The sequence below is a fragment of the Nannobrachium achirus genome (genome assembly GCF_963921795.1).
Source record: "Nannobrachium achirus genome assembly, chromosome: 15".
NCBI lineage: Eukaryota > Metazoa > Chordata > Actinopteri > Myctophiformes > Myctophidae > Nannobrachium > Nannobrachium achirus.
Window position 1 is genome coordinate 21,723,588 of NC_137822.1, and position 70,004 is coordinate 21,793,591.

Below are 70,004 nucleotides of genomic sequence, written 5' to 3' on the forward strand. Positions count from 1 at the left end.
GTTGGCCAGGTCGCCGACTAGACGCTGGGCCGCCAGCTTCTAGTTATTATAAATACGATTATGTGTGTTTATCCAACAGTTTATTGCGACCCAAGGTCGCAGTTTACCATAAGAAATGTCACAGCTTGTCTCCCTCCGTCTGTCTGTCTGTCTGTCTGTCTGTCTGTCTGTCTGTCTGTCTGTCTGTGTGTGTGTGTGTGTGTGTGTGTGTGTGTGTGTGTGTGTGTGTGTACACATTTGTAGAGTCTATGGGTTGTTTCCCTTGTCACTGTGACATCACAGGTGATATCACAGGTGACATCACCTATGTAAAAGTCCATATATGGGTATTCCCCAGAATCCCTTTTATGCGCATGAAGATCCCATCGATATATATCACACCAAGACCCATACCTGTGTGGCTGGTTCAGATAGGGATCTCCATGTATGGGCATAAAATATATTGTATGTATATGGATACATATTATTATTAATAAAGGATAAAATAAAATAAAAAAGTCCATATATGGGCATTCCCAGAAACAAAATCCCTTTTATGCCCATATATGGAGATTTCAGATCTCATCAATCCCATACCCTAACCGGCCCATGAGCCTGCTTTACTCTGATTTACACCCTACCTTCCCCGAAAACATTAATTTATATTATATATTAATAAAGGATAAAATAAATAAAATGTCCATATAATGTATGGGCATTCCCAGATGATGCCCTGTTAGGGTACCCCCTTATGCCCATTTATGGAGCTCCCCAGGCATCAAACCCAGGCCCTAACTCGCCAAGGCCCTGCTTGGCTTTACTAATTAACATACGTTTTATGCCCATATATGGAGATCCCTGTCCCAATGTCATCAATACTTGTCTGGAAATGCCCATATTTGGTAATGCCCATATATGGGCATGTTTTGACATAACATTGTTGACTATCATGCAGGGGTCTCCATATACAGTATGGGTAACGGGTCCGATATACATCACTGGCCAGATGGCGAAGAATTGGTGCGACCTCGTCCTTTAGGGCATGGTCGCATGTCTCATGTGATGACGTCATCATCACCATAAAAGCCAAAGAGGGACCAGCATTCTTTGTGACGTCACCATCAATGCGACCTGATATAAACGTAAATGGTGATGTCATAATATTGAGGCATACAGTATATAAGCCAGATGGGCAGGGGAGATGGAGGCAAAATATGCCCCTTATCGGACATATGCCCCCTTTATGTCCGATAAGCTTGAGGATTGGTGAATTGATTAGCTTCACATGACACTTTGACTTACTATAAAACGGGAGAAGCGGGTGCAGACCTCTAGTACCTTGAACAAGAGAGGAAACCGACATTCATACCCAGCCGATCGCAGTACTCGCGCGCTCTGCTTGCGCAAGTAATTAAGGCTACAACAACCAATCGATTAAAATCATTGTAGGGAGACGAAGAAGGGTGACAGAATGTCATCTAACCTGATCCAGAAACAGAACGGGCTGGACCAGATCTGGGATGGCCTGCGGGCCGGGATTCAGCAGGTGTACACGCGGCAGAGCATGGCCAATGCTCGCTACATGGAACTCTACACTCATGTATTTAACTACTGTAACAGTGTGCACCAGTCGAGCCAAGGCAGGGGCCCTGTACCCGCCGCTGAGCCTTCCAAGAAGACCACCGTTTCAGGCGAAACCCCGTTTGTAGGCCTAGATCTCTACAAGAGACTCGAAGAGTTCCTCAAGAACTATTTAACCAGCCTGCTTACAGATGGAGAGGACCTGATGGATGAGTGTGTCTTGAAGTTCTACACACAACAGTGGGAGGACTACCGTTTCTCCAGTAAAGTGCTCAATGGGATCTGTGCCTACCTCAACCGCAATTGGGTCAGACGGGAGTGTGACAAGGGAAGCGAGGGCATCTACGAGATCTACTCGCTGGCGCTGGTGACATGGAGGGAGTGTTTATTCAGACCCCTCAACAAGCAGGTAACAAATGAAGTGCTGAAGCTGATAGAGAGGGAGAGGAATGGAGAGACCATTAGCACTAGACTCATCAGCGACGTGGTTCAGTCTTATGTTGAGCTGGGTCTGAACGAAGAAAACGCCTTTGCCAAAGGCCCCAAGCTGTCTGTGTACAAGGAGTATTTTGAGTGTCAGTTCCTCTCCGACACAGAGCGCTTCTACACACGAGAGAGCACAGAGTTCCTACTACAGAACCCTGTCACAGACTTCATGAAGAAGACTGAGGCTCGTCTGCTAGAGGAACAGCGTCGTGTTCAGGTATACCTCCATGAGTCCACTCAGGATGGACTGGCCAGGAAGTGTGAACAGGTGCTCATAGAGAAACATCTGGAGATCTTCCAGAGCGAGTTCCAGAACCTTCTGGATGCTGACAAGAATGAAGACCTGGGCAGGATGTACAACCTGGTGTCACGCATTACAGACGACCTAGGAGAGCTGAAGAGACTACTGGAGACTCACATCCACAACCAGGGCCTGGCTGCCATTGAGAAGTGTGGAGAAGCTGCTCTCAACGACCCTAAGGTTTATGTCCAGACCACGTTGGACGTTCATAAGAAGTACAACGCTCTGGTCATATCTGCCTTCAACAATGACGCTGGCTTTGTGGCTGCCCTCGACAAGGCTTGTGGTCCTTTCATTAACAACAATGCAGTCACCAAGATGGCTCAGTCCTCCAGCAAGTCTCCGGAACTACTGGCAAGATACTGTGACTCGCTGCTTAAGAAGAGTTCCAAGAACCCAGAGGAGGCAGAACTGGAGGACACACTCAACCAAGTGATGGTGGTTTTTAAGTACATCGAGGACAAGGATGTGTTCCAGAGGTTTTATGCTTTGATGCTAGCTAAGCGCCTGGTCCACCAGAACAGTGCTAGCGACGACGCTGAGGCTAGCATGATCTCCAAACTAAAGCAAGCTTGTGGGTTTGAGTACACGTCCAAACTGCAGAGGATGTTCCAAGATATAGGAGTCAGCAAAGACCTCAGTGAACAGTTCAAGAAACACCTTTCCAACTCGGAGCCACTGGACTTGGACTTCAGTATCCAGGTTCTGAGCTCTGCATCCTGGCCCTTCCATCAGTCCTGTACCCTCACCCTGCCCTCCGAGTTGGAGCAGAGCTACCAGCAGTTCACAGCGTTCTACACCAGCAGACACATTGGCCGTAAACTCACCTGGCTCTACCTCTTGTCTAAAGGAGAGTTGGTTACCAACTGCTTTAAGAACAGGTACACTCTGCAGGCCTCTGCATTCCAGATGGCGGTCCTGCTCCAGTACAACACAGAGGACATGTACACTGTCCAGCAGCTCACTGACAGCACACAGATCAAAACAGACATTCTTGCAAATGTGTTGCAGATATTGTTGAAATCCAAGCTGCTGGTTCTGGAGGATAGGAACGCTAACCTAGATGAAGTGGACTTTAAACCAGATACCCTCATCAAACTCTTCCTAGGATACAAGAATAGGAAATTGCGGGTGAACATCAATGTCCCCATGAAGACGGAACAGAAACAGGAACAGGAGACAACACACAAAAACATAGAGGAGGACCGCAGGATTCTCATACAGGCTGCTATCGTAAGGATCATGAAGATGAGGAAGAGGCTGAAACATCAGCAGCTTCTGGCTGAAGTCCTGAACCAGCTGTCCTCCCATTTCAAACCAAGAGTCCCTGTTATCAAGAAATGCATCGACATCCTGATTGAGAGGGAATACCTGGAGCGAGTGGATGGAGAGAAAGACAAATACAGCTACATAGCCTAAACATCAGCCCTACCCCTACAATTTGATTATCGATTTTAATCAAATTAAAACATAATAATCACTAAGGAGGAGTGAACTATTTCCCTTCCTTTACAAACTGCAGAGTTATGTATGCTCATTTTGCGCAATAATGACAGCGAGGTAGAACAAACATGCCATTAAGAAAAGGATTAGGCCTACCTGCAATAACTGTACGATGGACTTTTCTTGGTTTGGGATTAGGGCCTCAATGTAATGATGGCGCATTTGAAGAGCAGGCATGTTGCATTATGCAGTAGATTGCCTTGTGATTTGAGACAGAATAAGGGTAATGGTGCCATCTTTACCTTCACCAACACGGCGGTCAACCAGGATGACCGTCAGACTGCCTGAGATACGCAGCTTCTCAGGAATCCTCTGGTGGATGAAGGAGTTGAGGCAGGGGAAGATGAGCATGGGCAACATGGAAGACTGTGTCATCGCATTGCTGAAGATCAATTTCAGCCATTTGGGAAAAGTTTAATTTTTAATTGAAGTGAATGGAGAAAATGAATTCAATACATTTATATAATATTAAACTATATATATATATATATATAACGTATCTCTTAGCAAAATTGAACACATGGGACAATGGAAGACAGAAGATGGAATAAAGTCAGACAAGTAACTAGAAAGGTGCATTAACTAGGAAAGTGCAATTCTGGGAAATTGCAAGTGTGGTTGTACTGACGTGAGCTGGGTCTTACTATTTATATTAGATATTGTGATGTTAAGTGAAGCATGACCAATCGGTCTGGGGTGGGACATTATATTGTCCAATCAGAAAAGGGACAGAAAAGGTCCATTGAACTCAATGGACTTTTGGGGTACAGAAAAGGTTAAACAAAACATCCACTGAACTCAATGGACTTTTGGGATTACAGGAAAGTTAAATGTAAAAGGTTTACTTTAGGTGACAGAAAGGTTCTCATACCTAGAACAATAGTGTAGCACTGGCCCTGAGGGCACAGTGCTTATAAGGGCTGGCCAGGGTTCAAGGCCTTCTGTTTGTCCAGAAGCCTGAGCTAGATTGTTTGGGGAGGACCTGGAGGCACATGTAGTGCAGCATAGTTAAGAAAGCTTGAAGTTAATGTGGAGGCTTTGATAATTCATTACATGGGGATATAGTTTAATTAGTTATCCACAACTTTCCAACATGCCATCGTGCATTGCGCAGAAGGAGTGCGGCAGTTCCGGTGCCGCAGCCAAGAGTGATCTACAAGCTCACAACGCTTGCATCTGCGACACAACGTGAGCTTGTATGTCTGCTGTTCTCCGGAAGTGTCCCACAAATAATTCTACAGTAAATTCTCACGGAAACAGGTGGATACTTTAAATCCTATTTACAGAGTTGGCAGGTTGCTGGTTGAAAGGGGGAGCTGAACATTGCCTGAGCCAACAAAGATATGGGGACAATGTTGGTCAACTATGGCTGATAGATAGGAATTTCCACCTTTTAGTCTGAAAATAATCACGCAGTTGAGGAGAAAGAAGTACAACGTTCTTGGTTTTATTTGTGAGAGCTCTCAAGCATACAGTAAAAACACCATCTCATATACTGTGTCAAGTTCCTCCCACAACCCCAGAGAGGCCGGACCAAGGCCCTAACACCTCTGGCAGACTGAGACAAACTTCACACATGGATATTTACAGAGAACAATACTGTCAAAAGACTCCCAATACATTAAACGCAGACAGTCGTTGATTAGCAATCTGAAACAATAGAGCACACTACATGGGGTCGGTGAACCAAACTGGTCAGAGAATTCAGAATGCAATTCAGAATGTTTAGAGTGAAATGCAATGTTTAATATAAACATAAACTATTCTCCTTATCAATGAGGGATAAGGGGAATTTATATGTTTCTGTTAAAACATTGTATTTTTCTCTAATCGTACTGCAATAATTTCTTGATCACCTCTTGCCGTGAATTATTTAAACATTATTTAGACATGTGCATGTTATAGCCTACTATATCAATCTGTATATTGACTAAGCTACTGTATAAGCCTACCGCACATGTCCAATCCGGATGTGATTTAATTTGTTTTGAACAAAACCTTGGTAAAAATAAAACGTGATGATTTGACTTGTACTAACTATTCTATTTCCTTTTCAGAGATGGTGTGTTAGCTTCCTGGCTACTGGATTCATGAAGGACTACCAGAGACGAAACTGTAATTAGCCTACTCTACACCACAGAAGGATGAAGTGACAAGGCAACCGCCGCCATTCTGCTCTCCCCAGTTCTTCCTATCTGCAAAGCTGAGTGATCCCGGAGGGTTTTTCATCATAACATGCGACACAGATGCTGCTTCCCTGTCACTGAACATTCAATTAACGATGGAGAAATGGACTGGGCTATTTTCTCAACCCCAAATACTTGAACAGACAGTGCAACTAACTTCCCCTGAACAATACACTGAAAAGGATCTGACCTCCAACTCTGGAAGTCGGTTCGAAGAAACGCCCAAGATTGTGTTATAAAATGTAAATAATTGTCCACGTGATCATGGCCAAATGGTATAATGGATCCGCCCCATATATAGTCCTGAGTTTCCTAAAAAAGAGGTTTCCTCAGTTCACATGATTCACAGGTTTAGGAGATAGTAGAGGAGCCTATCAATTTTTGTAATTTTGGAATGATAATTTTTGGAGACATGTATATCTTCATTCTTGGGGTTCTCACAATGCCAAAAAAACATGTCTTCAATTTTTCTTTTTGGGTTTAGCATGTGTAATTAGTATAATTAGCCAATTAATTGCCAAAAACAGTAAATGGCAATAACTTTGCTTCTGTGTAACTTATAAAGGTGATCTAAGAGTCTAAGTCCATGTTTGTGAGGTCCAGAAACTCATCTGTTACCATTGTGAAGTCATACAACCTTTCCTAATTAGCATAATTAGCATAAATCACACAAAAACTAGGTGAAAATAAGCAAATTGCTGCATTTCTTTGTTTTAGTCAACTTTGAAAGCTTTCTCACAGACTCTAAGATGTATGTTTACAAGTCCAGGAATTATTATTATCCTATACATGAATCATGCAACCTTTTGTCTGTGTAATAATTATGTAATAATCACACCGAAACCAGAAATAGCTATATTTCTTTATATATCCCTCATATAAAATAAAGAACAATATGAGAAATGTTCACAGAATTATCAGATTGTTTATACTAATATGTACAGAAAGTTCTGTAAACACATTTAAATAGAAGGGTCTCCATCTTCGTCGTCGTCATCGTCAATCCCCAACAGTTGTGCCTTGCTTACATTACAACACACCCCTTCATCTGCCCCACACATGCACATCTCAGAGCAGTTCAAATTTTGAGATCGACAAGAACAATGTGACATGCACTGGGATTTCTTGCAGCCACATTTGATCAGTTGAGTAATGGTGGCTGGAGCTGGGGATCCTGTGTTGTGACTGGCACCAGATGATCTCCCTCAGCCTCCCATCCATATCAGTTGCTGGTGGCATCTGTGGGTTAGGTACGTGGTCCTGATACCATACCATTGCCTGGTAATGGGCACGGGCAATGGCTTGATGTAATGCTCCTTGTGTAGGTGGCAGCTTCTCTGCTTCTAATTGTTTCTTTGTGAATAACCTTCACCAACATCCACAAGATTTGTACCGGGCTCGTACAGCTGGCAAACAAATGCTTCAATCTTTTTTTCTGTGTCAGAACTGAGCTTTTTTGAAGTACCTAGAGTAGCAAATGCAGATACCACCTCCACAGGACACCGGTTTAGGGCTTGCCAACAGGTTAACTTTCCCTTTCCAGCAAAATGGCCTGTCTGGTCAGCTCCAGTGAAGGCATGGAACCCTGGTAAGGCTGAAGTCCTCGTTTCACCCAGTGCCTGCACTACTGGCCCCGTTGAGATGATACGTTTTTTGTTTCCCACACCGATGATGAAATAGGTGTCCTTGCACAGCTGATTGTACCGTCGGATTGCAAGAACAAAGACATCAGTGTCCGGGGACTCAATGTAGAGCTGTGTTGCCCCTCTTCGGACAGCATCCAGGCTGTGCAGGATTATCCTTGTGTCAGCCTCTTCCTGTGAGCTGTGGAGATGTTTTACATCGATATAGTTTGAGTGGACATCTTGCCTTGACGTGATTATGAAAACGTTGGGTTTCCCCTGGAAGTGTTGGAGGGCTTTCTTAGCAAGATAGACAGTCAGCTCATCTTTGGTGTGAACTGTTTTTCAGACACCTTCCCTATCGGTGTGTTGTCTTCCACATGATAAGTGGTAGGGGGCTTGCCACCCTGGCGTCGCGTACGCGTGGCCTCCTTCAGTGAAGATGCAATATCATAGCGGTCAAATACTACATGGGTCTCACTATGTTCTTTGGTCTTCCTGTCCAGTATGGCTATGAAGTGGTCAGCCCACTGGGAACACATCTTTATCCATGATGGCTTTCCCACTGCCTGTACCAATGCCATTCCATCTATGACAGTTACACTCTTAGATGGCAGGGGACAACTGTCAGTGGCAGCACTCTGTGGTTGCTGATCAACACCAACGTCACCAGTCATCTTCTCATTCTGCAGCTCCTCGAGAATGGTCATGAGCTTGCTCTTGTCTGTGCAGGGCCGAAGCTCACCAGTCACTGTGAAGAGAGCACATGGTTTGGCAGTGAACTCGTGCTGGCCAATGGCTTCTTTGAGGTTGATCTCTGACCGTGATTGAGCAACAATCAGCATTCGAGCAAAAAATGACCTGTCATCCTTCAATTCCACCACCTGGTCAGCGAGCTTGTGTTTCACAACTTTTCCTGCACTCTTCCACATCTTCAGTTGAACCTTTTTCATTCTGACCCAGACACTGACTTCATTTTTGTTAATGCGCGCTTTCACAAAAGCAACATAGTTCTGCTGGCCAATTTCGTCTTGGCTGCATACATCTTTCTCCACATGGGGTGGCATCACAACTTTTGTGATGATATTGGGTAGGTCTTTGCCATCATATGTTAGAGGATTCAAAGATGACTTGATCACATGCTTCAATCGAAGTACATTCTTTTCATGCCTTGTCCAGACAGCAATGGACAAGTCATGGTGCTCCTTTTGTGTAGCTGTTTGTGTGCCAGCCATCTGGCATGCTTCTTTAGCAAGTCTACTCAGCTCTGGTGCTGTCAAGAAGAACCTTTCCCTAGCACTAGCATTCTGAGTAATGCCCACAAGGCCTCCAGTGACCTTCATGATGCGAGTGATGTGCTCAAGGACATGATCCACCCCAATGGCGCAGAATGGTATCTGATTTTTATTGACAGTGAACTGCCCATCCATAAATTCTTGGTATATCTCTGGATCTGTGGTCTGCAGGGCCTTCATTTCTGCTAGGTAGACTGGAACCAACCGGGCATACTTCTGCTTGTCATGAGCAAAGAAGTATTTGCATAGCTCATCCAGGGAAGAAAGATGAAGTTCCCAGAGGCCATCACGGGTAGCACGCATGAAAGTGTATATCAGTAACACCATTTCAATAACTATGATTAGCTTTATCAGTTGTGATCCCTCACAGCTGAAGCACAGTTGCTTGACTCATTATGACAAGAATTAATCTATGGATATACTAACAGAAAAAGAAACAGGTAATTTCCTACTTTCAGACTAATTAATAAATCATGTATGCAGATTGTACTAATGAAAAAAGGTTGCATGATTTGCTTACATCAGGATAGGAATTTCTGGACATGTAAACATACTCAATTAGTCAATAAGAGTCTCAGATTATCTCTCCAAAGTCAGCTAAATGTGAAAAATGAAGCGATTTCCTGATTTCCAACTCGTTTTTGCATAATTTAAGCTGATTATGCTAATTATGAAAGGTTGTATGACTTCACAATGGTAACATGAATTTCTGGACCTCACAAACATGGACTTAGACTCTTAGATCACCTTTATAAGTTACCTAGAAGCAAAGTTATTGCCATTTCCCGTTTTTGGCAATTAATTGGCTAATTATGCTAATTACACATGCTAAACCCAAAAAGAAAAATTGAAGACATGTTTTTTTGGCATTGTGAGAACCCCAAGAATGAAGATATACATGTCTCCAACAATTATCATTCCAAAATTACAACCAGCAGAATCACTTGATTGGCTCCCCCACTAAGAGAGAATGTTTTGTATACTTGTGTTCCCGTTGTTGCAAATTGATTATGTACGCAAGTGAAATACAAGTGTTTAAAATAAATAAATGTGGGATTGATAAGGAGAATAGTTTATGTTTCTACAAGCTCACACAACACGTGGCGATGTGACTTGTGGTGACCTTTTTGGTCGGGAGCCTGTGTCCTTTGTCTGAATCTGTCACACAGTAGATAGAGGTGCATGGTGGAAGTGGGATTGGAGTTTTAACTGGAAATAGTCAGTGGAAACGCTTGACCTTATCAAAAGCAAAAATATGACGCTACCTGCCATGGCACACCTTTGTCTGTCCTCACCTATTCCCTTTCCCAAGCATCTGTCAATACTTTCATGAATGGGATCACTCTAGTATGAGAATGTCTCACAGGTATATACGTAGGCACCAAAGTAAAATTGAGTCACTTCAATTGAAACTTTATCTTTAAAATGAAGCAAATATCCTGAACTAATAAACTGAACTGATAGTGAAGGTGGAAGCTACAGTTTAACGCAACATACGCGCATGGTATTGTCACATTTCTCTTCATTTGTCTGCTATTGTCTGCAAGCAAACAGCATCCACATCACCAATAGTGTTCCTTTGTTATCCTTATTTGGTTTGACGTCTGCATGCTTTCTTTTTTGTTTTACAAGAAAGGCTTATATGCTTTCATTTTACAAAACAAAAAAGAACATGATCTTTCATTGACAATTTGGGCCTATAATTTAGCAGCAAAATAGTATGGCTATAGGGCCTACAGTATATAGTGTTGTGAACTTGCTGCCATTTTCAAACATTTTGTATACTTTTGGTACTTCAAGTAGGCCCACATTTTGATGCCAACACTTTGTTACTTTTAAGTACATTTTGAATTCCAGACTTTTACAGTAACTACTTCTATATTGCAGTATTGATACTTTTACTTAAGTAAAATATGTGAGTACTTTTTCCACCACTGCATCTCACATCACTGCAATCTCTGGGCAAACAATACCAACTGGAGCGACAGTAATACCAACTGTAGATATCATAATTGGTCAACATCAATTTCTCATTCTGGAACTGGACTTTTTAAAAACATGGCTGACGTAGCTATAAGCCAACTCTTTCATCATTAGCCGCTTCCATCAAAGCAATAATGCTTCTACAGTGAACTTTTTTTCTTCACATAAGCCTATAAATATACTGTAGTTGACTATGATGGAACACATACAGTAGTATAGGTGTAGACTAAGCAACAGCAAAAGGACTGCAATACAGGCGAAACCTTATACTGTTTATCTGATAACATGGGTAGAAATGTGTGCATTTGTTACACATTGACTTACAGACCAATTGTTATGCTTCTGTCAGTAGGCCTATTAACTTGTATGGCTCACTGTTCCGAAACTCCAGCAGCTGACGTTGGGAAAGTGTATCCACGCGGATATCACTGGGCAGTTGGTAAGTAGTTATATATTTTATAATCATCAAGTAGGCCTAACTCATTCAAATTAAGCATGGTATGCCACTTATATGCTTAATCAATAAAGCTGTTTTATTATTATTATTAAACATAAGAATAGTATTAAGAATTATGGACTACTAAGAATAGCAAAGATCATTTGAAGAAAAATAACAGCAACACAAAAACTAAAGCTTTCTTCACACTATGTCACCTTAATCAATTGCATGCAATGTAGCTTTTTTTGGCACGCATAATTAATCTCCATCAATCAAGGACTTAAAGGAGCTATAGTCAACTTTTTCTTGAAAAACGAATGCTAAAATAAAAATGTTTCGAAAATATTTTATAAAAAGATAAACTTCATATATTATGTGTTTCTATTCAAAAATGACCACATAAAGCGTAAAATAATGATAAAATAATCATTTTGGCCATTGTCAGACCGACACTTTGTTTACATTCTAGTCTATAGACTAGGATGTAAACAAAGTGTCGGCCCTACAATGAAAAAGTTGACTATAGCTCCTTTAATAACTGGATAATAGATTTTTTGTTTTAGTTTTTTGTTTTTGCATGGTGAACAATACAAATGAAAGTAATGTAAATGATCTGCCGCAGTTTACATTAGATTGACTCTTATACGCAGCAGATTCTATCATCTCGTATATCTCTTTGTCCAGGTCATTTGATGGGGAGGAAGAGCATTGAAATGCCACTGGACGGACAGCAGGCCAACAACCAGCCAGACGGGGATGACCTAACGCCCTTAGGGATGGGGGACGCAGTACAGGACAGATACGAACGCCAGTTAAAGGTCCTGCAAGCAATTCTGAGAGCCATAGAAACAGTGCTCCGAGAGCTTAATGGAGGAGAGATGCCAAACCCTGCAGAGGAGCGGGCTGTCCTCCGGAGCCGGTGGAGAGAAGAGGATGAAGACTAATTAATATCAGCAGAGGTAGGCCTAATATAATAATACATATTGGTTCTTGGAAATTAACCGCTTAAATCAAGACCCTGGAATCATTGTATACTTTTATTTTTGAAAAGTCATGAAAATGTGTGCAAATCTTTGAAAATATGAATTTTTAAAGCGAACATTTCTAACTCAAATACTTGCTTCTGGGGGGGGGGGGGGGGGGGGGTCCCTGATACATAATATTTTGAGATGGGGTCTGCGGGCAAATACATATCATTCCTAGGGGTCCTGGACATGAAAAGTTTTGAGAACCTGGCATAGAAACATGCATTTTTTTTAAAACAGCAGATCTACAAGCTCGCAGCTTGTATTATCTGATTTTTTTTTAAAGTTAAAGCATAAAATAATGGTTAAAGTAATAATGCGTTCCTGGTCTTAATGGGTTAAACCCAATTTGTTGACTGGGGTACCCAAGGGTTTCCTGCATAAACCAGACTGCACAACAATTAGTATGAGCAACGCCAGGATAACCCAAGGGGTCTAATATCCTACTAGGCCCCCTCCTTTTCCCCCCTCTCTACACCAATTTGCCGAAAATAGTTGATTTACAAGCTCACAACACATCGCAAAGGTATTCACTTTGAGTATGTAGATTTGCTGTTTCCTCTGAATATTTGACCCAGATAAGGGGCACTAGGCTATATACCTTAAATCACTGCAACACTGAAGTGAGATGTGGTCATTAAATCTACATCTATGTGTCTCCCTTTTTATTTTCTTGCACACAGGTGTCAGATGAGATCTCTTACAACAAAACGCTATGGACTTGGACTTTGTACCAACATCAGTCTGGGGGAACTTAGCAAACCATTATTTAAAAACATGTACTGATAGCCCATATATAATAGTGGTATGTCTATTTGATCACATGGCTAACAATGTTATAAATCATATCATGTACTTTGCTTTGTATGTTCTTCAGAGTGGGTTTAAAGGCCTATATTGAAAGTATTGTCTCATATTTATTGCTTCTGTTTATTTTCCTTATGAATGCTGTAGATCTTTGTTCAATTAGATTGCAATTATATGTTATGAATGTCAAAAACAGACTGAATAAATTTGACATTTGTAATATGCGTTGTGGATATCTAACCATTCTCACACCATTAACCATTGACACACAATATATCCTATTACCTACCTACCATCCTTGATCATCAAACTTACATGAGCAGTTGAATTGAAATCCATTCCATTCATAGTGGAGCAGCAGCTTGGATTCACTATCTGTATGACTCAACACAGAGCACATCATGATTATGGGAAAGATTTGTGATATAGTCTGGTGTCTGGTGACCTCTAGTGGTGTTTGAGGGTCATTGCATTGAAGTTCCCAACTGTTTGGAGACCCATCAGTCAGCCCAGACTAAAAGGTAAGCTTTTAAATCTCCTGTCGGGTGGAAACCGAATCCAAAAACTTTCTTTTCCGGATTTGACAAATGAATAGATAAGTAATTAAATTAAATAGATCAATAGGCTGTTAATTCATGAAAAATAAAATAAAATAAAATATAAGATAAAACATTGAGATTAGAAGTGTCTACCTTCATGTTAATATGAACTCCCTGAAGACTGATTTCTAAAAGAACAACTTGGAGCAAAAGCACAACAAATGATAGATAAATATGCTATTAAAGGTCTTCTTTCTCTTACTCTCTTTACAAAGACATTCATCATCAAACAACAGGTAGACTGGGGTTCGAATATAGAACCTCTCTGCTGAAAGTCAGATCATTAGACCACTTTATTACCTGTCAGAAACTCGGGTCACAGTTCTTTTAGAGTTCAGATCTATATTTTATACAGTCTATGGTTCAGATGGTGATTTGTACCCAGGTTTCCCCATTTCACTGCAGCTGCGCTAAAGCACCATGTCCACTAGGGGGCAGACATGCAGCTACTTGGTCAGACATCATTTCTGTTAAGCAATGTCATTGGGCATCCAGGTGTCAATCAACTCTAGTTGGGTGGGACTCAATTCAAAAAGCAGGAAGGAAAACAGTGTGAGTGAGAGAAACAGGTGAAAACAGAGATGTTTATGAATTAATTAAATAATCTGTTAAATGTTGTCACCAAATGAAGAGCCAGGGATTAATATCAGTGTGGATGTATCAGCATGTCTGTGTGTTTGGAGCTGGGTTTTCACTCAGTATTTCTACCAGCTGACATTAATAACTACCAGATGGACTGTTGCTGGTCAACTAACACACTAGCCTGGAGGAGAAGAGAGTGTGGGAGACATTAAACAGGTTTCTAAGTGAGTATGGATGCTAACTGACAACTTCAGCCCTAGAATGGCTGTGATGATATCACCTTCATTTCACAATGTCACCGACACAGGAGGGCATAGGAGTGATGTATGGCTTTATACTGTACAGTATATGAAATACATACATTAAAGGAATATCACAAATTAAAGGAATATCACAGCCAATCTAGGACTATAGTGGGACCTTTAACAGACCTGCTACCATTAAGCTGTTGCAGTAGATGTGATCAGGACTTGTTACTGTACACCAGAGGATCCAGGTACAGTCAGTCAGTCAGTCAGTCAGTCAGTCAGTCAGTCAGTCAGTCAGTACTGTGTTCTCCAGCTCACCCAAACTCATCTTGTTGGGGTACTGCTTGCAGGCAGCAGTCTGTCTAAAGTGATGACATCTGATCCTCGCCCCCCAACAACAGCTGACCAGTACAGTAAGTAGTCATACAGTCAGGCTATACAGACAATTAATTTGATTGGCTTATAATTGTGCATCATAAAAATATTAACTTTTTTTTTAAAGATGATTCTTAAAGTGACAGTAACCCTTTAGGTGACAGCCCCCCTTTAATAATAATATGTATCCATATACACATACAATATATTGTATGCCCTTACATGGAGATCCCTATCTGAACCAGCCACACAGATATGGGCCATGTCTTGGCCATCTGGCCAGTGATATATATCAATGACATCTTCATATATGGGCATAAAAGGGATTCTGGGGAATACCCATATATGGACTTTTACATAGACGATGTCACCTGTGCTATCACCTGTGATAAGGGAACCCATAGACTGTAAAAATGTGTACTGACTGACTGACACAGACAGACGGAGACAAGCTGTGATATTTCTCATCGGTCGCAATTAAATGTGACCTACGGTCGCAATTAGTTGATTGTAACCCTTTCTCTCTCCACTCCTCTACCACTCAGGTTGAAGAGTGCATTGCTGCATGTCTGGCTGACTGACATCTCACAGTGGATGTTTTTCTTCTCACCACCTCAAGCTGAACCCAGACATGTCTGAGCTTCTCTTCTTCCCAGGCAAGTCCTGCCCCATGCATGATCTCACTGTTTCCATCTCTGGTGACTTCCGTTCCAACAACATTCAAGGCACACATCGCAGACTCTATATCAAGGGTTCCCTAATTTTTGCCAGACCCAGGGGGTCGGCCTACATAAGGCTTTGTCGGTCGGTCGGTCGGTCCCTCTTTTCCTCAGTGTCCCTCTTTTCCTCAGTGTGCCTGTGTTTGCCTCTGACTGCTCATCTGCCCCTCCCTTCCCTTGCTCGGCTGATTGCCTTGAGTGCCGTCACCTGTACGGGACCAGCTGAGTTGAGTTGGCTGACGAGCTGCTGAGACTATAAATTCCTGTGTGTTCATGTGTTAGTTCAGTGCTGCAAAACATTTGCCCCACAGCCATACTAGTGAAAACAGCCCATCTACAAGCTCACAAACATTTCCAGCTGCTCAGCCTATAAAATCCTGTGTGTTCATGTGTTAGTTCAGTGCCATACTAGTCAAAACAGCCGATCTACAAGCTCACTACGCTTTGTTGCCGAGACTATAAAATCCTGTGTGTTCATGTGTTAGTTCAGTGCCATACTAGTGAAAACAGCCGATCTACAAGCTCACTACGCTTTGTTGCTGAGACTATAAAATCCTGTGTGTTCATGTGTTAGTTCAGTGCCATACTAGTTTTCATTGCGGGTCTGGCACAACCAGGTGACCTGGTCTAGTTAAGGTTGCAAACCTCAAATAATCAACTGGGGCCTCCACCACACCTGACAAGCACTTGGAATTGCAGGCATTACATTTAGTTTGACTCGGTTCCACAGATACATATTGTGAAAATAGCCAATCTACAAGCTCACTTGTATTATGCCCGTTGATAACTAGAGGCAGAGCTTTCGTCCTACTCCTCCCGCCTAATACTCCACGCTGACAGGTGTGTTCATGCAGACGCTCGGCAAAGCCGGATGCACCAAACCTCTGTGGTGTTGGATGGTTGCCTCTTTCATGTGTAATATTTGGCCAATTTGGTTTTTAAAAGGCCTTAAAATTAATTACATTTTAACTTAAGTAATGTGAAGATACCACTGTATACACTTTGTATGTTGGTTTGTTTACTGTTGAGTGAGAAAACAACATTTGGGGACCCGGCTGGGGGTCCCACTCCCGACGGCCAGTTTGGGAACCACTGCTCAGTAACATTGTAAGGTTCAGACCCTTCCTCACCCAGGAGTCAGCCCAGCTGACTAGCTCCTTATCTAGACCCGAAGACCTCAGTCTTATCACCAGTAAGACTCCCTAATCGGGAGATAAGCGACCGTTGGTCGCTTATCTCCACAAATATCACAACCTCCACCTCTCACGTCATACGGGCAGTCATAGTTACACCTGGAATGTTGAATCTCCATATATGGAGATAACCTACGCATCACACAAAGTCTGACCTCACCAGCCCATACTTGGGCATGGACGACTTATATCTCCATATACGGAGATGGCCATATATGGAGATACGATGACATCACAGAGTCCACAGCTGATGATGTGGCGTGATGTCATACAATACACAAACAAGCCCTATATAAAGGGGCAATTCTCACCAGGGAAGAGAGCATTGCCTGGAATGTTGAATCTCCATATATGGAGATAACCTACGCATCACACAAAGTCTGACCTCACCAGCCCATACTTGGGCATGGACGACTTATATCTCCATATACGGAGATGGCCATATATGGACATACGATGACATCACAGAGTCCACAGCTGATGATGTGGCGTGATGTCATACAATAAACAAACAAGCCCTATATACTGATGCGGAGATATGAGCAGGGCAAAGGTGTGACGTGTGACGTGTGACCGACCGACCGACCGACCGACGGACGGCCGGTGGAGGTTTTCATAGTAAACTGCTCCCTGACGGTCGCAAAAACTACTGCTAGTGTAACTCTCTCCTCACTGGCCTCCCAGCATGTTTGTGCACTGAAGCCCCAGCAAATGCAGCATGCCTGGTCTTCAACAAGCCAAAGCTTTCACTCTAGGACAACATCTGGGACAACGCTCCACACGTCTCAAACTATTCTCCCTGTCCTGGCTCACAAACTGTGGAACTACAGTAACTCTCCATTGCAGTTAGAACTGCAGAATCACTCCTGACTTTCCATCGTAGTCTTCAGACTCCACCTCAGCCCGTAACTAGGGGTGGGCAAGGGCAAGGGGTGATAAATATCGTTGAGACGATACAATTCTCCACAATATTCCTTTTCAGAGATATCGTATGTATCGTGATACAATGAGGGACCAGAAAATCCTGTTGAATTGTTAATACAGAGATTCATTGCAGAATGCATTTAAACCTAAAGTTTTGTCTAAATCAGTAGTACTCAAACTTTAAAATGTCAAGGTCTCCCCTTAAGTTTGACAGTATAAAAATGAAACCAAATGGACCTATAACGGTCCATTTGGTTTCATTTGTACACTGTCGGAGTTACATACTTGTAAGGGTCCATTTAGACCTCCCAAAAGGAACCCATAGTGTCCCTGGACCCCACGTTGAGGACCACTGGTCCAAATGGAGTGTTACTCCTTTTTCTTTTAGTTTTTTTGGTTGTACTGTAATAAGTAAATTGAAGAATAACCATAAAAACCAACATGAAAAACCATAACTAGAAAGATGCAATTGTAAATTGCAAGTGGTTGCTGACGGTTGCTGACTATATTCTACAGTAAGCTAACTGTCATTTGAAGCTCGACCAATTGATTCCCTTTTGATTCCCACTCCCATTGATTCCCTACTGATTCCCACTCCCATTGATTCCCAATTGATTCCCTATCCCTACCATTTCCAATGGCAGTGGAAAAGTTACCCTAGAAGTCTATAAAGTTTCCCCAGGACTATAATGTGTTGCCCTGTTGGGCAACCACACTAATGAGATTGTGTATTAATTTGTGATACAGCTTGGAAGAATATTGTGATATTGTATTTATCCATATCGCACACCCCTACCCGTAACTCTTCACTCTCCCTGTAACCCTTCACTCAGTGTTTCCACCTTAACAGCTGACATTAGTGACTACAGAGTGGGTTGTGGCTGCTCCACTAAGACATTAGTGACTACAGAGTGGGCTGTGGCTGCTCCACTAAGACATTAGTGACTACAGAGTGGGCTGTGGCTGCTCCACTAAGACATTAGTGACTACAGACAGAGTACAGAGTGGGCTGTGGCTGCTCCACTAACACAGTGGTTCTCAACCTATGGGTCAGGACCCCCAGGGGGGTCCCCACATGATTTTGGAGGGGGTTAAAAAAAAGATGTTATGTTGGATTCATGTTCATGTGTATTTTCAGACATTTAACATGACCTTTGGCTACTTTTATTGGTTATGACATTGGTTTTCCACCAAATCACTGTGACGTGTTGTGAGCTTGTAAATCAGCTATTTTTGGCAAATGTTCGCCGGGCTCGGACATCTGGCCTACATCTTGGCACAAACGCTCAATGTGTGTTGTACGCCCAGGGTCAAATTGGCCAAGCTTTGCGGGACACGTAATGAAAATGAACTCATAAATGGCACCACTCACTTCACACTGTGTGCGCGTGTGCGAGTGCAGCTCAAACTTTGCATGCACACTCCCAGTAGGTCAAGGAAGAACCTCTGCATAATTTTTTTGTTATCAGACTATTTTACTAAAACAAAGTAAAACCATGGCTGTGAGTGTTCTATAGTAAGGGAATATCTTAAAAGGTCCTGGAATAAATTCCTTACCTAAACATTTCTCCACCAATGTGTTTGTAAAGGTGTCTAGTAACATATCCCACAAAGACTGAAATTCAGTTTCCCTAGGAGAATCCGTTACAGCTGCTGAAAGTAAACTAAACTGTACAGGATAAAACACACCAAAATAAATATGCTTTAAGTAGCATGTGGGTCAAACTATGGGTTTTTCATGATTCTGACTCCATTGCAAGCATTTGTTTTGCACAAAAAATATTCCTTGGTGTAAAGGCGGCTCCCACAAAACCAGTTTTTTTAATTCATAATTAATATCAATGGTCTTTTGTCTGGTGTGTGCTCTGAACACAACACAAATAACTCACATTAATTACTAAATGTAACCAGACATGCAAGGTAAAAGAAAATCAACAAAGTAGCCTTTCTCTGACCCCTTCAGATTGAGACAGGGAACAAGGAATCCTGAGTAATTATACTATAAAATCTGTCCTTGGATGGATTATAGATATAACTGTCTATATCTATAGTATCTGATCATTATTCTACTGTTGAAAATGAATGAATTATAAATACAACTTTGCATCAGTTAATGACCTTTGTGTTTGACCTTCAGGGTGGATCCACTGTTGAGGGAGTCGATCAGGATCCTGATGCTCAGAACTCCACCTTCTCAACTAGACCACACCATGTTAGAGTGTTACCAGAGGGTAGGAATTTAACACACACACACACACACACCCACATACAAATAAAGTATATCATAACACCACAAGAATTTACCCTAACACCAAAGGGCCATTCACACTATAACTATATGGTTCACCTTTGTATTTTTATAGTGCTCAGTGTGAACTGCCCTTAACACCTAGGCTACTGTAGGTTTCCAGTGGTGACTGTATGTGCATTGTGCGTGCGTCATCATAGGCTACATGGCTCCATGGTAGGCTACTGTTTGAGATTAGTTCAAAGCAAACTTTTAGTTTCTCTACTGCAGCGCAGTATTTTCTATTTGCGCCATGCGCACATGTAGGCGCACCACGTTCATACACCCACGCATTTTGCTGCCTTGCAACCAGAGGACCAGAAATACAAAGTCAACAGGTCATCATTGTCATGCGTGCCAGTTGTAGTTGCTCCACTAGGAGGTGCTGTATGCATGTTCTTTATGTTATGGCTCTGAAATGTTTATGACATTTCGTTTTATTTATCTACAGATTCATTGGGGCTTCTTTCTATGAGTAATTATTGCCTGCATGTAATCTTATTATGAGTAGGCCTATAACATGAAGTTTTTCATTTTCTTTATTTTTTCCCTCCTTCTTTTTACAGACAGTTTTTACAGTTAGCTTAGGCTTATACCCCAAACCAGCTGTTATACAGTATGTTCCTTTTTCCAAAAGGCTATTATTATGCCCAAGTTTATTCTTTTAGATAAAAAAAAAGGTAATTAAATCATCAGTCAGTCTCAATACCTTACCTGTATGCCCAAGTTTCTTTTACAGGCGAATTTGGTGTTTCAATTGATTGAATAATAATAATAATAATAAAATAATGAATGTGTAGTATTTCATTTGCAGGTTCCAACCAAGTAACAAAGCAGCCACACATGAAATAACAGGTTGAAAAACAGAGAAAAAGCAACTTCACAGTCTGCTGTATAACTTACAGAAATCATTAATTCATTCAGATCTCTTTGAAAATGCATTTGTATATTGAATGAGCAATTGAAGCTTGGCCAATGTGGGATGGGGTGGGACATACATACAAACTAACTAACAGACAGACGTACAAACAGACAGATGTAGGGGCGGTTAGCACCGCTCAAAAATAGAAACCACAGTAAAATATATAGTGCTAATTTAGATTGTATAGGCGTGTTTAGACTTAATTTAACTCAGTAGCCTATAAATCTGGACCCTTTTTTGGGGGGTAAATCTTTACGCTCCAGAGTTAACCACTATAGCTGATCTTTGACTGATTTTGCTTATAATAACATGTCAGAAATGAAACAAATATCAACACACCAGAATTTAGAGTGGTCTCCACGCTGCTCTCTCAGAGCAGCATCCTTCCGACATGCAACAGGCCGGCGCATTATGCTCACAGACTGTCAACGTCCACACATAAGTCCAAAAGTATCTCCAAGTGTGTATGTTTTTTCATAATGCATTTCATCATACAAGACTGTTGCACAAAACTTGCAGATCTAATGAAAATAGAAGATCTACAAGCACACAAGCAAACAATTAACCCTCCCTTGCGGTGCGAGGCGTTAATTGTGTGCTCGAAGATCGGCTATTTTCACTAGTTTGAATTTTCAAAATGATAAATACAAAACAAACGATTTTTGGGCATACAAGGTTTCCACCCGACAACGACGATTATTTTAACCATCTACTACCAAGTCTTCCCAATATACTGGATGTGCTCTTTAGCCCTCATCCTCAGCGAGGCGATGCTGGAGCTCCGAGTGTCCGTCTCCTCGAGGGCGAACTTGTCCATGAAGCCAGAGGCGGCCTGGTGCGGAGGAGGAGGGGGACACAGGGAGCCTACGTGGGACAGATGATGATGATGATGATGGCTTTGTCCCTGCAGGGCAGTGGGGTTGAGGAAGGACGCTGGCAGAGAGGAGCAGGGCATGGACTGAGGAGGAGGAGGAGGTGGTGTGTAGCTGCCTGCAGTGAGGAGGCCTGCAGGCAGCGCCCCCTGCAGCGAGGAGGAAGAGGAGGTGCCCAGGGGGCTCATGCTGCTCAGCCAGGGCTCCAGGGGGTTGATGATGCCCACGCCGCCACAAGGGGAGCCCAGGCTCAGCAGGGAGGCCTGAGGCGTGACGTCCCCGAATCTGATGGAGCCGATGACGTCCAGCTTCTCCTGCCGCCGCCACTTGGCACGGCGGTTCTGGAACCATACCTGGATGGATACAAAAATAATAATCATTAAAAACTAGTGAAAATAGCCCATCTACAAACACACATGCGAGGCGTTGTGTGATTGTAGATCTGCTATTTTCACTAGTTTTGTTTTTAACTCTGAGAGTGTAGGCTACAAATGGAACCAAATGGACCCGTTAGGGCCTAACAGGTTCATTTGGATGTAGCTCAATTAAAAAAATCACATCATCATAGGCCTATTTGAGCACTGAAACTGAAAAATATAAATGACAGATCCATCTAAAACATACATGGGAAACTGGCGGCCCACTTAATGCGGCCCACAGGTTAATACCGGAATACTGATATATTATTGATTTCACCTGTTACAATTCCAAACATGACATGCTTTAATTCCGTCAGTCTATATTAGTAGCTTAATGTCTAGTATAGTAGTATTAAAATGTTTTGTTTTTTTACGTCCAATGTATTTGTATTTAGATTCATAAAGTTAACATGAGTATATAAATAAATGTGTTCGAAATTAAATCAAAATGTTACATTTCAGAATTCTAATAAAAAGAATCCAGGATTCCAATTCAAAAGAAGCAAAAATAGACGATCTAAGCTCAAAACGCATCGCGCTGCGATGTGTTTTGAGCTTGTAGAACTGCTATTTTTGCTTTTCTTTTGTATGAGATACTAGAATGACAAAGTAGGACGTAGCAATATACAATGTGGCCCTCTGGAGTGAAGGTGGAAATATAGTGGCCCTCGCCATCATCAAAGTTGCCCACCCCTGATCTAAAACAATGTAGTATAAAAAAGCATGCAGCTGCCATAGCACCCCAAAATCATAACTGACTGCAGAATCTTCCCACTGGACTTCAAGCAACTCTGACTTCAGAAGGTTGACATTTCTCTATTATAAATCCTCGTTTTGAGTGGTCTTGTGTAATACTGTAATATTTTTGAAATATGGAATTTTGATATTCAGGAACTGTATGCCATAAAAATACACAAAAATGTAACAAAAAAAGGTTTGGAATAATTCACTGTGCAATGTATCTATTCTAGAATATATGACATTTCTAACTTTTTTTTTAAATTACGGTATATTACAGAAGAGTTTTACACAATTTATATATATATATATATATATATATATATATATATATATATATATATATATATATTTTTTTTTTTTTTTTTTTTTTTGATGGATCATGTATATAAAACCACTTTAGCCCTATTTTATACCTATAGGCTATTTGAAAATAGACATGCTATTTTCAAACATTTTGTACTTTTACTTTTGGTAGTTTAAGTACACTTTGATACCAATACTTTCGTACTCTTACTCAAGTACATTTTGAATTCCAGACTTTTACTTGTAACAGAGTATTTCTATTGCAATATTGTTGTCTTCAACTTAAGTAAAACATACTTTTTCCACCACTGAGAAAGAATAAGCCTACCTGCACTCGGACCTCGGGTAGGTTGACCTTGAGCGCCAGCTCCTCTCTGCTGTACACATCAGGATAGTGAGACTTCTCGAAGGCTCTCTCCAGCTGGTGGAGCTGGAAGGTGGTGAATGTGGTCCTGTTCCTCCGCTGCTTCTTCTTCAGACTCTCATCATCCGACGATTTACCGTCGCCGTCATCATGCGAGTCAGGGCTGAACAGACCTGCTTCAGATGTGCACAACTATTATGTCAAAATTGATTTTATTTTATGTTCTTTAAAGGACAACTTTAGTTTTTTTACAACAAGGGTTCATATTTCAGATTGTAATTAAAGAATATAAAAGATGAGTGTTAAAATTATTTCATTTACTTCTTTCTATTGTTTTACAGATTCTTATTTCAGTGTTTGCATACAAGTGCATACAAGTGGCTAAATATGTCATTTTACACAGAATAAGCCCATTACCAAGATACAACGCAACCTTTCATGGTTGGATGTGAATTATGGGGGCTAGAAGTGTTACTGTAAATTAGCAATAAAGAAACTGCTGGCTTATTGTGTCTAAAAAGACATATTTAGCCACTTGTACGCATACCCCCATGCATGCGTACGCATGCCCCACATTTGAGCACGTCAAACGCGATAAAAGAATAGAACGAAGCAAATGAAAACATTTTAACACTCACTTTTTCTTTTCTCTAATTATAATCTAAAATATGAACCCTTGTTGTAAAAAAACAAAGTTGTCTTTTAAGATCTACAGTCTAAACATAAATCTTTCTTAAGCCTACAAGCTACAGATCAAATCAATTACATTTGTATAGGCCTATTAAAGAGGGTGTCAAGAGCCTACTGCCAAAAAGACAGGAAAACTATATTTTAGTTGGAAATTTGTTGCTAAAATACAAAACAAATAAAACACATGTGAACTTATACTGTTATTCCACAGAGGTAAAATATAGCAGACTAGTTGTAAGCTAAAACCTGTGTAGGCCTATTCCAAATTTAAGTTACATGTGTTTGATAGGACTGAATAATAATCTACCTATAGGCCTATAAGTTCAGAATGTAAAATTAAAAATATAGTCTAATATTGAAACTGGAAGATCATAATTGATTTCAGACTTGTATTTATTTATCACAGTGTAGACTATTAAAAAATATATTTATATAGACTTTGTTTTACCTGAACGAATAAGCTAACAAAATGTCACAATATCAAAACACAATTTAAGAGAATCAGCCAATGAGAATACAGGATGCACCTTTTTTTCTATAAGCTGTCATTAAACAATAATTGAATAATACTTTTAACTTACTTTCAAGGGAGTGATGGTCTTTCCTCACTGGGGTTGTTAGATTCCCATTCCGCTCAGCATCTTTTGTCAAACCTTTCTCTATCATGGTGTAGGAAGCTGCTTTGTGAAAGATGCCGCCCTCCTTAAATCCCAATATTGCTTCGATGCTGTGCAGTCTGTTGGGGTTGACCACTGGACTCTGGACCACCATGGGATGGGATGGACCACGGGATGACAGGCGCGCCTCAGCCTGCATCATTTCACTCGGTGATGAAAATTGTGCAAAGTGAAAATGGTAGGCTGCTGTAGGCTACACAATTCAAATTCACAAAATAATGTTCTCAATTGCAAAGTGAACGTTTCTCAAGAACAATCTTCACGGTAGGCTATAGAAGAAGAAAAAAAAGTTATGAAAAGTTTTCAGAACCCAACGAGCCTCACTGAAATCGGCTAATATGTAGCCTAACAATTGCGCTAGTGTTGCGGGAGTCTCTTCTTTTTTAGTGCAAAAATAAATCCAAAATAAGATGGGTCAATAGTGACTTCTATAGACCATTTTGCTTGGAGATGACACATCCTCTCTGAATGGCTTTCAGTATGTCCCTGGTCTAAGACCCCCACGTGCGACAGCCCCCAGGCCAGCTACGTAGGCTAAAAAAGGGGACGTCGACTCGTCGGTCAATTATGTAGGCCTGCTACTAGTTCTTTCCCTGTCGCCGTCGTACGACGAAATATAAATCATGCTTACTCTCCCCATAAGTCAGACAGCACAGCAGTGCTGCCTGCATCTAAACATAAATCTTAAGCCTACAGATTAAGGTGGATCAAATCAATTACATTTGTTTTGTAGAGCTAGGGTGTCATTACTGCCAAAAAAACAGGGACGTTTTGGTTTTAGGTGGAGATTAATGGCCATTTATAAATATATAGCCTATTAAAAAAGAAGAAAAAAAGAAGGAAACATGTGAACTTACTCTTACAGAGATAAAATATAGCAGCCTTATATGTAAGCAAAAAAACAATCACAAATGTAAGTGTTTGATATACAGTAGGACCAATATATAGGCCTAGTCTAAGTTCAGCATGCAAAATTAAAAATATAATATTGAAAGTGGAAGGTCACAATTGATTGCAGACAGCATGTGTTTTGCAGTTACCCTTCCTGTTCACCCTCTACACCAGGGCCAAATCTTTGTATGGTAGAATTTTTTTTTACATTAACCACTTGAACGCTATAGCTTCCCTATTCTGAGGAGAACTTTATCCCAAAATAGCAGGTCTACAAGCTCGAGCTTGTAGATCACCTCTGACTCACTTCTGACACACAGTTCAACTCAGAAATGTGTCACATTCGGAAGTTCTCAGCCATTGTCAGCTGCATCGTGAATGATGACAATACAGATGAACACAATGCCCTGGTGGAGAGCAGAGGTGGAGTGACAACAACCAGCTTCTGTTCAACATGGCAAGGCCAAGGAGCGGCAGTCAGTGGTGTAAAGTATCTAAGTACATTTACTCGAGAACTGTACTTATTACTTGGTATAGTTTTTACTTTACTAGTAGACCTATTTAAAATTTTCAGTACTTTAACTTCTACTCCGCTACATCTCATGATATTTACATCTAAAATATTCTTCTCCTTCATTCACGTTTTGGTGAATTTAGCCTTGTAGCGTTGTGTCTTCAGGCAGCATCGTTCGTCCCTGTTTCGACCCTGAACCCCTACACCCTCCCGATGGCAGGGTCTTCAGTGGTGGCCAATTCACTGCCCATCTCCTCCTCCTGGCCAAGATTAAACTCCTCTCTCATGCTCTATTTTTGAGTGGTGGTCACACCGTCGCCTTAGCGTGACCCAGGGTTGCCAACATTGGACTGTCAGAATCCAGGAGATTTCTATTTTTTGTAAAGGGGTTGTAGGGCCTACTAACTAGGTGCACCTGTCAGACTGAATAATAGTCCAGTGGTTTAAAGATCACACTGTCAACCAATAGATTGGTTTAAAGATCACACTGTCGACCAAAAGATTCCATGTTCAAGTCCTGATCCTCCTGTAGTTCAATGCATTTTTTTCAACTATACTAACTGAAGGCTGACATACATATAAACGCCTCAACAGTACTAAGAGACATGTTCAAGTGGCTCAGTGATGGTGTAGTGTTTTAATGATCAAATCTAGTCACTGCCATCTTTTTTTCAAGAGATAAATTATTGATAGATAATCTAAACTGATGAGAATCTCACTAGCAGGTAGCTCAATAGGTTGAGATGCTGTGCATAAGATCTGAGGATGGTAGTTCCAACCCCACTGTGTTCTTTGTAGGGAAGCTTTCCTTTGCAGAATAAACTATTTTGAGGTCAACAGCGCTTGAGCTAGTATCAGACTCTCAGAGATGTTCAAATCCCTGTTCTCCTACAGTTCAATGTTTTCAAGTCTAAAAAACAACAACTAAAGAACGCTTCAAAAGTAGCCTACTAAGTGTAACAGACATGAGTGAAGAGTATTTCAGACATAGAATGGCGGCCTAAACATTGGACTCTCTGTCTTGAGACTTGAGTTCAAGTCTTGGTTGGTTCAATGCTGGTGAGTTTAACTTTACCAACTTAGAGCTAACATACTAAATAACACTTCAATTACTAAGAGATGTGTGAGTGAATGGTGTAGTAGTCTAATTGTCACACTCACAGCACATACTGTAGATTTCATTTTCAAATCTGCAGTTTAATTTAATTTTAATAATTGAAGACTAACATACAAATCAATAGGACTAAAATGTATCTGAAGAAAGTGTCTGAGTGGTGGTGTAATGGTCTAAGCATCTGATTTGATGTGCAGCCAGTCCTTGTTCAAATCTCATGCCTCCTGTTATTCAATGCTAGAGTTTCAACTTAACTTAACTGAAGGCAATCATAAAAAATAGGCCTAACTCTTGGATAGTAAGAGACAACTGCATTAAACAAACTGAGTTATAGTGTAGATGTCTAATGTTCTCAGAGATTCAATGATCAAATCCCAGGCATCATGGTAATTAATTGCTATTCTTGGCATAACATGAAAAAATCCTCCTATTGTGCCTCCTCGGAGGAAATGGCACAGGCTTTCCACCGAGGAGGAATGGAGGAATCGAGGAAAGAAGCAGCCTATCAGCGTCGATGTTGTCCGCAGACACGTAAATGTTTTAGGTATTTGATTTTGGGACTCACTTTTTTCCAGGTGTTTCGCCTTGATTCTGACGTGACATAATGTTTGATCGGTGCATGCTAAGCTGTTGTGTTCTATCCGTCTGTCTTTCAATGTTATATGAGATACATAAAGTGGTTAAATAAGATGTCATTTTAGTTGACCTTGTACAGTGATTTGTACTGTCATGAAACTGTACTTTTTCCTATGCAACCTTCTAATAAATTCTTCAATCAACCAACATCTATCTTTTAAGTTTTCTCTCTCTTTCAGATTTCAGCTGGCCACGGATTTCTTTTTCATAAACACTTCCAGAAACAACACAGGCTCTCCTCTCCCAGGAAGTGGCTTGAAGCTGCAGCCCACACATAGCCAGCACCGAGGTAACAACAATCTATCTGCCCCACCACTACCTTAGCCATGCTGACACAGATTTTACGGGCAATTATGGGTGTTGGTCTTTTCAGTAAAGCTTCAGCGTAAATAGAAGAGTGGAATTCAAATGCACAACCTCTGGATCACATGAACAGTGTGTTAACATAGTGAGCTATCACCCTCTGTGTTTAATGGTTTTTAATGCCAAATATGAGCCAGAGTTCCTGGGTTCAAATCCAACCAAGGTCATCCTGCTCTTCCCTCCTACGTCCGTGAGAACATGTTGCTGACGTCTTTACACTCTGAGCCACCATGGCCACTACATACATGAGGTGGAACCATGAGGTAAAGTGGTACTAAAATTGGAACGATACAGAGAAGATAAGTATGGTGCCATGCTAAAATTGGAACGATACAGAAAAGATTAGCATGGCGCCATGGTATCAAAGACAAATGTGGTCTACTCTAGAACCGCAAACCGTGAGCTTACAAACCACTGACATAGCTCTGCTGCCACAGAAGCATGGAAAAGCTTCATAATTAACCATCACAGTTAGTCAGTACCATGAAAAATCACATTGACAGGTCCTGATCACATGAGTGGATTTGCATACTCGGTGTACAGTATTGCTTAAGGTTGGACATAATCTGTCAGAGTAATGTAACATTTGGTTAGTGTTGTTAAAATCCTTGTGTTTTATTTTGTAGCTTTATTTCAGTGTGTCCTTTTGTTTCTTGGGTTTACTTTGTACTTGTGTTCCTTTTATTCTGTAGGCATTATTGTTCCTATTTTTCCTGGTCTACTCTGTTACTGTTACCTGTCTTATCTCAGTCACCTCCCTGTGTTTGTTAGTTTTCTCCACCTGTGTCCTGTTAGTCTCTTAGCCAATCTCTGTGTTGATCACCTGTGTCTGGTTAACCTTGTGAGTATTTAAACCCTCAGTCTCATTGAGTTTTCTCTGCCAGTAGTTAAATGCTTTCACAGTGTTCAGTAGCTACGATTTAGTGGTCTCAATATATATATGTTTATTCTTGTGATCCTGTGTTTGGAAGGAAAAAACATCGTCTATTAGACCTGCTCTGCCTCTTGACTATCACTTGAGTCACACCCTGACTGAAAGGGGTTTAGTATGTTTTATGGGAGTAATGTATGAAAAATGTCACTTACGTCATACTTTCTTGTGAGGCTAAATTGTTTGCAGTACAGCTATCAGTTGTTTGTTTAAATAAATGGTGTTTTTTAAATACATAAATGGAAGTGGTAGTTTTCAATTTACGTAATTTATTAGAACAGCTCAAAGCAAAGCAGTTCAGAAGTTTTCTCGAATAAACCTAATTTAGCTAATCAATTAAGCTATGGTTATAATACCACAATGAGAAACTAGTTGCAAACATAGTCATATTGTTTTATTCAACGGTCAAAAGTGAAAACCGCAAATGCACTTGATTTAACAAAAAACCTTTTTTTAAATAACTTGGTTGAAACTGCTATAGTCTTTATCATCTGAAACTAAGAAATTGTGCTTTCAATGAGTGTGTAAATCTGGGTGTTCTAATAAGATGGTTTTAAAGAACAACCTAAATTGCAGTTGTCATAATGAACCCTGGTCATAAGAGGGTGTATCTAGTAGATTCAGTCACTCTGTCAGGGGTAGAGGTGTTTGCTGTGGATTTTCATCTATTGACCTGTCGGCTATCCTTTTCACTTTAAATATAACCTCCAACACAACTTAGTGTGAAAATCCTGGTGGTGCAATGGTAAAGCAGAGGACTCACAACCTGAAGGTTGTGGGTTTGAATCTCACTACTGGAAAGTCTTCAACTTTGGTCTTTTGAAGGCAAAGAGCATGGAAGCAGTCCACCACCCTCGTCACACCCTCTTTTCGCTCTAGTAGGAGAGGGAGGAGCCCAACAACTTCTTCACGCCCTCTTTTAGCTCTGGTAGGAGAGGGAGGAGCTTAGATAAAGTCTGCCTCCAGGGGGAGGGGTTTAGGAAATTTACATATTAATCATATAATTAGTTTTTATTGTATGATACTTTTGAGGTGTTGGTTATTGTTTAATTGTGTTTTTACACCATTGCTATTTTTTTTGTTCACCTTTTCTTATACTTATATTTTTTTAGGCTTTTGAGACTTTTGGTGTTTTATTTTAGTAGACTTTTAGTTTTGTTTGAGCTTTTGGAGTTGTTTTATTTGAGTTGGCTTTTAGTTTTGTTTGAGCATTGAACCCACAACCTTTAATACATGAATCTTTGGTTTATCTTTTGAGCCATGCTGGCATAGAGAGACAATTGGGAATGTGATATTTAACCCACCTTTTAGAATTCAAATGCTCAGTGAAAATGTTGACCTTATGGGTTTTTAACCCCAGACCTTCCACTTACAAACCCTTGACTTATCTCTTGAGCCATGCTGACATGGTAAAATATCCAGGAAGGTAATATTTAACCCACCTTTTAGAATTCAAATGGACAGTGAAAATGTTGATCATGAGTTTTGAACCCCAAACCTTTCATATATAAACCCTTGACTTGTCTCTTGAGCCATGCTAACATGGAAAATAAAACAGGAATGTAATATTTAACCCACCTTTTAGAATTCAAATGCTCAGTGAAAATGTTGATCTTATGGGTTTTGAACCCCAGACCTTCAACTTACAAATCCTTGACTCATCTCTTGAGCCATGCTGACATGGAAAATTATCCGGGAAGGTAATATTTAACCCACATTTTAGAATTCAAATGGACAGTGAAAATGTTGATCATGAGTTTTGAACCCCAAACCTTTAATATATAAACCCTTGACTTGTCTCTTGAGCCATGCTGACATGGAGATTCAATCAGGAATTTAATATTGAATCCACCTTTTAGAAGAACAACCTAAATTGCAGTTGTCATAATGAACCCTGGTCATAAGAGGGTGTATCTAGTAGATTCAATCACTCTGTCAGGGGTAGAGGTGTTTGCTGTGGATTTTCATCTATTGACCTGTCGGCTATCCTTTTCACTTTAAATATAACATCCGACCCATTTTTAGTGTGAGAATCCTCAATCCAGGTGGTGCAATGGTAAAGCAGAGGACTCACAACCTGAAGGTTATGGGTTTGAATCTCACTACTGGAAAGTCTTCAACTTTGGTCTTTTTAAGGCGAAGAGCATGGAAGCAGCCCAAGACCCTCGTCACACCCTCTTTTCGCTCTAGAGGGAGGAGCCCGACCTCTTCTTCACGCCCTCTTTTAGCTCCGGTAGTGTTACTCTGTACAAAGACTTGCTACAGCTACAGTATGCAGACTAGTGCTTGCTCTGCCATATAGTTAATATTACTGTATTGTGATTTTTGCATATTAATCAGAAACAATCTAACAACAAATAGTGAATATGATAGTGGAGCAAGCACTGCACAGATAGCAAGTCTTTGTACAGTAACTACACAGTAAGGTTGCAACCTAACTACCATGAATATTGTGGATGTACCCTTCTATTTAATCATTTTGGGGGATGTTGATCTGCCCATTTGTCAATTTGGTAAAAAGAAATTGGTTGAATAGAACTCATATTTTGGGACCATCGCTCCATTGTTCACAATGGTTTGTAATGCAGGCTGCTACCCCAGGAAGTCATGTGATCCAAGATGGCCGCGGTGTGAATATGGTCTATTGAGAGCCCGATACATCGGGCATTGCAGAATTACCCAGGCTAGTGCTATAGGCAGCAGTCGGGAAGGATGGCCAATGGTGCCTGCTCCACTGGCCTCCAACCCAGAATACCGCAGCTGAACACACAAGGACTCACCGACAAACAAGACCGAATAAAGGTTTGTGGAAAAGCCTTCATTTATTAATAACAAGACATTCCTTTAGACCTTAGTCTAGCCGCTGTATGCATGTATGAGTGTCATTCTACCTTCAGAACATAAAATTATATATTATTTACTCAATACATTTGTATTTCGTTACTTCATTCAGTTATATGAATTCGGCCAGTGTTTATGTACAATGACATTTATGTGATAAAAAATCATCAAATTATGACCCAGGTCAACTGTTTTTCATGATTATTAGGACACAGGTGGTCAAACATGGTTGGTTGTCTGTAAGACATGTAAAACATTTTGACAATTATTTTTGCCAATAATTGAAGTCAGTTAACTCAAAATACATGGTAACTTTAGCAGCCTTGTATATACCACAAACAAGGAAAAGAAGACATCTACACATCATCTTGTATTCGTACAACACATACAAAACTCTAATAATGTCAATGAATCAAAAAGGAGCAAATGGAATGTCATAACGAATACAGGGTTGTTGGGGTTTTATGAAGACTTGCTTCACAGAGACTGCATGGCTCAACTTCTTTAAATAATCCATGTCATAAAAACGTATTGCATCTCGTGACCATATGAGAAAGTTGTATGAAGTGAACACACCAGAAAAGTCAGATTTGAAATTATCTGGATAACCCTAAAAGAGATGCAAATGTGAAGGGAGAAACTTATTTTAGAATAAATAGTAATAAATAAAAATATTGTCCCTTTGCAGAAGTAGAGGAAACATATTAGCCATAAAAAAATTGTCTTAGTACTGCATGTGGTAATACAGGAAGAAATTACAATGCTTATTTCAAGTTATTAGAAGTGAATAAGTAGGTATCTGCTATATACCTTTGCCTGAACTCCGGCCTGTTTAAAACAGTATGGCTTGCAGATTCATGGACAGGGTTGAATCTGTTATGTTTTACCCATTCTTCTTCTTATTTGACGATTAAAACCAATATTCACATGACGGTGCACTTCTCCTCGGCCTTGGTCTTTAACTCGGTGACAGTAGCGGAGGCCTTCTCCTTCAGCTGGTCCGCGTCCATGTTCTGCATGGCCTGCAGTTGGCCCAGGAAGGAGTCCTTGCCCTCCTCCTCTGTGGCGTCCTCGTCCACCATCTTGAGGAGCTCCTCTGGTACGTCCACGTCGTCTCCAGCCATCTCAAGCATGTTATCGTCCTGTTCACTCTGTGCATGACAAATAAACACACAAACAGTTAGAAACCAGTGGTTCTCAAATACTAACCCGACCACCACCAAATATATACAAGTAAAAATCTATAAAACAGATATAAAAAGCTGGATGCCTCATCTGCCGCTGCAGTTCATTGGCGCGACTTGTAAAAAACTATTGGCGGAAGGCACTCTTCCACTCAAAGTGACTACTGACCATTCACAGCGTGTCTTTTCTGGGACTTACATTCAATTAAAGGAGCTTTATTGGTATGAGGAGACAAACGTTTGCATTGCCAAAGCAAGTGCCTCTGGAAAAGAGGTAGTCCTGCCTCTGATTGGCCTACCGAACGTGTCGTCCCCCTCTCTGACACACGCGGAAGAGTCCTTCAGAATTCCGGCTTGCCTTAAAAAATGCCAATATGTTTTTACCAACGCCCCAGAGCCGGAGGAGGCGTCTACCTTATGTCTATGAGTAAAACGCCCTAATGGCGATTAGCGACTGCCAGGTCAGAGCTTGCTGTTTTTGAGGCAATGCACACCGGTAACGTGATCCGCCTCTCGCAAGCACAGCGGTAACGTGCATGATCCGCTGTTATTAGGCCATCTGAAATGATCTTTCTTTGTCAGAGAACCCCATAAAGGAAGATTCAAAAATGATCATAGATCAGCTATTTTAAACGTTTTTAAACCGTTCCTCTGGGAACCCCTTTCTGAAAAACCTGTGGAACAACAATGTTCAGGATGTGGAACATTTAAAAAGGTGCAATGGTCCTCTATTTACTAAACACATACTGTACATGTTTGTGTAAATGTTTTGCTGTCTCTGCCAAACCAAAGGCGTGTGTGTGTGTGTGTGTGTGTGTGTGTGTGTGTGTGTGTGTGTGTGTGTGTGTGTGTGTGTGTGTGTGTGTGTGTGTGTGTGTGTGTGTGTGTGTGTGTGTGTGTGTGTGTGTGTGTGTGTGTGTGTGTGTGTGTGTGTGTGTGTGTGTGTGTGTGTGTGCACACACGTCCATCTGTGTGTCCGTCTATCTCTGTACAGCTAACCTCCAGTAGAGATGCGACGTTCGCGAACGGATCGAATCTTTTGAACGGCTCTTTGAAGTAAGCCAGATCCATGGCTCTGGCTCACTTCAAAGAGCCATAAATTGAATCTCTAACCTCCAGCACTGTTGGCCCAATCAAAGCAAAACTATATGCACACACACTCCCTGGAGGCCAGAACAGAACCTCTGCCCCAAATGTTTCAAATCGGCCTGTTTTAACACTGGAAGGGGCTGATTTTTGCAAAACACATTTTTGATATTACGTTGTTTATGTCCAAACATCACAGGTACACAGTATCTCTATAGGCAAGATGGATCTGTCCGATGATTCTAATTCCACCCTGATTGGCTAAGATTGGCGGAGAAGATTGGCTAAGAAGTTTGCAGGACTGGTTCGTTTTGCACAAAATGCCTCAAATAAAGAACTGACACGCTTTTCAGATTGTCCTGTTATAAATTGGAACTGAAGTGATATGCGTACTCTCTCCTGATTGGCTGAACTTGTCAATCCATCTGAAATGTATTTTCTGTTTAAAAGAGATGGAGAGATAGGGAGACCTGTGTTACTGAACAAACACTAGCTTATAGCAGTGATCAGAATATAGAGCTTTTACCTTTTAACAACAAAGTCAAACATTTAGTTTTAAATATATTTACACTGTTACACTATTAGTTATACTATTTTTGCTTCAATATTGTAAACTTCAACCAGACAAAATCACAATTCTCGTGCAAAACAAAGTGTACTGTGACTACTTGCAACTTCAATCTGTGGGATTATCGGGAATCTGCCATAGCCTGTCTGCTCTGAATCCTAACCAAGGTCTAAAGATATCTGCTATACTGTGTCACGAGACTTATCCACTTAAGCCCTACACGTCCTGATACAACAAAATGTAACATCCGATCTACAAGCTCATAACGTGCAGTGGCCCAATTGGTTGTGAGCTTGTACATCTGCTATTTTCATTATTCGGTATACAACAAAGATTATAGGGCGTAAGGGTGCTGTTGTTTGATATGATTTTTGTTGAAATAAGTAAACATAACGTCATGGCCAAATTAGTGACGCCAGGTTTACGTGGTTAATTCCATTAGACTGCCATGGCGGAGTCTTCCTTTCTCTATTCAGGTGCTAGTTCTAATTGATGAATAGTCAAATGTCCTTGACTGTTGCTTCAACTAAAACAAAGCAATCAAAAGCATATGGGATTTCTTTAGCCATAGCTCTTTTATTGTCATGGTGAATACAGTACATACAGTACCAATAAGGACAACTCATATAGTAGCCTACTGTAGCTTTTGTTATGAGCCTTTTCAGACCTTCAGGTAATTTAAAACACCATTTGAGAAAAAGTAATTAGACGTATTCATATATTTTCAATGCCATTGTCCTCAAGGTATGGTTGTGAATTAATAGACCAACAGAAGAAGGAAATGCATGTATTGTCTAAAACTGAAAATGGAATAAATGAGAGTACATGTGGCATTGAAAAGTACCATGCAGCATCAAACATGGTTCATTGTATTCAACTAAATGAAATTAGATTAGAAGAAAACATTAAATAAAAACAAAGTTGTGCTCTTTTACAAAAAACAAACTGATTTCTAAGTATTTATTTATGCTGTAAATAAATGCATGGAATGTTTAATTAAATTTAACCTGTGTTTCAACCTGGTCAAAATAGAGATCTACAAGCTCAGGTGTGCTAGTTTCGCCATGCGACAACAACAAAAGGAAAGTAGGGCTCATGCTGTTTGATTTAAATGTAAACATTCAAACATACCTTTGTTGGTTGTTCCGTAGCCATTTTGACACTTCCCTTATACTACTAAATATGACAAATCTTGAAATTGTTCAGTGTTTATCCAGTAAAGACGTGGTCACCTCACACCGCCTTGCATTCAGTAAATACCCTGGGACAGCTGCTCGCTGCTAGTGAGCTGTTTAAGACCCAAGCTGCAATATGGGACATGTAAAGTCTTCAGGTCCTCTTTTGAACCTGTTGCTCTCTAATCCATGGTTTCCGCCTCCTGTTCAAGCTTGAACAGCTACTGCTGAGGAGACAAACACGGCTTCGACGGAGACACTAGTTGGTTCTACCAGCCAGAACACTATGAGGGTTACATGTACCTACTTTAACCCTGGCATCCCTATTGTTTTCAATATTCCAAAATGATTCACACACAGAAATTCAGAAATAGAGAAATATAGCATATCTACAAGCTCATAACCAGTAAGATTCCCTAAATCGGGAGATAAGCGACCATCAGGTCGCATACACAAACTTTAGAAGGTAATGGTAGCCAATCAGGAGGGAATATGGGAAATGGGACAGATCCATGTTGCTGACATGACTGTAGAGATACTGTGTACCGCTTTGCGTGATTTTAGAGCAAAATCTGTAGGCGCTGTGTCCAAAAATGTGTTTTGCAAAAATCGGCCTGATGATGGCGCTAGATGGGACAGATCCATGTTGATGTCATGAGTCTAGACATACTGTGTACCGATTTGCGTTATTTTAGGGCAAGATTTGTAGGAGCAGTGTCCAAAAATGTGTTTTGCAAGAATCGGCCTCATGGTGGCACTAGAAGAGGGTCATGTGAGAAATGGGGGGTGGAGGTTTGGCAGCCAAGGAGTGTGTGTGCAAATGTTGGCATGGATCGGGGCAACAGTGGAGGAGATATAAGAAGGGCAAAAGTGTGACGTGTGACTGACTGACTGACAGACTGACTGACTAACTGACTGACAGCCGGTGGAGGTTTTGATAGTAACTGTGACCCGATGGTCTCAATAAATGCTTTGCATCGTGTCACATTGTGAGCTTGTAGATCAGCTGTTTTCATATTCATCGTACAACAAAGTACACAATGGGCTTAAGTAATAAAAAGGTAAATCTCTCCATATTGGAAATGTCCATCAACGTGCAAACTGATGAAATGACTGAAAAAGAATTCAAACTAATTGTGAGCAAATGTCACAACTCTTTCTCTACACTTCTGCTACCCATATCTTGGACTGCTCAGTGGAGATCAAAAGTGATGCACGCACGCAGGCACACACACTGATCTTGTCTTGACCCTTGATGAAGGAAGACCAAATCAACAGCAACAAAGCATTAAATAACCAGTGCTGAAGTGACTGTGAGGGATTTTCTATGTATTTTTATGGTGGGTGTTTATATTCTACCACGTAATCCCTTATTTTACACTTCATCATATTATGGTGTCACACAAAAATACTGAAATTGCTGATATACAAGCTCACAACATCACATCTCAACAAAATATTTCCTTTTTTCCATTTGAAGATATTTGAACATTTAGTATTTTGGGGGAAAAATGTAATTGCCTGTAATGAAATGCCCAAAAGGTTATGCCAGGTTAAAAGCGGTTAAACTGCACCCAACCAGTACTGATCTGGATTTGTGTATTATTTGATGCTAGATGACATAATCTCAAATGTCTCTAGTTTGATTCTGATTGGAGACGTGTGCTGCATGCCCTTCCCATATCTCTATCCTCTTTGTAATATCTTGCTACTATCCTATTCTGAAAAAAAGTACAAGTTTTTAAATGTGCCTCACCTTTGGCAGCCTGTACTTATCCCTGAGGCAAACCCTGAGCGTTGCCCTCTCCGCCTTCTTGTGTAAGAAGTCTGCATCTCTCTCCATTCTGAAGAATAGCAAAAACAAAACAGAAATAACAACATTAATGACTTTTACTGCTGGTTGGGGAAAGCTCTCACAGGGCATTTCTGCTTCATTCATTTTCACCACTGCTTTACCTGACTACAGGTAATCAGACAACCAAACAACAAAGCGATATTGAAGAGTGGGAAGAGATAGTCACACTCGCTTATTTTAATTTCTTGAGACTGATTTACGCATCGGCTTATGACATTGTATCAAAACATCTGTAGCCTGATGAAGACATTCAGAACTCTGTTCTGCACCCCAGCAAAACAACATTAGTGTTCAAGACCTCAAATGATAGTATCATAGGTTTATTTTATCTTCTTGTATCATGTCATCCACTTTAAATTAATCAAATTGTTTACGTAAAAGCCATTATAAATGTTCAGTCTCATCAAACTGTCCATCACCAGGCTGTGATCACAACACATGCAGCTCCAAATGTTCTCCATACTAGGTTATGATTTTAAATGTTTATTAGTAGGGGTGTAACGATATCGAATCATTTTATAATGCAGATAATCGGTATTGAATCGTTTTGCAATGCAAACAATCGATTGTATGGAAACTAAGTATTTGTGCCTTGTATTTAGCAATTTTAAGAGGGAAAATTTAAAATTGGGTCCATATAGCTACCCTTGGTCTATCGATAAATGTGTGTGATCTCTTTGTTCATGGCATGGTGTGGGTTTGTCCATATGGGTTGAAATATAATGTCCAGAGAATCATACTGTTTACTTATTTATATCCATAACAAAAGCTTTTCCCCTTAAAATACCTGCACTATTGATACGTTTCACACAGATTTAATTTCTTTACTAAATAGTTACTATATCGATTTTAAATCATTGAATTGAATCGTATCGTATTGCCATGAATGAACCAATATCGTCCATCTATTGTATTGCCAACCATGTATCGTTACACCCCTATTTATTAGCCTACTGTAGGTCTTCATGAAGTACTTGTGACATTGAGCTTGTTCAAAGTCAGAGCTTATTTTGATTTTCAAGTTGTGTAATTGGCGCTGTTAAACAATGCAATTGGAATGTCTCTTTTTGCATATCCATCGTTTTTAGATACCATATACAGGTACGTATATACAGCATGCATTTAAAGCCAAAACAGACGTGCATTTAAAACCATACAGACACGACATGTATATGCCCAGAGAGATTCTAGCATAGGATCGCTCAGTTACCCCATGATAATCTGGGTTCAGTGCCTTGCTCAAGGGCAGAAGCAACTGATTCTCTTATTTTGGATTTCAACAGTGTTCTCCTAGGTAGGGTAAAGGGTGATTTTTTACCAAGTTGAACGCTTGTTGTGTCCAAAAACAGCTAACAATGTGTCCCAGCACAAGACCATCTGCTACTTTTGGTACACTGCACGCAAATCAGGCATTAGTGCCAGCTTGCAAGTATTTTGATTTAACAGGAAGCCAGGATACAAGCACAGGTATCTTTCAAGTATATCAACTTATCAAGTATAGCCTACTGTAACTTGTAACACTTGTATGGTCACTACTCAACACTTTATTCTTGACTTGATCAACTGTGATACCAGAGATAAAATAAGTATGTGGTTACTGTTGACACTGATGGCTTTCCAGTTTTCTTTTATCTTGTGAGAATACAATAAAACATGTTTCAATTATAGTATTTGAAAAATGTGTTTATGTACGATGACTTCTGAAATCTGCTCCTAAAGCTCCTAATGCCATAAAGCATTTTCATAATATTTATCAGTGGAGCTGAGTCAAACTAAACATATTGCCTACAATTCCAAGTGCTTGTCAGGGTGGGGGTCCCTCCTGTCCCTCCCCAGTTCAAATAGGATTCTTTTGTGGGTTTGCGGCCTGAAAAGGTTGAGAACCACTGCCATAGAGGTCTCCGTGGGTACCGGGGACAAACCTGTAACCTTTTTGGTTTTCTGATAAATTCATGCTCATATGCATAAATAAATATGTCAGAAAAACAGCACTATGGTAGGTTCCACATTGGTATAAGTGTTGAATGGCTGTAGCCATTTGTATTGTTTTATTGCTCAGATTGCAAGAGGACGCATTTATGATGTTGAGCTTGCTTTTATCTTGATATTTCATTATATAGTCAGCTACAGATTATTTTCTCACTTTTTGGGGAACTTATCTGCCTTTATTCTGTAGTACTTATATACTACTACTTATTATATTATATAATAGCTTATTAAAACATTGTGCAAATCATGAATATCAAACAAGACATGCAACAGAAGGTAGGTTTAATTTACCTACAGTGAAAAGCTCTGTTATACAGAAGACTGTTGTATAGATCTATTTTAAGTTGGAATTCACTGCCAGGTTATATTATTGAAGCGAACACTAAAGAGGGATTTAAAAGGATGGTAAAACAGTATATAACAATTTTTCATGAGCATGGATGAGTGGTCTGCTGTTGCATTGTCTGCTCTGTTTAAGCTTTGTTCTGGACAACTGAAATTTCCTCATCTGATCTATAATAAGATATTTGTTATTATTAATACAAAAAAAAAAAAAAAACCCTATCATGAAATATACAAGGAATATTGTGAATTAATTTTCTTAATTTTCAAAATTGTACTTCTTAACTTTTGTAAGTGAACTATTGTCTCTGTCATATATGTTGTATTGTATGCTGTATGTAGTTGTTGTACAGGATGTGTGTACTGTACTGTATGTGATGACGGACCCCAGGAAGAATAGCCATGCTCAGGCAAGTGCTAATGGGGATCCATAATAAAGTAAAGTAAAGTAAAGTAAAGTAAAGTAAAGTACAGTAGGTAGACAGGAAACAGGGAGAGAGATGGAGAGTGACATGCAGCAAAGGTTGTTGGGATCGGGATTCGAACCCGTAAAACACTGTCAGGCATCAGAGCCTATGTGGTATGCACCCGGGCCACTAGGCCAGCGGGCACTCCAGCTTCTTATGTTATGGCTATTGTTTTTTCATCGCTGCTCATCTATCCCTGTAAAAATCATATATCATTTATATATCATTAGCAACATAGTCACCTCTATGGATATGAGAATGGCTGCAGGCCACAAAATGTACCGTAATGATGGTCATCATGGAACATTTGCTTTTTATTGGGATTGCTTTTCTAATTAAAGTTTTGACCTATTTCTACCGTGTGTTCTTCTCTCTCCTGCTCTTACTACCTCTAAACCTCTCTCTTCTCCCCAAAACTACAAAATGATGGAGCATGCATGGGGGACAAATAAAGAAAAAAATTAAAAAGTAAATGTATTGTAAACCTGTGATGACAATAAAGGTGTAGTAACACATTAGTCTGTGATGACAATAAAGGTGTAGTAACAAATTAGTCTTTACAACTCATGGTTAAATAAATACTATCAAGAAAATAATCTAGAAAGAAAATGTATCTCTTCATTAATCCTTATGCAAAAATCCACCAATGTTAAATGTAATCTTTAATTATTTTACTTTTACACCTATGGTGCCAACTTGCTGGGCTAAACACTTTCGAATTCAGGTGTATGTTTTTAACAGTGTGGGGAATATTTGAGTATTAATTTATTTGAGGTTCTTTATATCCTTTCCTGCCATCAAGCTTTCAGCAACAACATTTTTGACACTGGATATGATCAAGGGTCATGGATTATGTATTTATAATTCATATTGCTGCTTTGGGTTTACGTTATGCACGAGCATAACGTTTGGCTTAAATCAATGTCCTTTCACATATAAAGTATAATCTGAAAATAGTGCATTATGTGGTGGGATATCTACTCTGACCTTGAGCAGTAAATGTGAAAAAAACCAGACAAATGCTTAACCTGAATTAAAAAAGAAAGTAAAAATAAAGCACACTTCTAGTTAAGGAAATATAAAGCTATGAAAGACACACACAAAAAAACTAAACAGAACAACAAAAAGATATTGGCTATACCGGTATTGCAACATATTATGAAATAGCCTTGATTGTCAAGGTCAGACTGTTGCTGAGATATTGATTCGGCAGCCATGAGCCAACAGCACCACAACAAAGTGAAGTGCTGTGTGAGTTGCCACTTACTTCTCCTCAACCAACTGTTTTTGGTACTCCTCATACTCCTCTCGAGTCATCCCTGCCGCTTTGGCCGGGTCAGTGGGGGCGGCCTCCTCCTCTTCCTTGGGAACTAAACCTGACAACGGGTTACCAATCATACTCTTGATCAAAAAAGCCATGATGCTTCGTTTATCGTCTGCTTTGCTGGAGTTAGTAGTTAGTGTTCCAATTTAGGATGATGCTACTTCCTGAATGGTTGGTTCCCTTGTAGTTTAGAGTTCCTCCAGCTGTCAGATCCAATGGACGCCTAGTCTAGCTAACCTGCTTGCCGTCTATGCAACCAAGGACACACTGATGGCAAGCAACAGACAGCAAAAAAAGAAAAAAACAGTTTTGCCTCGACCATAATCTGGATTAAACCCTCCCTGCTCCGCTATGCTTAGAGGCAGATGGCCTGTTTTCATCTATTTTTAAAACATGGGGACTTTCATGGATTCCTTCATTCATTTTGACACATTTTGCATCTTCTGACAATAGCCGGTGCATCAGTATCAAAGTTCTGAATAAAACATGTTTTGAAGATGAGAGGCTGTTGCCTCAGCCTGTGGGATCACATATGTTGCTTCCGCCCACTGTGTTTTAATCACATTAGTTAAGCAGGGCCGGTCGCGTACGCAGCTCCATCCAGAGAGTTCCATTTATACTGCTGAGCCGAGGCGGAGCAGAGACACGACTGGGATTACATGCAGGCCTGTTTATCCCTGCTAGAGTCAGCCTCCATTCTACTGTGCCATTGTTCAGCTGACTCAAAGCACAATAAAGGATGGAGAAAGGTGGAGACAACAATCATGTGGTCTCATTTTATCCTTCCATCAATATCAGATTTTTGTAGATTGACACAAAATTAGTAAGCATTCAAATATATTTTGGAAAAGTATTTATAGTGGGTTTTTTTTCTTCCCCTGCTCTCTTTTAGTTTAGTTACTTTCTTCAGCATTGTATAGGATGTAGTAGTATAATTATTCCCTTTAGAATAAGTTCTTATTAAAAGAAAATATGATATTTTGAGCAGATGTGACATGAAGATTATCAAGTCGGGGCCTCATAGGACAGATGTTTTGCTGAATTGGGTTCACAACAACAATCAAATGAATTTGTTCACTCTCAATTGTTCCAAACGTATTTGGAAAAGCAATTCTGCATCCTGTCAAAAGTGTACAGTATATCTGCCATACTACAGTATGAGGTCTACTAGAAACTGACGAGGCGATGGCAGTACCAGATGGGTACACTCACGCTTCAACATTTCTTCATATCCAAAGTTCTTTCTAACCACAGTAAACCTTACTGTAATTTCACACTAGCTAACTAGGGACACGTTTTAATCAAATGGACCTGTAAGCTTCCACTTGGTTTCTATGCTCTGAGTTACAGGCCAACAATAAGGGCCAATGTGTTACTTTTTATCTGGGAACCCCCTCAGTGGTTCCCAAACCTTTTAGCTCAAGACCCAAAAGAGAAATTTTACATTCGCCCGGGACCCAAACTAGTGAGCAAACAGCAGAGCGGCTATTTTCACTTCATTCTTAAACATTTGTTTTCTAATTTATGGAATTTACTGAAATTACAAAAAAATTCCAGTAAACTCCAAAATGAAAAAGAAAGAAAACAAATGCAGGAAACAAAAAACAAAGGGACCCATAAAAATGTGTTTGCGACCCACAAATGGGTCCCAACCTAATGTTAGGGAAACAGTGCCCTAGAACCCACTCAAGGACCCCATGTTGAGAACCAACTACTATAAGAACTCACTGAGCTTGTGAAATAGTTTTTATTTTGGCATTTTATCAATTGGACTGGATGCTACACATACTGTATAATCACCTTGCTTTTGCATGTTGATGCTTTGTTTAGTTATAGGAAACTCAATAACAGTTCCCATACAGTGCTTCATTACTAATGTCTGTTAAACAACATTGCTTAAACAAAAACAATACTTTTCCTTTTGTTTTGTGACAATGTTCAAAAAACAGTAATATAACCCACAATGCTATATGTGCTTAATGCCAGCCTATACTAACACAGAATGCATGACATTGATAGTTCACTGGTACACAAGGAATATCATGGTTTCTGCTTCTGTGCGATTGATTAATGAGCTTGGCATGGCCATAATGCCAGACTATTGCATCATGCTAATCCGTATACTTACAGTGGGTTAAGCCTGATTCATCGAACGATTATATTGCACACCGTAAATAGCCGATCCACAAGTTCACAACGCATCGCACTGCGATGCATTGTGATCTTGTAGATCGTCTATTTTCGGCACAAGACACCGTCATACAACTGAGAATCAAGGAGGGAAAGGTCGGTAGGCCTATACAATCCAGCAGTGTATCCTAGGGATTGTGGACAGTATGCGGAGGGAGAACAGTTCATGATTGTGTTTTTTCATAACAATGATCTGAATTCATTATTATTGTCAACAGGCAGTCTCACTGGGGATACTAACATCATTTGTAAACAATAGCATGTGTGGATTATGGACATACTGTACATGTGTGAGTAGCTGAAAGTCAGTTATGGAAAAACACTGAAGCTAAATCTACAGAGAAGCTTCTTCTCATCATAATCTTTCATAGAATTGATCATCTCAACAGTACAGAACAAAACATATCCTGATGTCAAGTTCAATAGATGTCATGTGACATGTCAGAAGGGATAGGAGTTGCTTTACCTTAATCCATTTCTGTTTTTGACTCTGATAAACATTTCTGAGCTGGCAGATGATAGATATTAGCTGTTTGGTGACACCTCTTGTAGCTCCATGGTCATTACAGCGTCTGTCTATGGTCTGTTTGTACTGTGATTCCAGAAAGTCTGTTCGAAACAAAACCACAGAGGCAAGTTGTGGTGTAGAGCAGTGAATATTTTGTAAAGCAAAACAAATACTTTTTTGGTACAAAAACACATCTTCCAAGAGCCTGCGTCATTTTGTTATTGTGATACAAGTTCAAGATTATCTAAAAAACAACTAAACAACTGATCTAAAAAAGAAAGTTACACAGTATGACTTTAAGCTTTGCACGGCAAGTAAATGATTACACAACAACCCAATTCATCCTCTCTGTTTATGTAAATTGCTTGAACAAAAAAAAGAACATGTTCAATTCTGTCATATTTCAATCATTCAATCAAGACACTCTCTCACTCACACCAGAGATCAGCTCTGAGTTGTCATCTACATAGTTCGGCATTAATAAAATTGCACATTTCAAACCACAGGTTTCTTTTCTTCATACTATGTAAATAGACAAGAGTGGTGCATTTTATGGAATAGTGCTGTAGCCATAGCTCAAAGAATAACACCTTCCAAAGTTATGACAAAATACTGCAAGGAACATATTACATCATGTTGGGAATATTGAATGAAATTCCGCACACATTGTACACGCATTCATACAACCCTGTATAACAGATCAAATTAAAAATTCTCAAACAACTGTTTTTCAATAATTTACAATTTTGAAAAAAAAAAGAAGAAAAAAAAAAGAAAAAAAAATCACCAATGGACACTTCCTCATTTACACATAAATCTTAAATGCGTCATCAAAAGAACTTCTTTGCTGCTGCTTCTTGTTGACTTCTACAAAACAAAATAGTCATAATTAGAAAGAGGCATTAAAAACCTGAAAACAAACAGTCAGATAGTTAATTACATTATTTTGATTTCAGTATGGTCAAAGGAGATGCATAGTATACCAAAATAGGCATTTTAAATGTAATTTTAAATGACATATATCCTGCCTCGACGTGGAGCCAAAACAGAGTGTGGCAAATAATCACATCCATGGACACAAAACAGTGAAAGTCCTGGACTTGAATCTTTAAATTGATTTCACAAAGTAAGTGGGATCGTAGCGATATCCTGTGATATACAGCAGCGTTTTCCACCGTAGCCTCTGACTGCTACTGTGAAATGGCTTAAAGGACCAGTTCACCTCTGGGACAACCAGTTCTTATTTTATTGTTGTTTGGGACACGATCAACACAATCCTGAGTAATTTTTTGTGTTCAATCTGTGTTTTTAGATATTTTAGTATTTCAGCATGCTACAGCTGGTCATATGATGCATTTAGCAAAATGCATCATATGACCAGTTGTGACGACACCAGTTGTGTGTATTGCAAAAAAATAACTCAGGATTGTGTCCCCAAACAACAATAAAATAAGATCTGGTTGTCCCAGAAGTGAACTGGTCCTTTAAAAGAACTACAAGAAAAACTTTTAGGCTATTTTCACTATTTTCAACATTTTTGAATTTTTTTAAATATATAACATGATTACTAAAATAGGGACACCATGTTGGCACAATAATCTTATCTTAGTTGAATTTGAACCAATTGGCTCCTCATGGTTTCCCCTGACGGCCCACCAGGAGGCCCCATCCCCTACTTTGAAAGGTAACTCGAATGCTTGCCTTAAAACACGTGCCCTCATTTTTTTATTTTTTTTTGTTTTCTTTCGCCGACCACTCGGTGGGGCGGTTCTTGTATTATTGAATTTGTTTTACCGGGGATAAGGTTAAAATAACTTTAGGGTTAGGCATAATTTTACTGAGTTTAAGGTTAGGAATAAGGTTAGCTTTAGGCATAGTTCACTGAGGTTACAGTGCATTTGGGAATACCATTAGGTAAAGATCGCTCAGGGTTCGCCGGCATTACACCCAAGGCGACATTGTTTTGAGGCGAGCGTTCTGGTATTTTTTTGAAAACCACTGATGTAAAGCACAACCAGAAAGGGGAATTGCATTTTATTACATTGAGAGATTTATGCTTTATTTAATGGGGAGGTTGTGACACTGACTTCACTACTTTATCGGATACATTTTCAGGTACAAGAAATAAAGTTAACTTTGAAGGACAGTGACTTATCAGGCAGCTGCCTTCCATGTGAGACAGAGCAAATATTGTATCTCCTCCCTAACCTTTAACATGGATTCCATATCAATGAGAATGTTTGTCTGCTGTTGAAGAACTTGTCAAACGTGTATACAACCATCTACAGTAAGACACAGGTTTTCAAAGTCACTTTAAACTAGGAGTCCCTATTTTGTGCATGTCATAATTCTCAGATTTGTTTTTGTAAATATTATACAATCTGCTATTTTCGTTTTTTACAAAGCCATTTCGCAATATGGGGCCGCAGGCAGAGGCTATGGCTGATAGTTTGAAAACTTTCAGATCTCGATTTCTCACAAAAAAAAGAAGAAAACATTTCCCCATATAACCGAATACTTCAAGAATGATGCTTCAGTAACAATTTCAGCCATTTGAAAATAGCCGATCTACAAGCTCGCAATCGTGATGCACTGTGAGATTGTAGCTCTGCTATTTTCTAAAGATTTGTATAGCAAACCATATGTTAAACATTTGAAAATTGAAACGGGACATTCTGCATAATGAGTACTTTCTACTTTTGGTACTTAAAACCATTTTGATACCAATACTTTTGTACTGTTACTCGAGTAAACTTTGAATTCTGTACTTACTTGTAACAGAGTATTTCTGCATTACAGTATTGATACTGCAATTCTGCACATGTTTTACATGTAAAACATGCGAGTGCTTTTTCCACCACTGGACTCAGAATGGTATAGTAGGTGACAAAGAAGCATGTCTTACTTGTACATGACGTAGCAGAAGAACAGGACAGACTGGATGACCACGAAGACGACAAAGTGGACGGTGGACAAACAGGACGGCATCGGAGGAAACTCTGGACACTTCAGAACTTTCTCACCGGGGTTCTACATGTCAAACATAAGAGAATTCAAACTAAGATGACAGAAAGAAATCTTTTGTTCCACTTCATTCATTCATCATTCACATTCACAAATGTTTTTTCTACTACTCCTATAGATCTTTTCCCAAAATTCACACAAATCGCTGTACATTGTCATTATTCATGTGATAAACGTACAAAATGTTGAACCAATTTTTCATATTCCATTCTGATTGGCTATAACTGGCAATAACGTTGCAGGGGTATGTTGCAGAAACATGATTTTTTTTCCTTTCCACCAAATGATGTACAACTGGTTAAAATATATGTACAACTGCCTAAACCTCTGGCCATTGTAAACCAAAGTTTCTTGGATGGAGGCATGTGTGCTTTAAACTAATATCAAACTAGGATTAAACTCTTACCGGGTTGCTACGAATGGCCAGGTGCTCCACATCCTTCTTGACCAGATGAAGGTGCTCCTTAATGTCATTGAAGTGTTGAATGGTCTCATATGTTCCCAATCCCCCAGCAGTACCTTGTTGTTGAACCGAACTGATCTGCTTCAATGAATCATGGAAGGAGGTTCTGTGGACATAAACACAGTGATATGGCTGTCAGACCCACAAAGCGAAGCCAGGGAATAATGGATGTCATAAAAACACAGTAGAGCTGTGGCTGATAAATGAGCCATTATTTGACTTTTACCTTTTTCAGAAATAGCAGATATACAAGCTCACAGCACATCACAATGTAAGCCTGCAGATTCTCAATTTAAAAAAATAAAAGTTTGAATAAGTAAATTAAATAAAGTTCACAAATAAACTTCTGACCCTATCTCTAAGGGAGAGGACTTATATTTGTTTTCTTTTAAGTCAAACTATAAGCAACATGCTCATATAGAAAGTTATATCTCAAATCAGGTTGTTAAGTTCACTTCATAGTTACTTGTCAATAAACATAAACAGCAAAGTCCAAAAAGAGATCCATGCTGGATGACATTTTTGAAGTATCAAAACATCTAAAAAGTATTATTACTGACTGTCCTCTTAAAGCACAGTGTTGCAGTGTGGCAAAAAGCAATCAGAGAATGTTTTGCCTGCGTATGAAAGATGTATTTAAAGGCTAGAAATCTGATAAGGTTAAGGTGTCTCTTGTCACATGATTAGGGGCTAAATGGCAAACAAAATATAATGTGTCCTTTGAGAGGAAAGAAATCCCCTGAGGAAAGTAAGTGGGCATTTATAAAACCCTGGATATAATCTTAATGTAGTACACAGTGACCCAGTGGCAGTGGCAGATGTTCCTCCTTGGATACAACAAATTAGAAAGGCCAAGAAGAAGCCCTATCATTCATAAAATGATAAGTACTGTAGCTCTATATACCGAAAGCAATCAATGCTATTCGGAATAGGCTTGAACAAAGGCTTGTGTGTGTGTGTTATGACTTTGGAAGACACCTGTGTGGTATTGAGATTAAATATGATTTGAGGTATTAAACTTGTTTTTCTGGAATAGCATTGATCGTTTTCATTGCTGTGGCAAAAACAGATAGTTTGTGTGTGCGGGGTGGGGTTGTTACTTTAGCTGGATTATGACTTTGAAGACACCTGTGTGCTCTTGTGAGATTAAATATGATTTCAGGGATTTAACAGCAACTTGTTTTTCTGGAATATTGATCCGTTTTCATTCTTGTGGCAAAAACACAGCATAACAAAACAGCAACAATAACAATTGCATGTGTTACTTACCTTAGCTCATTCAGGTTTTTAAGGACCTCGTGCTGGGTGGAAATTACTGAGTTTAACTGTTGACTCCCAGCCTCCGGCTAAAATGATATGAACAACAAAGGGTCTGAATAGGAATAATGTAGAAATGAACGTTCTTTTGTTTGAGCAACTTATCAATAATAGACCAACTAAAGTAAAATTAAGCATCAGGTCTTGGTCCCAACATTGTTGTTTGGCAAACATAAGTAAAATGTGCTTTGCTAAATATTTGGCAAGCATATATAGCAATCATAATGTTATTCCTTAAAAATATATAGGCAGTGGCTCCTGAACCAGCAGGTTCATACTCATGATGCAGTGCGAGCTAACTTCAGGTAGAACCTATAACAAATTTGTTTTTTTTACAATAAGGGTTCATATTTTAGATTGTAATTAGAGAAAAGTGACTAAATAGGTATTTTTAGACACAATAAGGCGTCAATGTCTTTAATTCTATTTACAGTCGCCCCCATAATCACATCTGCCCATGAAGGATTGTGGTACATCTTGGGAATGGGCTTATTGTGTCCAAAAATACATATTTAGCCACTTGCATGCATGCCCCCAACCACTGAAATCAAAGTAATTAAAATCGCTAAAACGATAGAAAGCAGCAAATGAAAATATTTTAACACTATGTTTTTTTCTTTTCTCTATTACAATCTAAAATATGAACCCTTGTTGTAAAAAAACTAAGTTGTCCTTTAAATTTAAGTACGGATTTGTGGTGGTCAACATCTGGTTGGGTGGTTAGCAACTGACATTGTGTGACCTCAAATTCACAGATCTGGAGCTTGAATTGAATAACCAGTTCAGAAGCCACAACCGATTTTATATTATTTAACATTACACATGGTTGAAGTATAAAGTTACGTAGTCATTCTGTTTGCCCTACCTGTCCTGACTCAGTCTGTGAAGCCTTCTTGCCAATTTCGTCTGTGATCACTGAGACGTATCGGCGCTGTTCGTCCAAGATCATAGCGAGCTGACGGTGGAGCTGTTTGATCTCCAAATGGATCCGATTCTGGCCCTCAAACACCTGGCGAATCTCCCGGTCATTCACGGTCTCGTAAAGGTCTTCAACTGAAGTAGTAAATAATAACCATTAGCAAGAAACAACTTGCTTGTCTGAAACCAGTGTGACAGTTATCATCGTTACACACAGTAAGATCTGGACATGGTTCAAGGCAGGTGCTGAATATTTTTATATAAAGTATTATTTCCGCAAAACGTCACTGTTGCATCTCCAAGTTTCAAATTTGCATGCTTTTACGTAAAGTAAAGCCCTGCTCCATCATACGCACAAAATTAGCGAAAATAGCCGCTCTGCAAGCACACAACGCCTTGCGATGCGAGGCGTTGTGTGCTTGTAGATTGGCCATTTTCACTAGTTTAAAATGTTTTTTAAAATGATAAATACAAAACAAACGGCTTTGGACATACAAGATTTCCATCCGACAACAACACAATTTGCTTTTAACGTAGGGAAAACGAACCTGGTTCTCCCTGAACGTCTGGGTGCTCTTTCTGGAACTCCTCCTTCTTTTTGTCGAGCTCTTGCTGGAAATTCTCAAATTCCTCCTGGTACTTATCCTTCTCTTCTTTTGGCATCTCTGATTCAGATGGGGGCTTCAATGGAAGACAAAACAACCACTCTGAACTCACTAGAGGCCCTAGGCTATATTGTGCAAAAGCTCATAAAGACAGAAAGACAGACACACTAGAGGAAAAGAGTATATCTCACAACAAGTTCAATCACATTTTCATAATGGTAAAAGGATTAGAGAGTGGTAGTAAAATATAGTTACCAGTTCCTGGCCTGGCTCCGTTAGTCTGAATAATAAGAATGACAGGACATCATGGTCATCTGATGGAAAAAGTAATGCTTATATTAAATGTACCATACAAATGAATGCATTCAGTACAATGCATTTATATTGGAGTTTCAATGTCTGGATTACATAATAATATTTATTGTGACATCTGTCATGTTATAGAATAAGTAATATATTATTATACATCTAGTACAGCCCATCTATACTGTAGATAATTTAACCACTTGAACCCTTGTATCCCTATTATGGGGTGAACATTCAATGCAAATAGCAGATCTACAAGCTTGTTATGAGATTGTAGATTGGTTATGTTCGGGAAAGCAAAAATAATAGGAGGGGGCAATAGTATAGAGAGCTCTGGGGGAAGTAGAGTGTTTAAGTGGTTAAAAAGAGTTGGACACACATTTTCAAAAGTATATAGATATAAAGTATGGAAGGTTTTAAAGACAGATACATACCTGCTAAACCACCCGTGGCTGCTGAAATGCCAAAGAAGCCCTCCAAGGGAATGATCATGTTCTCTACCTTTGTGCAGAACTCATAGTCTTCTCTGTCTGGGGTAAAGCCATTGTTGATCATCACCTGAATAGCCAGAGTGGATCATGCAGCAGTTCAAACCAAAGCTGATCACTATTGTTTATGTAAGGAATAATACATGACGAGCTGTGCGGTTATAAAACTAAAAGAAGAAAAAATGCTAAATGCACTGCAGTGGGTTTGCTTCCGCAGAGATTATCTTTTCATATCAGCATAGCTCGAAGTTGATTATCTTACTTATACCATGGCCACTTAACAACTAATAATATAACTATGAGTAGCGTTTGATCTTATTTTGGGGCAATACGTTGCCTGGTTCCAGACCTGAATCGTTAGCCACACCCCTTTAAATTTATGTTTCGGCGATACGGGTCAGGGAGTGCTCTCATTGAGCACTCATCATTGGAAATCTGTCCGGCGAATCGGCGTCGCTTCAACTCGATGACGTCTGCTGGGCTTGTGAGCAGCGTGGGTGGGGTTTTCCCAGAACTCATGTGCGGTCCCGCGGCGCCGCCGGACCGTACCGCGCATTCCCAAACATAAACATTGCGTCGCCCGCCGTGGTAACATGCGATCGTATCGATCTCCCTTTGAAACATCAGTAGCAGACATGTTTTGCTGTGTTTGATTACTAGTTTGTAGCGCTCCTATTCTGCCTGTTTCTTTGGTTAACAAGTAGCAAGCAACAGGCTAGCCTAGCCACTAGCCAGCCACATAACAACACTACGTCATTGCTACTGTTGTGATTGGTCAGGTGGTGAACCAATCGCAAAAGACTGCCTCTTTGGCAACACCCATCCCAGAAACGGCTGCGGATGAAAGCACGTTCAGACTGAATAATGGAGTGAAACGAAATGTCAATTCAGGCTGAGTGTCAGGAGTGAAACGAAATGTCAATTCAGGCTGAGTGTCGGCTAGGCAATACGCTCTTTGGATAGAAACTTTACATTGGCACGATCTTTGTAAAGCTTTGGATAAACGTTATTTATTGCAGGAACCTTCAGATATGATACTATCACCATACTTGAGTGCCAAATCGTACCTCTAAATGCATATCACAAATCAATTGAACAAATCAAATTCAAGTTCCACTTGTGTGGGGTCTCCAAAATCAGCAGGGATCATCCTGCATGAAGGAGCATAGCAAATTCCATGACAATCCAGACATTAGTTTTCAAGATTGTTTTGAGATTGTTTTCCTTTTAGTGGAAGCTAAACTAAATGTATACTTGGTTGTATGACGGTGTCAAAAGACCCACAAGCTCACAATGCGACCATAGACTGTAAAAAATATGAACGGCGAGAAGCCATTGGTTTCTATGCTGCGAAGATGACCCTTGTACGGGTGCCGCCATCATTGTAGAAATCAATGTTCATTGGTAGAAATGGTACCATCTCGAATGCTATTGGCTGCCAACGGTCAAGTTGGCAGCCAATAGCAGGGAAGCACACAAAGAAGAATCATCACAAGCCTATGATCACAAGCCCCTCCAACAGCATACCCTGCTTTAACATCAAATATAACATAAATTGGACCATATTTTCACAAAACGTATATCATTGTGATTGAAACTTTAAACTAGCGACAGTAACCATAAAGTATTTATGACAATGTTTACTAAGGTAAGAAAATCAAATGTAAAAGTTCAGGGGAAATTAAAGGAATCCTATGAGAACATGTTGCTTCTGGTACCAGAACAGCACAACTAGCAGCCAATCATAGGAACTTTTAGTTCCGTGTTTGCTTCATTTTAAATCCAGACAACTGGCCCCCTGAATGCGTCACATTGTGAACTTTTTAGGTGCACAGCACTGTTGAACAATGATCAAAGCTCTACTATCAAAATCAAGCTTAAATGTAAGACAAAAACAAATCTAAGGCTCAGATTCTCCTACCGTCAAGGTCTTTTTGTAGTATGTGATTTTGGCTCTGACAGGGTACGGTTTGTTTCGGAAGTCTCTTAAGCATGTTCCCAGAGCTTGTGTTGTGCCATCGCTGAAATGTAAAAAAAAAAAAAAAAAAAACAACAACAGGACAATCAGTATTTGCAACTATACACATACTAAATATCCACTTAAGACTGCTACAATCTTCAGGTGGGCTTATGAAATGAATGAATAACATTTAATATAATTTTGCACACTGGAATGACAGAGAAAGGCGATTTAATGCTTCAATGGCTCAAGGGAGATTAGTAGAGGTAGAGGATTATTTACCCTCCAACCAAATTATAATAAACATTTCCTAATCTGCTTTAAATTGTTAAACTTGAGAGTTGGCTATGATGTCAAGAGTCAAACAAGTAAATGTTTACTTACTTTGGGTGATCATAAACAAGTTGGCCATTGTTTCCAACAACAATTATAGCTGGGTTATTTTTCTGGAAATAAGTGGAGAAAACAAAAGTTAATTTGAATTCATATCATTACATACACGCACATGTCATGCAATAGTCAACAAATGTTTGTTTTCCCCCTGAGTTAATTAAAGTAAAGTGAGCCGTTTTCTTTCTTTTTTTGCCATAATTGGATGTATAAATTCAAATAAACTGGACAGTGACAGACGCTGACAGACACGAGGAGCAGAGATAGTTTACCGTTTCCATAGCGTAAGAGAGAAGAGAGAGAGAGAGAGAGAGAGAGAGAGAGAGAGAGAGAGAGAGAGAGAGAGAGAGAGAGAGAAATGCAAGTTTCTCAATGTTTGGCATTATTCTGCTTTGTTGGAGTAGCTCTTTAAACTGGTGTTTTAATCCACTTTCAGACATGCAATGTATCATGGACATTTTCCAGACTTGGGGCTGTATGTATGTATGAACACAATATTACGACTCAATGAATTCAGATTCAACGTGTGGGCGTGTTGATGGCGCATCTATTGTCGACGAGTGGAGCCTCCCCTCCTCCTGGGGTGTTTGACGATAGATACAATAGTTCACTGAAATCCATTCAGAATTTTTATTAGTGTTTGACTCGCAAATATTCACCGATTGAATTTCCATGAAATGGCTCGGTGACACAAAACATGAACGTCTCTTTAGTAATTGTAGACTATGAGGCCGGGCCGCGAGCTACACATGCACTTGTCTGTACATAAAGACCAATGTTATTCTTGCTTGGCGGACGGACAGCTCGTTTTCATGAAAAGTAGGTTGTAGCGTAGCTTGTTGACATACATTAGGCCTACTATGGAAGGCCTAATTTGTTTTGTTTTGTATGGGAGACAGCATGTCAAACAGTCTGTGGAAGGAAGTGCATTTGATTTCTCACATGATCTGCCTCACGCCGTTCGAACATTCTACTGTTGCATGCTACATATGTGAACGGTCAACACCGGACTATGTCCCGACTCCCCCCCCTGATTCCCCGGAGCATTTTCAAGTGTTCGTACTGTATGAGAGAGTATCTATAAACATGGCAAAGTTTCATCCAAACTCTGCCATTGTTTGGTTGTTTACATCTGTGCGCATTGTTCCCATCGGTAGCTGTATGCACTCGATTGGTTAAATGTTTGATAGCTTCTGCAACGTTTTGCTTGCGATTGAACATGTAGAATCACTTGCGACGCAATGAGACGACATGCACCGACCTACACAGGGCAACTCAAACCGCTGCGACGGTCTCTGCAACCGTATTATCGCGCCGCATTGTCCTTTCATGTTTTTGTTAGGGTACCTACCCTAGGCTAGGGGACACCAAGGGGAGAACATGCAAACTCTGAGTCTGCACAGAAAGGCCCTTTCACCAACCCCACCTAGGGTATGGGCAATGATGACACGGAGGAGAGAACACGCCCCCACCCAGGACCTTCTAGCTGTGGGGCGACAGCGCTACCGACTGCACAACCGTGCCACCAGAGCTCTACAACTTAATTCAACTTAAAACAATCGCAAAATCTTGATAAATGGAGTAGACAAACCTTCCCATCATTGTCAAAGGAGTCAAAGAAGATTCCCAGTCCATTCCAATTGTCAGCAGCTCCGTAGACTGGACCATCAAGGCCTTGTACAGTTGTGAACCAAACACCCTGTTAGATAAGAATACAAATGAGCGTTAACTGCTAGATAGATTTATGGGTGTTGTATGTGCTTAATCACCGATGGAATCGGTGACTTTTGACCATTATATCAAGAGGCATTGCTTTATTCCTGCCAACACACATCAGTAATATAGTTGTATCAACAAGATGTCTGTGTACAGACAGAGATTGGCCCAGTACCTTATCTTCCTATTATTATGTCAAAATCACAAACAATGTCAAGGACAAAATAGAGAACAAGTGGGCTACTACTATTTATGAAACTTGACTATTTTTCATCTTATCTTTGTTTTGTAAAAAGGTAGGTGTAATAAGCTATGGCTTCAGCCTATACCCTTTTGGTCAGATATGTGGTTATTTTTTCTTTATAGATTAGTTGTCTTTGTATTACCTATGAGATGTATGTATTATACCACAAAAAAATATTATACCACTGAAATTAACTAAAACTGAACTAAGCCCCTTTATTGAATTTAGATGTCACCAGACATTATCTGTAGTATCAGTATTTAATTTGTCACTAGGGACGGAGTCACGGGACGATATGAAAATGTCATGTCACGATTATTGTGACCAAAGAAATGGCGATTTACGATATTATCGCTATAATCAAAATATCCCAAACATTATCCTGGGACGGAGAATTATCCCAAAAATAGCAGATCTACAAGCTCACATAGAGTCGCAACACGAGACATTGTGAGCTTATAGATTGGCTATTTTTAGCAAAGAGATTTGGTTGAGAGTGGAGAAAAAAAGACTGTATCAAGAATGTTATTTCCAGGTCCGTTTTACCAATTATAGAGGGTTTAAATGGTACCGGATATGCAGCTCGACAAATAAAAGCTCATAAAATATCAGATATACAAGGTCACAGCGCAGCACTTGCTGCCGCGCTATGAGCTTGTATATCTAATATTTTTGAATAGCCAAAGCATAAAATGATGGTTAAAGTGGTAAAGATAACGTGACACAGACACGTCCCAGGCCTAACTTCTCTGCAGGAATCCACTTACCAGACCATCCGCTCCCATTCTGCCTCTGCCAGACACACGGAAGGTCACCTCAGCCTCCCAGTGTTCAAAGCTGACAGGGTTTTTTGTCCACACGGAGCCCTTCTGACTCCTGAGGGAAGGTGTGATGCGCACCTGGTCTGCACTGGGAATGGCATCTGGGAGCAGAGGTGGAAAAAAGTACTCACATTTAGGCCTGTCACAATTATGACATAATCGTCATAATGTCTGCTTTTATGTTTTGCTGTATACCAAATCGCCCTTCGGGGACAAACAAATAAATGAACTTGAACTTAATCGCTATTATTTTGTCATAATCGTCATAATAATAATGTTGAAAAAATATTTTCAAACATTTTCAAAAATAGTGGAAATAGCAGATCTACGAGCTCAGAACGCGTCCTGATGCGATGCGTTGTGAGCTTGTGGATCAGCTATTTCCACTACCAACGTTCTTTTTTAAGTATAAGGTTGTCAAATGTGTCAGTCAAATGTGTCAGTAAAGTCAAAATCAACACAGTCACAGAAGAATGTTTAGTCAGTCTCCATGAAATGTCAATCATTAATTTAAAATCAGTCTACTTTCAGAATTTTGAGTTACATTTGCTATTAAGTAGCCCACTAGAATTCTGGTCAATGGCTTACACTGTAGTACCAGTCTTCATAAAGCTAGTCTGTTAAGCATGCAAGGTCTCTGCCTGGTTACCAGCCTTTTATAGGATAGTTTAAATGGTGCCATGTAATTTTTCCGACCACCTAATTCTCCGACCACCTAAAGTAAACCTAACCTTAACCCTAACCTTAAAACTAACGCTGGTGAATGCTAACCTGGTGAAATGCTAACCTGCCGACGCTGGTGAATACTAACCTGCCGACACTGGTGAATGCTAACCTGGTGAATGTTAACCTGGTCGGACCAACAGGAGGTCGAACCAATGCTCAGTCCCGATTTAAATAGTAGTGACTGAGAAAAAGCAGTATTTAACAGGAAATCAATATAATGACAATCTTGGAATTTTAACCTATGGCCAGTGAAAAGCAATTCTGCTTAGGTCTGCATGAGGCTGACCTAACCACCTGATAACATTTAACACAGAATCAGGGTGCACAGAATTTGCAGTTGTATCACCTGCCAGTTACACCGATTTATGAATTATTAGTGTGGTTGCAGGGGTTGACACTAAGGTCTCAGAGGCACTTGCCCGTCGGGCAAGTACAGGTCATGTTCTACTTGCCCAAAGGTCATGGCCCACTTGCCCGAAAAGTAAATCATCCATTATAAAATGATAAATAGAATTTGAATTACCGTTCAGTTAAAAAAATAATGTTTTACTTTCTGGAGCTATGTATGCCAAATATTAACATAGCTATGAATATGACTATGGGTTATATTTGTATCACTCTGGCCAGATTCAGGTCTTTAGACAGATTTTGTTGTGTTTATCCACCTGTTTCCGCAAGAATTTACTGTAGCATTATTTGCGGGACACTTCCGGTTAACAGCAGACATACAAGCTCACGTCGCGTCGCAGATGCAACCGTTGTGAGCTTGTAGATCACTCTCGGCTGCGGCGCCAGAAGCTGCCTGCACATTCTGCGCAATGCACAATGGGATGTTGGAAAGTTGTGGATAGACGGTCAAGTACTTGCCCGGTCAGGCAACCTGAAAGCAAACTCCACCAGCCTGGAAGTTTCATTTACCTGCCAGGGGCAGGTGGGCAACCTTTAGTGTCAATGCCTGCGTTGCTTTTAACTCACATCATTGAATGACAGACAGATAGAATACAGTACTAGAATACAGTACTATGCACAAGATATCATCAGAAAAACAGTCGTAAAACACAATGCAAAATAAATGGTATTTACAATAGAAAGGATGGGCAAGGAAGGATTGTTTTCATTTACCAGTTTCGAGTAGCATCCGCCTCTAAGTGGCTTTTCAGTGCCGTTACTTTTAAAGGAAGGTAGGGGTTTACCCTCCTTTAAGGCCTTTGGTAGGTCGTTCCACATTTTAGCGGCATAGCAGGAGAACGCATTTGTGCCAAATCTGGGTTGGACGTGATCTGTGGAGCTGCCTCTGGTGTTGTAATTGTGCCTTATTGTGGACATCCTTGACCATTTGGAATATGTTATATAGATAGATATGTTATGTAGCCTAGTTTAATTTATATAATGTATTTGTGAATTACTTTTCTCCATTGACTTTAATACAAATTTTTACTTTTCCCAAATATGGAGATGACATCATAGATGTCTGACATCATAGACCACATGAGACTGACACAGTCATGTCCATATATGGGCATTCCAAGATATGGGCTTAATATTGATGACATAAGGGATCTCCATACATGGGCAAACGGGACATGGACTGACACAGAGATCTCCATATATGGCCATGCATTTATAAGTGAATTCATTTGCAAGACCACACTTGCAATTTCCAATTGCATCTTTCTAATTTCTAAAAGCACTGATATTTCCACAGGAATGGCTAACTGCCAAAACAAGTTATAGCATGCATCCCAGATACTGTAGATACAGTTCATTCAGAATACGATACCTGCAGGCTATCTCTTTGTTACTCATCTAAATACAATCTTACAGTAATTAGTGTATATGCCAGCAGTTCTCTTCTCTGTAATTACCATAGGGTAATTACCTATCTGAGCACCATTCAGAGCAGCTGGCAATGCATCAACAAGGCAACTTCTGGAAAGCTCATGGAGAGACCTACTAGGCTACTTCAGTTTAAAGTTAACGATACCCCATGGTGATGGTCAATGACAGTAATGCACGTCATAAATTAAGCTATATTTCCTATCATATAGCGGTATAGCCTACTCTACGTTACGACAGCTGCTGTCCATTGTGACAACATGATGTCAGTCAACTTACTTCCAGTGTGTATCCAAAAGGGAATGCTGCCGTCAGCCTGGGACAGGTGCGGTCCTTTGAAGCTGTATTTGTATTCAAACCGGCGGTGAGGCACTTCGTCCCCCGCCGTCGAGGCACCCGCGGTGACAATGTCATCTGCATGACAATGAAATATTAACACTGTGGATAAAGTCAATAGCCATATACACGGGTTTGCAGCCTGGCGCTCTCCTATGGACACCGCCATGTTTCGGTGTATCACTGCTGACGTAGCGCTGAATGGTCGCGCATGACGGGATGCCTGTAGGGCCAACAGGGCGCTTTCTCATTGGACGACAGTTTTAGTTTGACACGGTGTGGATGACAGTGGAGACATGGATCAATTCACTTAGAAACTGTTGCATATCCGGTTCTAGTACTGATGCGGAAACGTCCTGTGCGTGTGTGTATTTTGTTGCGCACGTTACCGGATACAGTAGGCGGCATTTTAGACCGGATGTGAGCACCGAGCAGTAAATGGAAACCAGGCTTTTTCATAGGGCTTTCCACATGTACTGCGGAAAGCTTGGGTGATGCAAGGTTAGGTTGCTGTAGTTTGCCTGAACTGAAGATGTGTGCACACGACAGTAGAGCTGCCTGTCAGCTGAGAGGGGTTTGAATACTTATTATAACTCTATGGTCTGAATGCAGACCACAGTTTCTGTGCCAGCCAGACAGGCAGTCAATGTTACATTTTGCTCCCGAATTCAACTAGGGCAAAATATGTCTTGTCTTGTCTTGTCTTGTCTTGTCTTGTCTTGTCTTGTCTTGTCTTGTCTTGTCAAAATGAATAAGCTCATTTAGAAACAACCCTCATAAATCAAATGATGTACGTAGGCTACAGACCAGGAGGTAGATAAAAACACATAGGCCTACACTTGACCATAGACATAAATAATAAGACATGATGCAGCAGCAGCTCAAAGGCACAAATAAACAATCAGCAATCAGTAAAACCAGCGAAGTATACCCCCTGTCAGAGTAGGCTTCAGTCAGACTGTTGATTATAGGACTGACACTCACTGACATTTATCTGCTTGACCCGATAAATACATGGGTTGAATCACATGATCTGCGTAAGAACATAGGCTACTGATACACTTGAAGCCATGGCCAACTGCTTAATCCCTATCAAATAGACTGACTGTCTGCACAATGATACAAGATGCACTGCACTCTGTTCTTCCCCCATGTGCACAATGACATGAATCATGATGTGTTGTGTTCAATTAGCCTACCATGTCCATGTCTCATATCATCCGGTCACGTCATGTGCCCAGTTACTTCAGAGTTCCAGGGTGTCCCCAGCTAAATGACAGTTAGGAACGAAATGGACCCAGTTGTAGGAGAGTGTACAAATGAAACCACATTTTGGTTCCATTTGTACACTCTCTGAGTTAAATTAACATTGATTTTACAATCTAAATTGGGGTCCCAGATATAGAAATGCCATTAAATGGGGGGTCATTAGCCTACAGGGCTGCCAACTTTCAGGAAAACCTAGGAGTGAGATTTTTCATTTTTTGCGGGGGGGAGGGGGGCTTTGGTGCCGCAAAAGAAATATAAAAAATTATATATAGGCCTATATGTCCTAGCCTATATGTGTTATTTAATTCTCCAAATCTAACCCTCAATAATGAATATGTAATTTTGAGGCAGAAATGTAGTTAATAGCCTATACTGTGGATCATTTTGTTGGGGGGTCTGGGGTCCTCCCCCAGAAAAAAATTAAAAGAGTAGATGTTATTTCCTCTATTCTGTTGCATTTTACAGGGAGTTTGATACTTTTATCTGGCTTTACTAGGATGAGAAAAATATTACATTAAGCTGCAAGTAACACGTCTTTTGCTTGAAGATCTGTTCTTTTTGCACACGCATCCATCCAAAAGTCCCTCCTCATTTAAACTGCCTACTCATTTTGGACGAGTTGAATTAATGTGTAGATCCTCCTGTCGCCTGTCGATCTTACTGTAGAGAATGATGTGCGCAGGAACGTGCACGCAGCGTTCCTCACACCAGACGCTCACGCACACACAGCGACGCATCTAATCATTAGGCTACTTCAGAATCAGATACAGTATTTTAAGCCCTTTAATTGCTCAAATCGCGGCCGAAGTGGATGTCTCAGTGACACTTGAGTTGACGCAGTTTTCCACTTTGTGACGGCTGGTGATATGACGGCGTGAGAAATACTTTGTGTGGCGTGAGAGCGTGAGAAGAGGGTCATTTGCGTGAGTCTCACGCTCATTGCGTGAGGGTTGGCAGCTCTGCTTGAGGGAGTTCCAGGGTGTCCCCAGCTAAATGACAGTTAGGAACGAAATGGACCCAGTTGTAGGAGAGTGTACAAATGAAACCACATTTTGGTTCCATTTGTACACTCTCTGAGTTAAATTAACATTGATTTTACAATCTAAATTGGGGTCCCAGATATAGAAATGCCATTAAATGGGGGATCATTAGCCTATAGTAAATGTAAAACTGGGGGTCCTTGAAGTTTAAATGGTTTAGAATCACTGCTAGAGCCGTACAAATCTTCTCTTATCCCTGAAATATCTGATCCGCGGGCTGAGTGTCAGTTTGGGGGTCCTTGACATGAAAAAGTTTGAGAACCACTGCAGTACTGTATATATTCTCTATGTGTGTAATAAACTTCAGAACATGTCATCATGTGATACATACTCTTCTCTGAGATCGTCACTCACCTGAACCATCACTCACCACCCTTAGGAAGAGTCTTAGGACCACATGGTATCTATCTATCTATCTAGGTCGTCCTCAGACGAGCCCTCCATCGTTGTTTCCAGTCATCTCGGTTCTCCATACATCTGGCCAGCTCATTGGTGTTCTGTGTCCCTTCGTCTTCCTTGAGTACGTCCACGTATGTTTTTGTGGGACGTCCTCGCGACCGGTGCCCATGTGTTGGCTCCCACAGTACCAATTTGCTGGCTGGAAGCTCCTGGTGTCTTTGGCAGTGTCCTGCTAGTCTCATTCTTCTGGTGGCAATTTTCTCGCTTACCTTTGGTATTCCCTCATACAGGCTCCTGTTTGTAACATGTGCACTCCTGTTGATGTTGAGTACTGCACGCAACATTCTAGTGTAGCACCCGTCTAGAGACTTCTGCAGGGTTAGGTTCAGGGTCCAGCATTCACTACCATAGAGGAGAACAGACTCCACCGTTGCAAAGAAGAAGCTAAGTTTGATTTGGCGGGGGAGGTTAGAGTTCCATACACTGTTCATGCCGTTCAGGGCCCTCCAAGCGAGTGCCTTCCTTACTTTAAGGTCTTTCTCAGTTGAGTCGACCCATGCGCCCAGGTACTTGAAGTCCTTGACTTCCTTCAACACAGCTCCTTCTGTTGTTGTCAGAGGTGAGTGATCAGGTAGGTTATAGGTGATAACCTCAGTTTTCTTAGCATTTAGCCTGAGACCAACTTTGGCACACTCTATGGTAGGTCAACTAAATTCACAACACAGACAGACAGACAGACAGACAGACAGACAGACAGACAGACAGACAGACAGACAGACAAGACCACTGCAACCTTCTCGAAGTAGCTGTGCAGAAAATGTGCTCAGCCAGCAGTTGGTCTCTGTGTCAAACACTCTCGTATTGTATAGTCGAACTGATCTACTTAATCCCAAAAGATGTCCCATTGATGGTGACAGAGTGATGTAATGATTGGAGGTGCCAAAATCCCTCTGGTATTAATGGCCAGACTATTGTGGTGATGTCCAACTTGTATATGTCATTAGTGCACCCAATGAGCTGGTTAAATCCTCCAAATGACTGGTCTTGCCTCGCATCTGGAACATAGCCAGAAACCTTGGACTTGAATCATCTGTAGGTATCAACATCAAATGCATAAAGTACATTGCAGTATAGCGCCTTAAGTAATTAGTGTGGTTGCTACTGTATATAGGCAACACACTATTGTTCTATGTCTGAGAACTTTTATGCCAGCTTTTTGTTAACCTTTTTTGTTCATTGAGTTTAATGGACGCTTTTTGTAACCTTTTCTGATTGGACAACTTAATATCCAATCAGACAGGAGTGACATCACAATATGTAATATAAATGGCATGACATAAACCCATGAATTACATTTTCGTTCTTCTTCATGAGGGAAGCCAAGATGGAATTCATTTCCCAGCGGGAACCTCAAGGTGACATTCTTCTCTTCCAATTGTCATTGTTGGTGTCATCTAGCGCGAAGACACACGTGTTGAAGATGTGCACATCAAACACGGAACTATGTCATACATGTACAGTACATGACATCACTATACCATCCACAGTACCCTCCAAAGTAATACAACATACTGCCACAGCAGTAGGATTTCTCTTTGGTCTCTTTGGTATAGGATTACATTAGGCTATATAAAACATTGCCTGCTTCATGCATCTACAAAATGAAAATACTTTATAAGATGCTCAATTACTGTATATAAGATGCTCATACGTTTGGGGTAAGGGGTTAAAGTAAAAGGTCTTAGTCTTAGCAAATACTTGAACAATGAGCACCAATGACCCCAATGTAAATGATTGGGGCCATGGATGTGAAAGGACAGGATGTGGATTAGCTGACAACACAGAACAAGGCTCTTCACTTCTGACTTCTATAGCTCTGTGCAGCATCACATTAAGACCACTGGTGAAGATTGGAGAGGGTATCTTCTCTCAAAACCAGGGCATTTGCTCTGTGTGCGTGTGCGTGTGTGTGTGCGTGTGTGTGCGCGTGTGTGTGCGTGTGTGTGTGTGTGTGTGTGTGTGCGCGTGTGAGTGTGAGTGTGTGCACATATGTGCCTATATGTGTCCTGTGGTTCCAGCCAGGTTATTTTTAGACTGATGCAATGTTAGCTTTAGTGAGTTCCTAATAGTTGACCGGAAATCAATAACTGCACAGCATAATGATTGATTATCACAGATCTGGCAATTCTTCAGTTCTCTTCCATCTTTCTTTTTCTTTGTCCCTTTCCTTATTTTTGTTTTCCTTCATCAATCTGAGTTAATTGTGGACCATGTCAACTCAAAGATTTCAATATCACAAGAAATATGGGCAATTTTGAAATGTTGTGTAAGCTAATTCCCAATCCTACCCTATCAACAACTCTTGAGTGCCGCTGAGTCGTCAGCACAGCCATCGCAGCTCAAGAGTTCTACTGATGCAGCTATGAATATCATAAACAGCACAGCTACAGCAGTTAATCCATTCTCTAGAACATTATGAACTATTTCCAAAACTGAATCAAGGTAGAATCTGTCAAAATACCAAATAAAACCAAGTTAGGTCCCACATCCCACCTCAGGTTTGAAAAAACACAGTATAAGTTCTATTGTCAGTCTTACATTGTTCATTGCAGCAACATTCTCCTATTATCAAACCTAATTAGACATCAATAGATTTAAAGAGGGAAAGTAGAGGTGTCTCTCTCTCTCTCTCTCTCTCTCTCTCTCTCTCTCTCTCTCTCTCTCTCTTTCTGTTGAGTGATCTTCATTAGGGAGTTAATTGTCAGACTTTACAAGGAAATTTTGGATTTTCATAACAATGAGAATGCTAATGATTCCCTTGGAAGTGAACAATGGGACCCTGCATGGTGTTAATGGGTCAGTGAGACTGCGAACATTACAAATTAGTTTGTACAAATATTTGGCCAGCCAGTTACGAGATAATCACAGAAAGGATGAAAGTGATTGAGTTAATTTGGGCATCATCCTCTAGCTATCTCAATCTGAAGCAAGTGGAAAGCAGAACCTTTAGGCATTTAAGAAAAACTTGCACCTGCCTGTCTCCATTTGTTCGTAATCAATTAGTCAAAGCTAAATAAACTGTATCATATCTATGAGCTTTCACTGCAAAGACATCAGGCTTAGATATTTTTTTTTTTGTATTGCAATGTATTGTATACCGGTATTTATTGTAATTATTTTAGCAATTTAATTTCCTTCCATTTTCTGTTTTGACAAGAATGTTGGAACAGCTTATGGGAAAAAAAAAAAAAAAAAAAAAAAAAAAAAAATATATATATATATATATATATATATATATATATATATATATATATATATAATATAGAGGTAGGATGATAGTTTAGGATTCAATCAATTTAGTAGTGGACAGCAGCTTTTAGGTTTATCTAACTGATTTGAATTTGTATAGACCTCAAATTATGTGTTATTAATTGGTCCAATCCTGCACACATAGACTCCAGGCTCAGCCTTAACAAGGCAGAAGGGTCAACCCTTTATTCCAGATTGGTTCAACACAACCCAGTGTGGTCCGGGGATGAGAGGGCCCTTATTGTCCTCAAGGACTTTGCCACATTCATTTCAGGAGCAGCCCTTTCTCATTATTTACAGACACACTAAACGATGGGCCCCAAACAATTTAGAACAGATCCTTTTATTTCCACAAGTGCTCAACATTTCAGTGACCAGACTGACCACTGCGGGTGCCCTTCTGCCCCCCCACTCCCTCCTTTCAGATACCTGTAAGGGAAAGATGTGGGGGACACAAAAGATATCTTAAACTTTCCTTTTCGACCATTCTGTAAAACAGGCCCATTTGAAAGCCTTTATTTGTGCAAAGCCTCTCATTAACTCTGCTCATACCTGCCTCCCTCAGCTCGCTATTGCTTAAGTGCCGGGCCTTGTAAAAAAGCTACCAATTAGTCGTTCATCAGCTCCAATTAATGGAGACAAAGCCAGAGTAAAGATAACTCAATGAGAGGGAGAGGTGGAGCGAATACGGGCCTGTGTGTGTGTGTGTGTGTGTGTGTGTGTGTGTGTGTGTGTGTGTGTGTGTGTGTGTGTGTGTGTGTGTGTGTGTGTGTGTGTGTGTGTGTGTGTGTGTGTGTGTGTGTGTGTGTGCGTGTGTGTGCGTGCGTGCGTGCGTGTGTGTGTGTGTGTGTGTGTGTGTGTGTGTGTGTTCGTGCGACTATGCATGCGTGTATGCGTGCGTGCATGTGCGTTCATTGGGGACTAGGCCAGCACAACACAGTTTAATCACTTAAGAACCTCTGGCCATTCAGTAGTCCCTCACTGCAGAGCATGTCCATTCACTTTCCAGGCTCCTCAGCAGACTCCTTTCTCAAGGGACAAGTGTTGTTGTCCTGGGAAGACTGCCCCCCCAGGGGTCCCAGAAGAACAGCCATTCAAAGTTCTCTACCTGTGTGCAGCCAGCATAATAAAGCACTCTTGCAATCTCTCATTATTGTCTTCTCAATCTCAATACTTCCTTAAACTTAGGCTTTGACAAGAGCAAGCTTTCAGTGTTTTTTCTTTTTTCTTCGAAGGGGTTGGGGGTGGGGGGTAGAGAGGAGGATGTATGTTAAGAGGGTGCCTTTCGCCTCATTAGAATTTAATTTGCACTGTCCTTTAATTATGTTGAAGGGTAACAATGCATTTTCTATCATGATCCCCAATGAATGGAGGATTTTTTGGAGTAGTTCGAGCAGTTCATTCACTGCATGCACTCAATGTGTTATGCATTCATTAGTAAATTGGGTATGAGTCTGTTCTACCTCTCTCTGGTCCCATTCAGGGTGTTTGTTGACAATACGATGAATTAACTTATTAATTAATTACTTAATTAAAACCTCCATTCCAACAGCAACCAATTCATTTGCATGAGACATTAGCAATAGGAATATTGACATAAACAGGCATACTACATTTCTATTGTATTGACTATACTTGTACTGTTCTCCGTTTTTGTCTAATAACATTTTCAATCAATCAATCAAGATGCTGTTAAATAGATGTGCTTAGGTCCAAAGTCTTAGGCCTTTGAATCAGGTCCCTAATGATGTTAATAATGCAATTTGTAGCCTCTGAACATTTACTAATTTTGAAATAAATGAACAACAGTGGTAAACAATGATGTCGTTTTGAATGAAGAAGGCTCTTGTATTTGTTAATAATTGTTTGGGTCTGGATTACTAAACGGATATTTCACTTTCAACATGTTTTGGGTCATTTTAACACCCCAAGCTTGTGTGATCACCCCAGTTATTAAGTTGCTTGATTCATAGATATTTGATATTCATTTTATCCTAATACAAACCCATTGTAACTTCAAAATCCACTTCAACCATATTAGATTAATTGAAAACACCCACTTATTTTTGGTGGTGACTCATACTGCCCTACTCATATTTATGTTACATTTTCTTTATTACCTTTTCCATTATTTTATTTTGTTTTTCATAGTATTTATTTTTTATTTTTACCAGAATAAATCATAACACATAAGTGAAAAAAGTAAATTAAAAAACATGGCCTCCTCATGTTTTATAGGAACAGGTGTATCTGATAAAATGAATATCAAATATCTAAATACTGAACCAAAGACACTTAAAAACTGGGGCATTGCATTGATTGATTGAAGACTATTAGAGGTTTGCATAGGAAAAGGTACAGTTTCATGACGGTACAGTTCACGGGTTCCAAAGTCAACTAAAAGGAGATCCTAGAAAAGCACTTGGCTTATTTACACAGGAAACCATTGAAGTATCTCATATAACATTGAATGACAGATGGATAGAACACAGTAGGCTACTATGCATGCAGTAGATATAGTCAGGGAAAAAAAGGAAAATAAATTCACACAATTCATGGGTTGCATTTGTAGTCCTAAACCGGCCATATTGAGGACCAACACAGGTGTTCAATTTGTCTGATTGGCATAGAACCAATGTTCTACGTTAATCAAAACACCTGTGTTGGTCCTCAAAATGGCTGGTGTAGGACTACAAATGCAACCCATGAATACTGAGTAGATTGCCCAACAACTGCACACGTGTTGCACACACACACACACACACACACACACACACACACACACACACACACACACACACACACACACACACACACACACACACACACACACACACACACACACACACACACACACACACACACACACACACACACACACACACACACACACACACACACACACACACACACACACACACACACACACACACACACACACACACACACACACACACACACACACACACACACACACAAAACAGCAGCCCTGAACAGGACAGAGAGAGAAAGTTGACCTCCTGTTTATGTCAATAAGGTCAAATCCATGCTAAGGTAGGTTGTGATTGCCATCTAGTGGATTATGGCAGGTACTGAAATACCAATGCAGAGGTTGGTGTGTTTTAAACATCTAAAAACATCTGCTCAAAGATTCTGCTCAACATCCTTAGTTAGAAAAAGTGTATCAAAACTAAACTGTTGGTAAATGTTCATGGATAAATTAAACTGTCTTTTTAATGAGTATCAAAATGAAACTAAAAAGGAAAAATGTAAGCAAGACAGCTGACACCAGCAGCCTGAAACACAGATGTTTAGTTAAAACCCACACAGAAAACCACATCTTTGAAGATGACAAACTGTTTTAAACCCAGAATGAAAATGAAAGTGTATTATATACTTTTTAAATTTCATTAGGCTATTTATAAAATAAATGAAAGGAAGAAAGGTAGGTCTACTGGCAATAAATGTAGGGGTCCTTGACCCATAAAATGGTCTAAAAAACACCTTGTGATCAGATTTGATAAGATCACTACTTTGTTCAACTTGGATTCTTATCAGCTGGGTGTCATCGATGTCTGCATTTGCCCCCACTGAGTGGAAAAGTGTTGCAATGTCAGGGGTTGAGAATAAGGTCTCAGTGGCACTTGCCCGTTGGGCAGGTAGCCAGGTACAGGTCATGTTCTACTTGCCCAAAAAGTAAATCGTCTATTAAAAAAAAGAAGGTAAGAAAAAATTTC

General features: G+C 40.2%; 4 protein-coding genes across 4 annotated transcripts; 1 reads left to right on the forward strand and 3 right to left on the reverse strand.

The window, feature by feature from the left end:
• Window positions 1–1,450: 1,450 nt before the first annotated feature.
• On the forward strand, window positions 1,451–3,766 carry LOC308299695 (cullin-1-like; the record flags this gene model as incomplete). The annotated part of the gene is made up of 1 exon (XM_080743485.1): window positions 1,451–3,766. One exon carries the CDS (start codon window positions 1,451–1,453, stop codon window positions 3,764–3,766), a length of 2,316 nt encoding a protein of 771 aa, XP_080599611.1.
• An 18,002-nt stretch (window positions 3,767–21,768) lies between these two features.
• Window positions 21,769–25,261, reverse strand: rx3 (retinal homeobox gene 3; the record flags this gene model as incomplete). Its single annotated transcript, XM_080743486.1, has 3 exons — window positions 21,769–22,281; window positions 23,720–23,928; window positions 25,027–25,261. The coding sequence occupies 3 exons, from the start codon at window positions 25,259–25,261 to the stop codon at window positions 21,769–21,771; spliced, it is 957 nt and encodes a 318-aa protein (XP_080599612.1).
• An 8,074-nt stretch (window positions 25,262–33,335) lies between these two features.
• cplx4a (complexin 4a) lies at window positions 33,336–42,497 on the reverse strand (the record flags this gene model as incomplete). The annotated part of the gene is made up of 3 exons (XM_080742466.1): window positions 33,336–33,563; window positions 38,182–38,269; window positions 42,346–42,497. The coding sequence occupies 3 exons, from the start codon at window positions 42,495–42,497 to the stop codon at window positions 33,336–33,338; spliced, it is 468 nt and encodes a 155-aa protein (XP_080598592.1).
• A 2,941-nt stretch (window positions 42,498–45,438) lies between these two features.
• On the reverse strand, window positions 45,439–60,431 carry lman1 (lectin, mannose-binding, 1). The gene is made up of 13 exons (XM_080742500.1): window positions 60,194–60,431; window positions 57,299–57,453; window positions 56,163–56,270; window positions 54,566–54,627; window positions 54,143–54,242; window positions 52,168–52,291; window positions 51,683–51,741; window positions 51,371–51,503; window positions 50,770–50,957; window positions 49,857–49,933; window positions 48,531–48,693; window positions 48,006–48,130; window positions 45,439–45,967 (listed from the first exon to the last, which is right to left on the reverse strand). Exons 1-13 carry the CDS (start codon window positions 60,417–60,419, stop codon window positions 45,931–45,933), a joined length of 1,557 nt encoding a protein of 518 aa, XP_080598626.1. The 5' UTR covers window positions 60,420–60,431; the 3' UTR covers window positions 45,439–45,930.
• Window positions 60,432–70,004: the final 9,573 nt, after the last annotated feature.

Excerpts from the sequence above, each read along its gene's own strand:
- lman1 (XM_080742500.1), bottom strand. The coding sequence starts at position 60,419 with ATGGCGGTGTCCATAGGAGAGCGCCAGGCTGCAAACCCGTGTATATGG. Across the intron at positions 56,271-57,298 it reads GAATGGGAGCGGATGGTCTG|GGTGTTTGGTTCACAACTGT; the intron begins GTAAGTGGATTC and ends CTTATCTAACAG. Across the intron at positions 54,243-54,565 it reads CTTGTTTATGATCACCCAAA|CGATGGCACAACACAAGCTC; the intron begins GTAAGTAAACAT and ends TTTACATTTCAG.